This window comes from Cavia porcellus, unplaced genomic scaffold (genome assembly GCF_034190915.1).
Source record: "Cavia porcellus strain 051 isolate PalLab524CR breed Dunkin Hartley unplaced genomic scaffold, mCavPor4.1 scaffold_35, whole genome shotgun sequence".
In the NCBI taxonomy this organism is placed as follows: domain Eukaryota; kingdom Metazoa; phylum Chordata; class Mammalia; order Rodentia; family Caviidae; genus Cavia; species Cavia porcellus.
The window spans coordinates 3,271,050-3,343,138 of NW_026947518.1; the positions used below are offsets into that span (position 1 = coordinate 3,271,050).

Below are 72,089 nucleotides of genomic sequence, written 5' to 3' on the forward strand. Positions count from 1 at the left end.
TTTAGGGCATCTATTTACACAAATTAGTAAAGTCCATTACAGAGCATTTCCATATTTAAACAATGTATATGATCAACCAAGCTAATAAATCAGCTCTTAATTCAGAGATGACACCCATATTCCTTTCCATTTAGAAGGATATCACGTGTATATGTTCATGCAAACGACTACATTTAGGCATTTTTCAATGAGAATTTAATAGGCAGCCCTTTCTGGAATTTGTCCTTAGAAAGCACACTTTACCGTGCCCTTGGTGACATTTTATATCTGCTTCATTTTTCTCCAAATTCAAACCTCTACCTCTGTTCTCACAAACATAGTCTATGAGCACATGTGTCACATAAAGTATGTTCAGAAATTCTTTGGACTGTTATTTATCATACACAGTAGTTCACCAAGTGTTTGGAAAGCCTTCCCCACTGAAGCACATCACTACACATCTCTGAATTTTCATAATGTTTGCCAACACCTGTCATGGGGTTGGAAATGCGAGAACATAGCATAAATTTAGGCAGTCCCTATAAATACAAAAAAGTACAAGTTTAAGGAGTGCCATTGTGGATATGAGGCCCTGCATTGCATACATTTAGAAACTTTAGAAAATCAAGATTGCTGATCCCTGGAATGAGAGCAGAGACCAAGCTCAGTACTGCTGCTCCAGCTACAAAATGCATCAGAGTCAGGGGCTTCCCAAGCTCCTTCTTCTGCTCCCTATGGTGGAGGTGCCAGGGCAGTAGAAAATTTCAAAGATGATCCTCCAGTCTGGTGCTATCATAGTTAATTCAGGGTTCTGGGGACACAGAATCATCCTTGCTCCCAGCAGGAGAAAAAGGGAAAGTGGACGACCCAAGGCCAATGCTAGAAGACCTCAGGAGCTGAAGCTAACTAAATGCCTGAGTCTACAGACACCAGAACTTCTTCTAACCACTTGTAACTGGTTTCTTCCAATTCCACCCAATTTCTGGGCTCCCATCCAAAGCCTCACCATTCCGTGACTTAGAGGGTCTCACAGGTTCTTTGCTAATCAGGCCTCAGGACATTGAAACAAGTAAATGAGATCCAGCAAGCATTCTGCTCCCAGTTTTGTGTTCCAAACTGGTAAACAATGTCTACGCACTGGAAGAGACCCAAGAGACCTCCTGCCATGGCTCGCTTGATTGGACATTTCATACAGCCCGCCTCTTCATCACTGATTCACTGCTGCTCTACTGTCCTCCTTCTAAGTCAAAAATAAACAGGGAAAGGAACTCCTTCCTGCAAGAGAGGATCCCAAATTATAGACAGTAGTCAGAGACTTCTGTAGCTGGTTGTCTTCAACAGAGTTGATCTCAGCTACACAGAGTAATATGTGTACCAAAGTGCCGTACCTCAGGCTTTTCATTTCCAAATCCATTTCATTTCAAGGATAAAAAGAAAAAATAAACTAAAACTAAATTTCAAAATATGTGAATCAGGGGGCAACACTGGTCTATACATTGAACACTGTCACCCCCAGATCATTCACCCAGAGCACAAGACACCTGTATTCAATTTTCCTAAAATATTGTTATCAGGAGCTGTGTTAGATAATTATGATTAGCAGTGAGACAGGGCTAGGTCCTCCAAGGAGCCCATCCAGAAACCCAGATACAGTGCAACTATGGAGAAGATGGACAACTCCTGCTATGGGCTAAGCCTCAAGGCAGAAGATCAACTAATTCATCCATATCCTATGGACTGATATTCTAAATAGTTCCCTAGCACTCTGAGGAAGTCAGGAGTCACCATTCAAAGAAATGTATCTTTACCCTAAAGACTGACATTCTAAATAGTTCCTATCATCCTGATGAACTAAGGAGTCACCCTCCCATACCCCTAAGGGAAGATTCACTGCTGACTAATAATGCCTGCTTTCTACATGACTCCCTTCCCTCTTTGTTCCCAATTTAATCAACTTTACCTGAACTATTTATCTTATTGGCTACCACAGCTCTGTCCCATCTTATGCCCATCTGCATTGTGAGTTCCCAGTTTTCCCCACCTTCAACCCATCTCAACATAAGATTTTACTCTATAAAAGTCCTTGGAAAAAGACAGTCTTTGCCAATCCAGTTAGGACGCACTTGCTCTCTCTCACCAGCTTTCTTTCTCCAATAATTATATTATCTTGACTTCTGTTTTTTCTAAAATTCATTTTTTGACTTCAGAGAACACATACTCATACCAGACATAGTAGACTGGGAGTTTCATTCCCCTATGGCAATACCAGTATAAATTTTTCTCTTTCTTGAAGTCAGAGAAATCAGTAGATGATTGTATTCTTAAATGTTGATCTCACCTCTTAAGGGACATTTGCACTGAAGGGCTTTATTCCTGCCTTTTAGTTAGTGCTGCTTCTGTTTTCTGAAAGTGAACTGATCTGTAGTTTTGTTTATGCTACCCACAATGCATTAAGGAAATGACTGGAAATTTTCCCTGTGAATTGTTTACCACTAAACATGGAAGAAGACATGTAGCAAAAATATTTTATTTTCATTTCTTAAACTGCAGAATGTACTTTAAACCGTTTTGCCCTAGAATAAATTATAGGGCATCATGGTGGTAGTTCATCAGGGTGAAATGTCAAATTAGGGATGCTTACCCATATGGCTACTTCCTCTTTTTTCCCTGTATACAACTTCCTCATTCCTTTCCCAGGGGCCAAAAGAAAATTCCAATCAGCTCCCTACATGATATCAATGTCAGTACCACCACCACCAAATTTCCCATATACCCTATAATCCGATAATCCACCGGAAAAAAAAGGCAAACCCTTGGTGGCTGTAGGCTCCTCTCCACATTCTTTAAATAGAAAGGACACTGCTACTTTTTCTTGTATTCTGTGAAAGGTTTTGGCCCAGACAGGACTCTGTAGCCAGGAAAGCCTCAGCGGAAAGCAGGAAGCCCCTATCTCTCTCACCCCTAGGAATTTACCAGTGACACCATCTTCCCGCCAATGGAAATTTACCTATGGTGCCAAACCTAAGACCAATGGGCTACCTGTGCATCCCTAAAGTCCTCCTTAGGTTCCACCCCACATTGAGGCTACTTACATAACCCCACCCCACATGTCCACTAGAGAGATCACTGGACTCCCGCCGTGGGGGGGTGCCGGTCATCCCTCTCCATGTTCTCAGAATAAAGGCCTCTTTTTGTTTATATTTCTCTTCTTTTGGAAATATTTTTCATCTTTTGGAAATAATCCTATCATTCTGCTTCTCTATTGGGCCATAAAATCCTAACAGTACTGATTCTTGTCTATGTATGGAGCTAATTTACCTCCTCAGTAATTCACATGCTCTATGCTACGAGTATCCAATGGAAATTAATGCAGTGGGCTTTTGATTCACTCTATCAGTGTCAATGCAGTGTGAGTTTACTCCTAAGATAAAAATAAACCTTCATACAATTTTCAAAACAGAATTAAGCATCAAATTATAGCCAAGGTCCTAGAGGCCTACAGATCACTTTCAATAATATAATAAAAGCCTTCTAGAAACTGAAAAAAATACACATTTTATCTAATTAAAAATTGTTTAAGCAGCCAAACATGTAGAAATTTTTCTGAACAATTATAGGTGAACCTTCTCTTTTATAAGATATAACCTAGTGCCATGGCAAAGTCTAGGTCTTGCTAAATAATACAGTCAAAGCTATTATTTTACACTTATAATGACTGTTGTATACAATTTTAGATATTGCCAGGACTATAATCACTGTGAGTTGTATTAATCACTTGAAACTGCAGGAAAAGAAACAAATTTCAGACATTACAAAAGTATAGTCATGTTAATTTGGCTCATGATAATGGTATAGGGGAATGAAACTTCTTACCTACTATATATCCGGTGTGAGTTTGTGTTCTTTAAAATTAAAGAATGAATTTTAGGAATGATGGTGTTTAAGAATGGAATATATTTACTGGGAGAAGGAAATCTTTTGTCTGAGAGACAGGAAGGGTCTCAGTGGGTTGCCAAAGTCTTTGTCTTTTTGAGGCACTTGTATAGAGTGAAATCACGAGGTTAGATGGGTCCAGGGCAGGGGAAAAATGGGTATCTGAAAGTTAAGCATAAGGCGAAATGGAAATGTGGTCAACCAATAAGGTTAATTGCTCAAGTAAAATTGATTAAATTGGGAGCAAATGGGAGAGCAAGTCGTAGTAAGTGGGCATGTTTAAGAGCAGAGACTCTTCTTGTAGAGGGTTGGGATGGTGACTCTTGAGTTCCTCAGGGTGATCAGAGAACTGTTTGGACTGTTGGTCCTCAGCACTTCGTTGTATTTAATATACCTTTTGTTTTAAGATTTGGCCCACAGCAGGAAGTGATTGTCTCTTCCAATCCTGCAAGCAATGTGAACTTATTTTCTGGCTCCTTTGAGGGGCCAGCTCTGTTGTTATAGGCAGCTGAGTTAGTTAGAAATATATAGCCAGGGAGGCAGGATCAGGTCCTAGATGTAGCCAGCTCAGAAGCCCACATATCTTGCAGCTATGGGGGAGACAGATACCTCCTGTTATGGGACAGGCCTCAAGAGAAAATACCAAGCAAATGCGTCCATATCATAAGAATTGATTTTCTAAATAGTTCCCTGTCACCCTACTGAAGTCAGGAGTAACCCTCCCAGTCCCATAGAGGAGAGTTACTGCTCTGTAAAATGCCTGCTTTCTATGACCTCACTTCCCCATTTGTCTGCAGTGTAAATGATTTTACCAGAACTATTAATTATATTGGCTAAATATACCTCTGTCCAAAGTTTTGACCACCTGCCTTGTGAGTTGCCAATTTTCCCCACCTTAAACCCATCTCACCCCATGATTTTATTCTATAAAGTTCCTAGAAGATACAGACAACCCACTTATGACCCCTCCTGTTCTCTCAGACAGGAGCTTTCTGATAGTGTTTTCACTGTGGTAAAGGAGAGAATATAAATTAAAAATGGCCTTTATTCTAAGAAAGTGGAGAGTACAGCATGATCACTAGACATCTGCCTTTTTCTGCTGGATACATGGTGAGGGGGATTATATCTACTTTTTGACTTCGGTGGTGCATAAAGGTGGCATTGCTGATGTGCCAGTAGCTGATTGGGCCTCTTTTCATGCCACAGGTAAGTTGCCTAAGGGAGGGGTAAGTGACTTCAGGGTAAATGTCCCCTGGCCTGCTTCCCACTGCTGTAATATCCTATCTAGAGCAAAAATCTTTCAATTTTTTCTCTCAATAGTTTATTCTGCTCTTCACCTCCATTGTTCCTAAAATTCATTCTTCTATTTTATAGAACACAAACTCCTACCAGGCACAGAAGGTCAGGAGATTCATTCCATTATATCACTATCTGACTGCCTATATTTCTAAATAGCACAGATGCCTGTAACATTAAGAATTATTTATTTATTTCACTTAGCATAATTGTAGCAAATAAAATGTACTTAATTGATGTAGTGAAATATCCAATAAAATTGAAAAAAATATTATCACAGTTTCTCTATCTATCATCACCAATCATTTTCATCTTTCAACTATGTGGGGAAAAAATAAAAGCAGCTCTCAGCAAATAGCAATGGTATAGTGCCCAGTTTATTACTCATTGTAGTTACCATGTTATTTTAGGTACTTCATAGATGGCAACAGAAACATTGAGCTTTTTAATGAACAACTATCAATTTCAATAGTTGTACTTATAGCCCTACATGGTTGAAAACTGTAGATTTTTCTTTGGTACCAGGCATTGAACTCCTGACCTTGTGCTTGCCAGGCAGGTGCTTTGACCACTTAGCTCTATAACCAGCCCAACATCTTTAGATTCTAAATATGACTAATAACATTGTTTAATTTGCCATTGACATATTTAATTAAAAATCTTGTTAACCTACATCTTCACAAGTAAAATTATTTTCTTTCTTTGCAGTTTAAAACACTTTTTTTTAGGTACCAGGGGTGAAACACACAACCTAGCACTTCCAAGGCGGGCAATTCTGCCTGCTGAGCTAAATTCCAGGCTCCCATTAAATAATATTTTATTAAATATATAAATATTACTTTATCCATTCAAATAGTATTGTTATTTTACTAGAGGAGACCAAAGTAGAGAGGAATTGATATACAGTCAGAGAGGAAATGGAACCTCAAAGAAGTCAGTGTAAAAACTAAACACAATAATCCCTGCTAGAGGCAAAACTGAAGAAAGCCAGAAAGGGAAGATGTAGTGACCATGTCTACATGCCTCCTGAAGAGAAAAACAATAGCTTGAAATTTACTACAGTTACCACCACCTCCTCCAGGAAGTCCAGAGAGGCATCAATTACCATACTCAATGACCAGAACAGCTGGACTATTGTTCCCAGAAAATCCCTTGGCATTTTTAACATGCTTTTTCTGGGTGACTTCTTCCAAGTTTGAATAATATTAGTTAAGCCACTACAAGCTTATAGGTTGATTGTAGTTTGAGACCCACACTGTACCCAGATTGTGAGTTTCCTGTATAAATGACCCCTGACAATATGTCTGTGATTTAGACACTGAAGAACATTCCTGAAAATCCAGGACTATCCTCCTCTCTTTTTTCTGAGAAAACTTTTTGAACATCTTTTGTTTTGTGCCTTCAGTCCTCAGTGTTGTGAGCCAACCAACTTGGTGCATTTGACATCAAACAGGGCAGGATTATATTTGTCCTATTTCAATTTGAATATGAAATATCTGCTAAAGGCCATGTTCCAAAGTCTTTGTGTGAAGCTACTTGCTCACTCTGAGTTTAAGATTTCCATGAGCTTTTGGACCTCTTCATTCTAGCAAATTGCAGATTTGTTGGTCGAAGGTGGTCACTGTTGTGCTGTAGCACTATAGGCACCATTTCAAACTCTTTATTTTTCACTGCTGCCCAGATGCTACTACATGGCCAGCTTTCCAAAGTAACATCATTCCATAATTGCCAATTTATGTCAGCTTTCATTCAGCTCTATTGTTTTTGTTTTTATTTAATAGTCTCTCTCTCTCTCTTGGTTTTCTACATTTTTCATTATTATTTTTTGTTTTTAAAGACATAGTCTTACTTTGTAGTTCTGGCTGGCCTTTCACTCTCACTGTGTAGGTTAGATTGTCCTTGAATACATGGCCATTCTCCTGTTTCAGCCTCTTTAATGCTGTGGAAAAGAGGTGGGCATTATAACACATGGTGTTTCTCATTTTCTTCCCTCTTTTCACTATTATTCTTTCATTTCAGGGGCACTGACATTTAATCCAGATGCTTGCTTGTGTCAGTAAATCTTTCTGCATCTTGAGGTGAGTTTGTGAACAACAGTATAGGAACTCAATCATCCAAAGGATAAATTTGGGATTTAAGTAGCTGAGATCAGAACACACAACTTGTATACAGACCCCTTCCCCATTTCAGAATCAAAACAAGTGGCCCTGAACTGGATTGTTAAGCATTTTTAAAAGAGAGAATCACAAAAGACATCCTGCTTTGAAACAATTTAGCTAGAATCTTAAATGAATTTTTATTTGACACCTGTATCCTGCTTCTTTTTTTAGGAGGTTACTTTTTTTCTTTGGATACAGCTCCTTTTGTTTTTCTCATGGAACTTATACCCTGAGTGCTTTTTTAATTTTCCTGGGTCAAATACAGGGCACTAGATAAATGCAGGGTGCAGGACGGCATCTGTTATACCAAGCTACAATACAGCTGAGCTACAGTGCCAAGCCTTACTATTTTCTAGAGTAAAAAGCACATAATGTTTGAATATGTCATAACTTGTGATGTTAATCCTTATAATAAAATGTGATCTACAGTCAGGACAAGCTAATCTCACTTGGTCACTCATTGTTTTCCACTGGTCTTTTCCTCATCATCCCTAAATACAAGACTCTCTGAGTTCTTAATACTAATACTCACATTTGATTCATATTCCTACCTGTGACATCTCCTGTTTCTGCAGTAGTCTAGACTGGCATCACCAGCCCATAAGAGATAGAAACTTATCTTGTGATTCCCTATATTCCAATGAGGTTATGTGTTAAATTGGACATATTTCCTTTAAGAGAATGGCAGTTAATGAATACATGAGTATCTCATGACTGTTTCTTCATGTTTCAAATAACAGCATTAATTCTTTCAAGCGTTCGGTGCACACCTGTAATCCCAGGACTTAAGAGGCTGAAGTAGGACAATCTGTTTGAATTTACAGGACTAAGAAGTGAGTCCACAGTCATCCTGAACTGCATAGGGAAATCCTGTCTCAAACAAACAGACAAAAATATCATATTATTGTGGATATCCTTGGGAAGAAGAACTCAACAGTTTGAAACTCTTAGAATCATACCTGTTAGGTTTCATCTGGTGAGTATAAGAGACCAGTAAAACTACCTTCAAGGATATAGAGAAAACTCAAAAAATCTTACTTCAAACTGTCATATAGATGTAATGCATTGCCAAAAAAAAAATACCATTAAGATAGCTCACAAATGTAGAGAAAACATTTCTAAAATTCATTTGGAAACAGAAATGCTCTAGGTCACCAAAGACATTGCTGGGCAACAAAGGCAATTCAAGAAGCATCACAATTCCTGACTTGCTATAATACTAGAAAGTTACTATCAGAAAATCAGAATTGTTCTGGCAGAAAAACAGACCTGAGAATCATCCAAAAAGTCTAGAAAATGCAAATAGAACTACAAACACACTCTGCTACCTTGTCTTTGACAAAGGAGCCAAATATGTTCAGTGGAAGAGAGACAGCCTCCTCAATAAATGGTGCTGAAGAAAATGACTTTCCTCCTACTGAAGACTTAAACTGGAGAAATGTCTATCATTATGAAATAAATCTGTTAAACTAGATCAAAGATCTAAATATTAAAACAGAAACACTAATGAGGCTTCCTGAACAAAAAACACATTTTAAAGAATCAACTACGGTGACCCCATCTTATTAAAAATTATTTGTACATCAAAAGAAATCACTAACAGAATGAAAAGACAATGCTCAGAATGGGCAGGGGATATTTTTCTATTTTCTGATAATCTTCAATATCATTTCCAAAGTACTATAATTTTCAATATGTAAGTACTTTACTTTCTTTGTTAGGTTTTTTCCAAGTATTTCATTTACTTGGAGGATATTTTAAATGGTGTGGTTTCTGTAACTTCTCTCTTGGTGAGTTTGTTGATTGTGTACAGGAATCTATTGATTTTTGATTGTCAACTTTGTCTCCAGCTACATTTTTGAATTTGCTTATTAATTCTAGGACTGTTTTGGTGGAGTTTTCAGCATCTTCTATTTAGAATATCATATCATCTTTGAATAATGATAATTTAACTATTTTCTATTATATACTTATTCTTATTTCTCTCTTATGTCTAATTGTTTTGTCTAGTGTTTCCAGAGCTATATTGAATAGGAGTGGTCATAGTAGTCATCCATGTCCTTTTATAACTGTAGAATGAAAGTTTTCAGTTATTCTCCATTTAGTATGATGCGGGGTTTTCTTTGTCATTGTCTGAATTTTTTGTCATTTTCTTTTTTATTGGTACTGGTAATTGTACTCATGACCACACAATTGCAAGGCAGGTGCTTATGCCACTGAGCTAAATCCCCAGCCCCGTCATTATTTTATTTTATCAGCTTGAGGTAAAGGTCATCTGTTGTTATTTACTGTAGGGTTTTATCACAGTTCAGTGCTTGACTTTATCAAAAGCTTATTGTGCATTTATTGAGATGATCACCATGTGACTTTTGTTTTTGCCTGTGTTGATATGACATTTAAATTTGTTGATTTGCATGTACTGAAACATCCCTGCCTTCCTGGGATGAATCCAAGTTGGTCAGGTTTTAAAATCTTCTTTATTATTTGCTACATTCACTTTGCTAGTGTCTTGTTAAGGACTTTTGCTTCTATGTTCATTAGGAAAACTGTCCCATAGTTTTCTTCTTTTGGTTGGGTCTTCCTCTGGTGTTAGTATCGGGGTAATACTTGCCTCAAGGCATGAGTTAGGGAGAAGAGCTTCTCTTTCAATATCATTAAACAGCCGTGGCCTTAAATTTTTTTTCTACATTTATTGTAGAATCCAGCAGTAAATCCACCAGGACCTAGACTTTTTTTATGTTGATCATTTGCTTTTCTGTTGTCATTGTTTTTCTTATTTTTCAATGTGCTCATGAGACCAGCTCTCATTCAGTTCAAGTTGGCCTTGAGCTCACTTTGTAGCCTTGTTTAGTCTCAAACTCAAAACAATACTTGTACCTTAGCCTCCAAAGTTCTGTACCACCATGCCCAGCAGCTGATAAATTTTTATTAAATCTTCATTCTCATTAACTGATACTGTGTTTTTCAGAATTTTTATATCTTCTTGGAACAGAATTGGCATTTCATATTTATCTAGGTATCGGTGCATTTCTATATTTTCTAACCTATGAAAGTATACATTTTTCCAGTAGATTTTGATGATCTTCTGAATTTTCACAAGATCTGTAGTTATTTTATCCTTCTGATTCCTCAGTGCATGGTTTTTCAATCTTTATTTTTTTCTTTTTTGATATGATTGTCCAAGGGTTAATCAATTTTGTTTATTCTTCCAGTGAACCACCTGTTTGATTTGTTAATCCTTTGAATATTTTTCTTGTTCTGCATTGCATGACTTTCTTGTCTGGTCTTATAATTTCCTCCCTTGTATGGGATTTGTGTTTGTCTTGCCATTCTTCTTCTGGAAGATTGAGATGCAACACTTCATTATTTGTTTGTGTTCTTTCTATTTCCTGATGTGAGATTTGACTACTATAAATTTCCTTATTTGGACTGCTTTCATTGAATCCCATAAGGTACAGGATTTTGCATCTATATTCTTGTTAGGTTGTAGATATTTTTAAGTTTCTTCCTTTTTTCATCTGTTACCCATTGGGTGTTTAGGAGAGTGTTAAGTTTCATATACTTATGAAGTTGTTGCAACTTTTTTTTACCATTATTTCACAATTTAAATACATGCTTAAGAATACTATCCTTAGGCTGCAAAGTCAATCAAGTAATACAAGGATTAAGTTGTTTTTATACCTCCATTGCTATCAACTCAGCATGTCCTCTAAACCAGTCAGATGGTGGTGGGAGGAGGTGATTGTGGTGCTCCTCTCCCAGCCAATACAGTAGTTAGCTCACAGGAAGTGTAAGTTTCTTGCTTTTCTTCTGAGAAATGGAATAGCTTCCACAGAATCACAACATGGGCATGTTGGCTAGTTTTCCACCATTCCCCTTATGACTTCCACCAGCTCACAGGAAGGGAAAATTAGATTTCTGTTTCTCCTCTCTGGCCTGAGATGGCTCCAGAATGTTAATTTTCTCATCAGGATGACTGGGTGGAGACATATCATAAAACCTGCATATCTATGTGTGTGTCCTACAGAAAATAATTCAGATGTAGGTCATTGATTGGATTGGAAATGTCTTGAGGAAAGTTGTGTCATGTAAGAGGATTTGGCATTGGTGAACCAAAAAAAAATACAGTGCAAAAGAACAACTTCTATATACTTGAATTGTCTTAAACAGGTTTGATACTTGGTCCTGTCATCATCCAACAATACCAGATTTCAGTGCTGAGTCTTTAAAACAGATACATTTTATATTTCATGTTGGGGTCTTTTCTTAGGCACCAAGATGGCAATAAAGGGTCCCAAGAAGGCTCTAAGAAATGAGAAACACAACATGGTCTTCAGGGCTGCATGAGAAGAGTGATCCATGGCAGAGCTCATCACTCTGCTAGCCAGCTGGCCAACTCATGCTGGCAGGAGTTGAGTGGACAATGGAGGAAACCTGATAAGGATCTTGGTAGAGGTTCAAGACCCCTCAGAGAAACAGATGATGCCAACTGCAGAGAACTATCCCACAGAAAATATCTAGGTGGCCTCAGCTGTGGCCTGTCTTGTCCCAGGAGGCATCTCTTCATTCTCAGTTTAATCATGCCTGGGCCACATCACAGCCCTGCATGAGTATTCAGCTTCAATGGCTCTAACATATCCCTCCTTTTTGTTTGGTTAAACCTTAGCTGTTGGACATCTAGAAGAAAAGATTGATAACAATACAGTATATTAGAGGCAGTAAGCTTAACATTACTATTTTATCTAAACATGAAACACCTTAGAATGTTAAATGAAATGTATTTTCTACTATCCATGGATATTTTAACATTTGAATACCTACAGTGTTAACATTGATATATTTTACATAGGAAATCAGAAATCAGAACCATACATATTGTTGTATCATGACATCCTTGCAATAATCTGAATTTCTATTTTGACATAAAATATGTTTTAGTCAATCACCCTTATCTAATACCCAAGAAGTTTCTTATGTATTATTGACCAATTTATTGACCTTTAGTGGAATATGAATCTTACAAGTCTTTGTTATTAGCTGAAGTATAAACATGAATCAAAAGTCTGCTACCATAAGTAATCCCCATTTTACAATCTTAGAGGTCTATGCCTCCATAAACATAAATATATCTAATATATCATGAATTTGGTGACAATCAACTGTCATAACAATGTGAAAAGTTTACTCAGGCATCTTAAATCAAAAAATGCATTAATTCTTTTGATATTGACCAATGTGAACATTGAGGAGTACATTTCATGACTTTAGTTAAAGTGTCTCCTATAAGGCTATGGAGATCATTGAGGTCTCTGATGAATAAACAAGAACTGGTTAAAAACTTTACCAGGCAGCCACTTTCTGATTTATCAATTAGAGCCCTGTCCAGCAATCTCAGTCATAAGGGACTTTGTTTATTCATCCTAATAATATCAATTTTAAGTAATGAGACTATCAAGTCAATGGTAAATAACAACATATTTCATTCATATACCCAGTCTTTGTGACATTTGGAATAGCTGGCAACAAGGTACAAGCATATTTTATAAATCAGTAAAGAAACAAATCTTTGATTATGTGATCCAGATATGGAAAAAGAGAAAGATTACTGAGCTCCAAATGAAAGGAACAGTTGTTCACCGAGTGGACAAGTGGATAAACGTACACAGACAATCTGTGCTGATTCAAACAAACACAGAAATAAGCAAAGAGCTTGTGGAGGTTTTTGAGAACAACTTAAGTTCCTCAGAGGCCATTTGTGTACTTGTTCAATACTCCTTTGTTAAACTAGCTCATCTCTTATACCCAGTGCTCCCAGTGCTGGAACACCTGTACACCCCAAGCACTCGGGGTCCCTCCCAGAGGTTTTGGGCCACTTGATCACTCTTGTATGGGCATGTTTGCTTTCTGCTTTATAAGCTTGAACAATCATTAGCTCAGGGACTCCCAACAACAGCTTACAAACAGACTAAACAAATACACAACTGATACATGGACAGATGGACAAACATCTTATAAAATCAGAGTGTACTTGAGCATATCCTTAAGCCCAATAACAAAACCTTCCTACAAGGTTAGAGTCTACAACTATAAATCAACTAGTTCACCTTTTTATAGACCAACTAGCTGAGATCCTGTAAAAAGTATCCAAGGCTTGATTCAGGGAGAGGTGAAATGGTGGAACTATGTTGTGTAGCCTGTGGTGACAACTCATTCCATGCAGAGCAAACACAAAGAGCAGAATTCCATACAAGGCCTTGGCAATAACACAGAAATGTTCCCTCTTCCCCAGATCAGCAGGGGCACCAGCCCCTGCCCACTTGAGTCTGGAGATGTTCTGTATAATACAAAAGGCTTTGTCAGAGATATAGCCTGGTAAAAACATATTTGAATTAAGTAATAAGCCTTTTTGGAAAGAGAAGTGACTTACAGTAAATAGCACCATGGACAGAATAGTAAGAACCTGTGCAGGAAGTGCATTATTCTCCTTTAATTGTTTCAAGAAGAGATTTGAGGTTATAATGAGCTTGTTAAATGATTGCTTGGCCAGTGGCATTATAGGGGATAAAATTACATGAGAAATGTTCCATGAGGAACAAAAGGAAGCAAAAGCCTGTGAGGTATAGGCTGGACCATATTCAGGTTTAAGGAAGGAAGATACACCCATGACTGCAAATGTAGCCAGGAGATGTTGAATTACATGTTGGGCGGATTCACCATGCAGTGGTGAAGCACAAATAATACTAGAAAACGGGTCAACAGAAACATGAAGAAATGAAAAGGAAATCAAGAAACAGTGTGTGGCATGTTTACCAAGGTTCATTGCAGCAGAGGCCATGAGAGTTGACAGCATCACAGGGAAAAGGGTGAGGTATGGCAGCACAATGGAAACCAGTGGAAATAAAAGCTTTAGCTTCAGAAGGTACAATGTCAAACAATTTATGCAAGGAACAAGTGTATTGGTGAAAAACGACAAGGCTTTGTTTAGTGTTATCAAAAAGAGGATAGACTATAGAGTAAACCCAAGGCCAGACTGAACTGTATAGAGAGAACCTTCCTCAAAAAGGCCAAAGGAGTGGGGGGGGGGCTGTAGAGTATATGCAATCCTTGATCAGAAATCGCATTACCTTTTAAAAAGCCAGGTAGGGCTTAATGACCACATTTATGTAAAGGAAAAAGTGCAGCATTGTGAGGGCAAATAATTTGTACATGTAAAAAGAAGATACTAAGTGTGAGCCCATGGCCACAGGAGAGATAAAAACAAGATAAGTGAGATAAAAACAGAAGGAATAAAACAGAAGAAAACTAGCTCAATTCTTACACTCCACGCTCCCCGTGCTGGAACACCTGTTCACCTCCAGCACTCCATGCCCTCAGGACATTTCCCAGATGTTCTGTGCACCTTGAGCACTCCTGTATGGGCACTTTTGCTTTCTGCTTTACTGGTATGAACAATCAGAAGCTCAGAAACTTTCAGGACCTGCTTGCAAACCAACTGGACAAACACGCAACTGATATGTGGACAGACTGACAAACATAAAGTCAGAGCACGCTTGAGCATATCCTTAATCAAGCCAAATTATAATACTTTCTTAAAAATTTAGAATTTACAGCTACAAATCAACCAGTTGGATTTGTAATACACCAACTAGCAGAGATCTGGCATAAAAGGATCCAAGGCTTGATTCAGGGAGAGGTGAAATGGTGGAATTATGTTGTGTAGCCTGTGGTGACAACTCATTCCATGTAGGGCAAACACAATAAGCAGAAATCCACACAAGGCCTTGGCAATAACATAGAAGTATCCTATCTTACCCAGTTCAGCGGGGGCACCAGACCCTTGAGTCTGGAGGTGTTTTGTATGATACAAAAGGCTTTGTCAGAGATATAGCCTGGCAAAAACATATTTGAATTAGGGAAGAAGAAAACCTTGTTGGCAAAGAGAAGTCACTTACAGTAAATAGCACCATGGACAGAATAGTAAAAATTTGTGCAGGAAGTGCATTTTTCTCCTTTAATTATTTTAAGAGAAGAGATTTCAGTGAATAATGAGCTTCTTCAATGATAGTGTGGCCACTGGGATTATAGGGGATACAATTTACATAACAAATTTGCCATATGGAACAAAAGGAAGCAAAAGCCTGTGAGGTATAGGCTGGATCATTGTCAGTTTAAAAAAGGAAGATACACCCTTGACTGCTAATGCAGCCAGGAGATGTTGAATTACATGTTGGGCAGATTCACCATGCAGTTGTGAAGCACAAATAAAAACAGAAAATGTATCAAGAAAAACTTGAAGAAATGAAAAAGTTTTAAGGAGGAACACTGTGTAGCATGTTACCATAAGTCACTGGAGCAGAGGCCATTAGAGTTGACAGCATCACAGGGAAAAGGGGGAGGCATGGCAGCACAATGGAAACCAGTGGAAATAGAAGCTCTAGTTGCAGAAGATGGAATGTGAAACAATTTGTGGAAAGAACAAACTGATTGGTGAAAAAAGGTGGGGCTCTCTTTATTGTTATCAAATGAGGATAGACTACAAATTTATCTCAAGATCAGGCTGAAATGCTTATAAAGACACTGTTGAAAAGACCTTGCCCAAAAAAAGAGAGAATAGAATATTCAGTGCTTGATCAGTAATAGCATTATCATATCAAACAACAGGTAGGGCTTAATGACTACATATATGTAAAAAAAAAGAGTGGCATGTTAAAGGCAAAGAGGAGCCTGTGAGATGTAAAAAAGAGACAATAAGTGTGAGTCTATTGCTACAGGAGAGACAACAAGAGAAGAAGATAAGTGTGAGATAGTATTATGAGAGGCAGTAACTAAGTTAAGGACATGGGTTGAAAAAATTTGCAAAGGAAGGATAACACAGAGAGCTCACTGCATTGACAAGAGGTTTGTGGCAGTGAAAAAAGGTGTTTTCAATTATTACAAAAACATATGTTACAGCTTCATGATGGGGGGTTCCATCAGTGAAGACAGTGAGAGCACTATTTAAAGGGCTGCTAATGCAATAAGTTTGAAGAGAAAAGGGAAGTAGAGTAAATAGAGACAAACAATGATCCTGGGGCATATCAAAAGAAACGGAACCAACATAGACAGCAAAGCCACTTGCAGATTTTTTTTTTTTTGGTCCCAGGGATCAAACTCATGACTGTGCACTAGTAAGGCAGGCACTCATGCCACTGAGCTAAATTCCCAGACATGAGTCTTGCAGAGGGAACAGCAGAGGACAGCAAAAAGGAAAAGTTAGCCTTGGTAAGTGGTAAGACAGTATTGATTAAATCAATTCCAAGGACTATAGGTGTTCCAGTACATCCTCAAGTGATGAGAGGGAATAGCACTGACAATGGGAAATAAAGTATTGCCAGGTGAGTGGAGTAAAACAAAACCATCAGCTCCAGTGTGTAGCAATCCTGAAAAGAAAAGGTTGTCAATAGTTAAACACAGGCCTCAGCATTCATCTCCCAGGGGAATAGCAGTAGCCACCACAGTGGAGCCAAGTGCTTGATTTCCATGAGTAACATCATAAGTTTTAGAGAAGACAAGGCAAGACAATTAGCTGGGTTACAGATTCAAAAAAATTAGTTGAATGTGTAAGAGAGATCACAACTGAAGCAACAATATGCCCGTATAACCAGCATTACTGAGGCCAAGGATAACAAAATGCCTCTTTTTTGATGCAGGTGAATAGGAAAGAACTGGCCAGCTGTCCAGGAGGTAAAGGATCATGAAAAGTAGTAGGAACTTCTAAAGCATACCAGGGAATTCCAAGCTAGTGTCAAGTATCACAGAAACATCTTTTAAAGCATTTTTGTAGCCTTGATTTGCATTTTTGTATGTTAATTGCTTTAACAAGATAGAGGCTACTGCCTTGTTGTCCACCTGGCTTTCAATAGCTTTATTTAATCTTCATAAAGTCAAGGAAAGGTTCAGTGTCCTCCTGTTTAATAGTACTAAAGGAACCTTGTGTGTCCACTGCTTCAGGGAGTCTTTTTCAAGCTTTTAAAGCAATTGAGGATAATAGCCTGAGGGTGGCAATTAACTTGTTGGCATATATCTGAAAAATCTCTCTCGCCTCAAAACTCAGCAGCTCCTATATGAATATAGCAATCAAAATTATTCATAACTTGCATGTCCTCAGCACCAGTATGCTCTTAAGCCACACCTGATGTTTGGCTAGAGTGATAATAGTATGCACTGAGAGTTTCCAGTTCAAAGGGGTCATTTCACAACCATGAACGATATCCTCAATAATGCCAATTACAAAAGTACTTTTAAGTCCATATTCCTTGACAGCCATTTTAAACTCTTTATTTTTCTTGGTTTTTTTTTTTTTTTTTTTTTTTTTAGGAACATGGGATTGAACTCACAAACTTATGGGTGTCAGGCAGCCTCTTAGGCCACTAAAATTACCCCCTGTCCCTTTTAAGTCTTTAAATAGAATACTGCAATCTTTCAAAGTGGGGCTCTTTTCCTGTTGATACAAAACAGGTCAAGCAATTAATTTGCCATGTTTACCTTCTTGGGCCATCTTCTGCATGGGAGGTCGAACAGATGAAAATTTGCCTAGAGGTTTTACAGGGTTTGCATCTTGTGAAGGCAGCAGCAAGTGGAAGAGGCGAAGCAGCACAAGTGAGCCATCCAAGAAAACTGGGAAACCAGCCGTTCCTCCCTGCCAAATGTCACAGCATCCCAGCAAAAATACCAAGTGTGCAAGACAGAAATCAGAGCTCAAGGCTCCTCAGTGCAGCAGTTTGTGTATTTTTTCCCAATCTGTCACAGTAACCACACCAACCTCAGAACACCAAGGACAATGATCATGAATAGCCCACAAGATTTGCACCAAACATGGCCCACCTTCCTAAGGAAAAGCAGTTTTGCATTATGTTTCTGTTGCACTTCAGACACAGAAGTCCCCATGACTTAAATGGTGAAGGGATTTTTTTCAAAGAAAATAAAAGTAATTTCCAAACAAAATAAAATAGACATGCTTTTGGGTCCATTTTATGCCCCAGGAACACAGCAATGTGAAGTGACATTCCACAGCAGACATCCCCACTGTAGAGTCCCTGTTCAGGCAGTAATTGTTGGGGTCTGTGCCTAGACCCCCCACACCCCCAAACAGATGCATGGCCCAAAAGAGGGAAACAAGTGACACAATCTTTAGGGCTGCAGGAGGACTAAAATCCTTGTCAGACCTCAAAAATCTGTTAGGTGTATGGCTGACTGATGGCTGGGCAGGACCTATTTAATCAGAGCAAGCAAGGAGTTGAGTGGACAATTGAGTAAAGCTGAGCAGGATCTTGGGAGAGGCTCAAGGATCACTCAGAGCAACAAATGATGCTAATTTAGGAAAACTATCTAGCCTTATCTTGCTCCCTTAAATGTCTCCTCCTTCTCAATTCAATCATGCCCAGGCCATGCCACAGGCCTCCACAGGTATTCAGCTTCAATGGCCCCAACATTTTTACATAAATTTGCAGGATTCACAAGTGCATGTCATGCCAGTCTCATTCTAACACTGCCATTTTCTCTCACTCCCAGACATGGCCTTTCAATTGTACTGAATAGTGATAGACTTTGTCCTGTCTCATCACATTTATGCTTAGTCACCATGCTCAACAGAAGAGAATATATCATTCTGAGCCATGAGATGCTGAGGACAGAGTAACACTTTTCTTTTGGTCAACACTGTTTCTCAGCATGCATAATATTTTCATGATAAATGAGTAAGAAACTCATGGTGGTAATAATAAGGAACAATTAACAGTGCAAGATGCTGTAAGAAAATGAGAAAAGACTCATTAACTCAATTGAAGAGTAAAATTGCATTTTACCTAGAGTTGTTTGAATAACACAAATAGGTTAAACAGATAATGTTAAAATAGCATTGATGGCAGAAACAATAGTTTGATGCAAAGACATGAGGGCCTGCTGACCATAGAGACATGGCATTGTTACACACTGTCTAAATGTAACCAAAAAGGAGGAGGGAGGCTCTGAGAAACTTATCCCTCTTGTGCTTGTAGAAGTCTACTAAAATGTTGCTGAACCACTTAGGTTCAAAGCTAGTTCTAGATGGAATAAGGCTAGCCTACATTTGAAATTCCATGAGTTCAGATAGGTCTATAGAGCTGTGATAATTGATTATTGGGAAATCAAATTATGCATCCTACATTTTTCTTCACATCAGCAAAATCAGTAAAAGATCTGAGAGACTTGCAAATTAGTTTTTGCAGAATGAAAAATTTATGCAACATAGAATTTCACCACAAAACAACCCAATATATCAGTAGCTACCATAATTCTCTTTCCTTGAAAGGGTTGAATATACCTTCAGATACAATAGTAACAAACACGACAAAATAGTATAACACCATTAAAGAGAATGAAAGTATTACAGGGTATTCAACCAAATAATAGAAAATAAAAACTCATTACCATATTATCTCATTGGCCATAAAAGATTTGTTTATACTATCACACACAATAAAATCCAATAAAATACATGATGGAACCAATGGAAACAGAAGGACAAAAGAATGGTAGCACTTCAAAGCAAGATGATATTAAATTAGCAGTGCCTATTACAATATCTTGTTGTCTTCAAAATAGCTGTTCATGCCATCACAGATAATAAAATAAAACAACCCAGGATAAAACCATTCCAACTAAAGAATGGGAACATTATATGTCTCCAAAGCAATGTAATGGGGACTCATGATTACCTTAAACTCTTATGTACTTTTACCATTTTTTACAGTAGGGAGACTATACAGTATTTATACATGTGAGTTTGATTTATTTCAGGTATGAGTAAGGTCTCAAGTTGCATCCATTTATTTATGAATATCTCAATGTGATCATTCTTAATAGCTGAGTAGTACTCCATTGTGTAAAAATAGCATATCATTTTTATCCATTTCTCAGTTGATGGACACTTAGGTTGTTTCCAAGATCTGGCTATTACAAATTGTCCTGTCATAAAAATGGGTGCACATATACCACTGAGGTATGATGTTTTCAGTTCTTTTGGGAATGTGCCTAGAAGTGAAATAGCTGGATCAAGTGGGACTTCCAATTCCCCTTTCATGAATTCTCTCCCTACCCCTATGTCTTCAATATTTATATCCTATTTATCTTCCAACAGATTTACTGTTTCTGTTATAATGTTAATATATTTGATCCATTTACATTTTGGTTTAGTACATAGTGATAGGCATGGGTCTAGTTTTAGCTTTCAGCCTATGGAGAGCCAGTTTTTCAGGCATAATTTATTAAAGAGACTGTCGTTCTTCCAGTGAAAATGTTTGATTCCTGTATCAAAGATAAGATGGCTGAGTGTGTTTGTTGTTGTGTTTGTACCTTCTAATTTATTCCATTGATCTATAGTTGAGAGTTTATTCCAATACCATGTTGATTTTATTATAATTGCTTTGTAGTATAACCGACTCAGGGACTGTGATGCCTCCCACCTTTTCTTTACTGCTTAGAATTTTCTTTGCTATTCTAGGTCTCTTCTGGTTCCAGATTAATTTTAGGAGTGATTTCTCTAGATCTATGAGGTATGTTGATATTATGTTCATTGGGATTGCAGTAAATCTGTATTACAGTTTTGGAAGAAAGGCCATTTTCACAATATTTTGTTTTCCCATCCATGAACAAGGGATGTCATTCCATTTTCTGGGATCCTCTTTGATTTCTTTTTCAGGACATTATAATTTTCCTTATATAGATTTTTAAAATTCTTTCGTGAGATTAATTCCAAAGTATTTCATTTTTTTGGATGGCAGTGTGAAGGGTGTGGCTTTTCTTATTGCTCTGTCAATGAATTTGTTGTTAATGTGTAGGAATGCTATAGATTTTTGAGTATTGACTTTGTATCCAGCTACATAGCTGAATTTATTGATTATATCTAGGAGATTTCCAATGGAGTTTTGGGGGTCTTCTATGTAGAGTATCATGTCATAAGTTAACTTCCTCTTTTCCTATCTTTACTCCATTTATATCTGTCTCTTTTCTAGTTGCTCTGGCTAGTATTACCAGTACTATGTTGAATACAAATGGTGATGAGGGACATAATTGTCTTGTGCCTGATTTAAGGTAAAGGCCTTCAGTTTTTGGCCACTTAATATGATACTGGCTGTTGGTTTGTCATAGATGGCCTTTATCATATTGAGGTAAAGATCATCTATTCCAATTTTCTGTAAGGTTCTTATTGTGAATGGAAGTTGCACCTTAGGAAAAGCTTTTACTGCATCTATAGAATTGCTCATGTGATTCTTACTTTTGGTTTTGTTGATATGGTGGATTACATTGATTGATTTACATATGTTGAACCATCCCTGCTTGCCTGGAATGAATCACACTTGGTCGTGGTGTATAATCTTGATGACTTGCTGCATCCTGTTTGCCAATATTTTATTGAGCATTTTGCATCTGTGTTCATTAGGGAGATTGGCCTGGAGTTCTCTTTTTTACTTGGGTCTTTCTCAGGTTTTGGTACTAGAGTAATATTTACTTCCAGGAATGACTTAGGAAGAATTACTTCCATTGTGACTTCATTGAAGAATTTGAGGTGTGTCAGAATTAAGTCTTCTGGTATTTCTTGTAGAATTACACAGTGAATCAGTCTGGGCCTGGGCTCTTTCTATGCATAAGCAGAACTATTATATTTTCAATTTCATTAATAGAGATTGGATTATTCAGCATTTTTACATCTTCTTGATCCAACTTTGGTACTTCATATGTTTCTAGGAATGTGTCTATTTCTTCTGTGTTATTAAAACAATGAGAGTGGATGATTTTAATGTAGGTGTTGATGATGTTTTATATTCCCCAAGAGTCTGTAGTGATTTTGTCTTTTTCATTCCTTATTGCATGAACTTGAGCCTTTTCTTCCCTTTCTTAAATAAGGTAGGCAAGGTGCTTATCCATTTTATGTATTCTTTCACAGAACCAACTCTTTGTTTCACTGATTATTTGTATTGTGTTCTTAGTCTCTATTGCATTAATTTCTTTTCTGATTTTTATAATTTCCTCCTTTCTTTTGGCTTTGAACTCCATTTGCTTTGGACTTTCTAGATATTTGATGTGTAGCATCAGATTGTTTATTTGTATTCTTGTGGTTTCCTGATATGCGAAGTCAGTGTAATAAATTTTCCTCTGAGGACAGCTTTCATTGAGTCCCACACATTCCAGTAAGTTGTATGTGCATTTTTGTTTGCTTTTAGACATTGTTTAAATTGTTCTTTAGTTTCCCCTGTGACCCACTGATTGCTCAAGAGTATATTATTCAATTTCCATGTGTGTGTGTGTGATTTTTGCAGTTCCTAGTTTTATGGCACAATGATCTGATTACATGCATGGGATAATTTCAAGTCTTTTGCATTTATTTAAAAATATTCTGTGGGCTATTATATAGTCTGTTTTAGAGAATGTCCCATGTACTGCTGAGATGAATATATGTTCTGATGGTGTTGGCTGGTACACTCTGTATATGTCCATCAGGTCTGTTAGTTTACAGATGTGATTCTGTTGTGTTATTTGTTTGCTGAATTTTTGTCTGGCTCATCTGTCCCTTGGTGTCCAAGGTGTGTTAAAGTCTCCTGTTATAAATGTATTATTGCTTATTTGATTTTTCATTTCTGTAAATAGCTGCTTTTGCATAATTGTGTGTTCTAGAATTTGGTGCATATATATTTACAATAGTTATCTCTTTCTTTTGATGTTTTCCCCTAACTAGTATGTGGTGACCTTCTTCAAACCAGGAATGATTCTAAGACATAAAGAACCCATGTCAAGGACTGTCACAAGTTTACCTGGAGATCTAGAGTCACTGCCAATTTCTCGTGTATGTCTATATCAAGGTTGTGTACTAGGAAGGGTCAAAGCTCAGCGCTGGAAGCTACAAATTCTGTGTCCTTGGGTGCAAGATCTGTGCCATCAGGCTGAGTGATCAGTACTGGAGCCAAGATATAAAGCTCATGATAAGGGCCAGAGTTCTGTAAAAGAGAACAGTAGCTATGCAAAGTAAAATGGGGCCCTGACTCCTCTAATGATGATGATGGCTGAGTTCATATCTGGAGAATCACTGCTACCAGCTTCTCCATGAGAATGAACAGCCTAGCACCTTCCTTTCATTTCTCCTTTGATGCTGTTTGCAACAATTCTTCAATGCATGCTCTGTTCCCAAAACCATGATGACTCAGTTCACTGGCTGGTCCAAGTTGACCATTACTAAGTGACCAAACCACCACTTATTTAGATACTTGTCTTTTTCATTCCTTATTGCATGAACTTGAGCCTTTTCTTCCCTTTCTTAAATAAGGTAGGTAAGGTGCTTATCCATTTTATGTATTCTTTCACAGAACCAACTCTTTGTTTCACTGATTATTTGTATTGTGTTCTTAGTCTCTATTGCATTAATTTCTTTTCTGATTTTTATAATTTCCTCCCTTATTGCATGAACTTGAGCCTTTTCTTCCCTTTCTTAAATACTTATTTAGATACTTAAATTCTAAAACAGACTTTATGGGGGATGAGGACTTATCTCAGCGGCATGAGCATCTGCTTGGCAAGTGCAAGGTCATGAGTTTGATCCTCAGTACAAAAAGAAAAAGGACTTTGTACCACTTCATATCTTAAAGTATTCATCTGGTCCACCTCACATAAGCAACAGTGAGAACATGTGAAGTTCATTGAAATGAAATATTAAGGAACACAAACCTTCACAATGTATTCTTCACATGTGCCTTCACATACTCACACAGAAACTATTTGGTCCATGTCCCGTCTGCATTTGTTGTACTCTAATTAACTGCGGGAATTTGTGTGAAAATGTAGATAGGGTTATCAACTCTCTGATTATACAAGGAAATTTTAAAAATCTTATTTAAGACAAGTAGAAAAACAAACCAATATATACACGTGTACACGTATGTTTCACTGCAGGACACTGACAGCACTGAACGTAGGACAGAATGTCATGAGTCTGGTGTTATGCACATCACCACCTCAATAAGGTTACGGTGGCTACAGATAATGGGCCTAAATGTGCCAATATATTAACAAACAAAATAGTTGGAATGAAATGTACTGAATATGCATTGTATTTAATATACCAAATCTAAACTGGACCTGGTGGCTTGTGCGTGTAAGCCCAGTACTTGAGAGGCTGTGGCAAGAGAATTGTTTGAGGCCACTCTGGGTTATAAAATGATCTCAAAGCCAGCCTGAACAGCATAGCAGCATGCTGCCTCAAAAAGAAAAATATATCAAATCTAATGAGCACAGAGTAATTGTGATGGCCTTGTTACATTACATGCTTATACTGACCTGTAGTCTACTAGGAAAAAGCTAATTTAGGGCCCATTTCATAATAAAATATCATATCACTTACTGAATGGAGCACACTGATGAATATTTGTTATTTATCGTTGGTATTTGGTGGCTGACAGAGCAGTGCTTGCTGCTGCACTCCGCAGAAAAAAGTGACTATTGCTGCAGGAAACAAGACTGCATGAATCACTGCAATATGTCCTTAACTCTCTGGGAAAGAGACCCACTAAGGAAGCACTGCACTGAGCAGACTTACTACATTTGGTCTTTTGAATACTTTGAACACTAACTTCAGTAGTGGAAGATCAATTCACCTACCCTTCCACCAACAAAGTTAAATAGTTCCTTTTCTCCTGCAGTCACATGTACATTCTTTTGGTCTTGTGGTGATTTGTTCTCCCTGCAATGAGATGGTGATCCTATTTGCATTTCTCCTTTGTATAAAAATGCTCAATAGTTCTTCAGGTATTTCTTGGCAATTTGTGCCCATTATGAAAAGTGTGTATTCATTTTATGTTCCTATTGACTATATGCTAGCTGTCAAGGAGTAACATGCAAAACTTCTCCCATTCTTTAGATTATATTTTCATCCTTTTTTATTTGAATTCTGTTTTTGGCTTCTATTTTTGTGCAGGAGTATAAAATCTTACATAATCATTTTTGCTTGTTTTTGTCACCCTATCTTATTTTCTATACAAAACATCAGCAATAGCATTAAGTAAAAAACTTTTTTTTAATGCCTCTACATTCAGAGCATGGAATGCCTGGCTCATTCTTCTTTCACTATGTTTTACTCTAATAGAGGCACATTTGAGACTGCTGCACAAATTATCATAAAATGTACATTTCCTGAGTGAAAAAAAATCACGATTTACAGTAGTGATTCTTTGGGTGAGGAGAACAAATCCTTCACTTTCTTACATTTAATAAATATATTCTGCTCTTCACTTTTGTTGTTTCCAAAATTCATTCTTTGGTTTTGAAGAACGCAATCTCATAGCAGACATAGTCAGTGAGGAGTTTCATTCCCCTATATTACTGTCTGGTTGCCTATATTTCTAACTAACTCAGCTCCCTGTAACATTAAGAATTGTTTATCAATTTCACTTAGCATAATTTTAGCAAATAAAATATACTTAATGAAAATAGTGAAATATACGATTAAATTGAAAAAATGATTATCACAGTTTCTCCACTTAGCCAAACATTTTCACCTTTTAAGTCTTGCAGTACAAAAATGAGCCCATCCAAATGGTGTCCAAAAATGGGGCAAGACATGTTTTTCAAAAAAATGCAAGCTGAATTATTTTGCCTGGTACCAGGGACACAGTACAGCTGGAGTTTGCAAAGCTGTGTAACTCACTTAAAACTTTTTCAGGCTTATTGTAGAAAAAAGAATTACAAAGTGAATGGTTTATGGGTGTGGATGAAGGAATGAGAAATCCTTGATCCACTAAGGAATGTGGAAGAAATTTGTTTCACTTTGCAGAGGATAGAGAGGTCTCAAAACAATTTGCAATCCTTTGTCAACTAATTTTAGATAACATCTGTCCTTTGCAGAGGGTAACCATGTTTAACATATCTATTAGTTCACCCAGGAAGATGGCACACACAGAAAAGTATGATGGCACTACAAGTTGTAGAAAATAGTTGCGTTTGCAAAGGTAACCAACAGGCAATTTGGTCATACAACTTGGGTATTGGCAAACACAACACAAATATAACGAAGCTCTGTTTGTTCATGTATAACATCAAGCATGTGGTAAAACAAACAATAAAAACAACTTTAAGAAAATTGCTATAGTATAGGGGACAGTATATCATTCACTTTATTTACCATGTTATCTGTAGGTATTTCTTAACCACAAAAGAAACATTGAGCCTTTTAACTATCAATTTCAACAATTGTGCTCATAGCACTGCATGGTTGAAAGATGTAGATATTTTTTATGGTACCAGGGAATGAACTCAAGACCTTGAGCTTGCCAGGCAGGTGCTTGCAACTCTGAACTCAATATCCTGGCCCAATAGCCTTAGATACTAAATATGAATTTTAGCAAAATTTATTTGCCATTGACATATTTAACAAAAAATCTTGTTAATCTACATCTTCACATGTGAAATTATTTTATTCCTTGCATTTTAAGTTATATTTTGTTTTCTGAACTGGGTATCAAACTCACATGCTAGCACTTGCCAGGCATGTGCTTCTGCCTGCTGAGCTAAATAACTGGTAAATAATATTTTTTAAATGTATAAACATCACTTTATCCATTCAAATAGTATTGTGATTTTTTCAAAGGAGGTCAAGGTAGATAGAAATTGATATACAGTCAGAGAGGAATTGGGAACCTCTAAGGAGTCAATGTAACAACCTAAACACAAGTATCACTGCTAGAGGCACAGCTGAAGAAAGCCAGACCTGAATGAGAAGATGCAGTGACCATGTCTACATGCCTCCTGAAGAGAAAAATAATAGCTTGAAATGTACTACAGTTACCACGACTTCCTCCAGGATGTCCAGATAGGCATCAGTTACCTTACTCAATGACCAGAAACACTGGACTATTGTTCCCACAAAATGCTTATCTCTTTCTACATAGCTTTTCTGGATAACTTGTTTCCCTGCTGGATAATATTAGTTAAGCAGCTATAAGCTTATAGATTGATTGTAGTTTGAGACCCACATTGCACCACATTGTGACTTTGCTGTATAAATGAACCTTGACAATAGGTCTGTGGCCAAAACACAGAAGACCACTCCTGAAAATCCAGGGCTAATTTTTTTTCCAAGAAAACTTCTTGAACTTCTTTTGGTTTGTGACTTCATTTCTCAATGTTGTGAGAGAACCAACTTGGTGCATTTGACATCAAACAGGGTAGGATTATATTTCTTCTATTTCAATTTGAATGTGAGACATCTGCTAAATGCCATGTCCCAAAACCTTGGTTATAAGCTGCTTATTTGCTCTTAGTTTTGCATTCACATGAGCTTTTGGACCTCCTCAGTCTAGTAAATTGCATGTGTATTGGAGGAAGGAGGTCACTGTTGTGCTGTAGCACAATAGGTACCATTCCTAACTCTGTATTTGTTATTACTTCCTGGATGCCACCACATGACTAGCTTTCCTCTGCCACATCATTCCATAATTCCCATTTTAGATAAGTCAGTTTTCATTCAGCTCTGTTATTTTTGTTTTCTTTTAACAATCTTTCTCTCTCCCTTGTTTTTTTCAGGTTTTAGGTGCACACCTATACTACCAAAACTTGGGAGGCTGAGGAGGGCTAATTAGTGTGAATTTAGTTGACTAAGAATTGAGTCCACAGTCAGTCTGAATGGCATAAGGAAACCCTGTCTCAATCAAACAGAAAAATTGTCATATTAATATGGATATCTTTGAGAATGGGAACTCAATAGTTTGAAACTCTTAGGACCATATCTATTAGCATGCATCAGGCGAGTATAAGAATCCAGTAAAACTACCTTCAAGGATTTGGAGAAAATTCAAAAAAATCTTATTGCAAACTGTAATATAGATTTATTGAAATTCCCATCAAAATACTATTAGGAAAACTCACAAATTCAGAGAAAACATTTCATTTGACTTTTGTCTTTGCCTGTGTTGATATGATATTAAAATTTGTTGATTTGCATGCACTGCTGTTGTCACTGTTTTTCTTTTTTTACATGTTCGTGAGTCAAGGTCTCATTATGCAGTTGGTGACATTCTGCTCACTTTGTAGCCCTGGTTAGGTTGAAACTCACAACAATCCTTCTACCTCAGCCTCCCAAGTCTGGGATTATAGGCAAGCACCACCATGCCCAGCTGCTGATAAAATTTTAATTAGATTTTCAGTCTCATTAACTGAAACTGCATTAACAAGAATTTTTATTTCTTCTTTGGTCAGCTTTGGCAATTCATATATATCTAGGAATCGAACCATTTCTATAATATCCAACATAGGAAAACATAAGCTTTTTAAGGAGATACTGATGATCTTCTGAATTTTCACAGGATCTGTAGTTATTTTACTGTTTTCATTCCTCAATGCATGGTTTTCAGGTTTTCTTTTCTTTTTTGATAAGGTTGGCTAAGGGTTTATCATTTTTGTTTATTCTTTCAATGAACCAACCCTTTGATTCATTCATTCTTTTATTATTTTCTTGGTCTACATTGCATTAATTTCTTCTCTGATCTTTGTAGTTTCCTCCCTTGTGTGGGTTTTGGTTTTGTCTTGCCATTCTTTTTCTGGAAATGAGAAAACATCAGATTATTTTTTTGTGCTCTTTCTATTTCTTGATGTGTGATTTCACTACTATAAATTTCCCTGTCAGGACTGCTTTCATTGAATCCCATAAGATCCAGGACTTTGCATCTATATTCTTGTTGAGTTGTAGATATTTTTAAGTTTCTTCTTTTATTTCATCTGTGACCAATTGTTTTTTTAGGAGGGTGTTATTTAATTTCCATATATTTATGAAGTTTTTTCCAATTTCTTTTACCATTATTGCCCAATTTTCTTGCACTATGGTGAGGTAAAATGCATGGTGTAACTTCATTTCCTTCATATTTACTTCAACATGTTCTGTGGACTAGTATATATGGTCTGTTTTAGAGAACCTCCCATGCACAGCTGACAAGAAAGCTTTTTCTGATTATGTTGGGTCACATAGTTGGTAAACATCTATTCAGCTCATTTGTTCACAGATTTGGTTCAGCTTTCATATTTATTTGCTGGTTTTTTGACTAGTTCATCTATCTGTTTGTGATAGTAGGGTATTGAATCTTCCTGTATCAATTGTGTGAATTATTTGATTTTTCATGTCTTTTAATAATTGTCTTATGTAGTTAAGTGCTCCTGTATTAGATGCATACATATTTGTGAATGTTATCTTATCCTTTTCAAATTTTTCCCTTAACAAGTATGGAGTGAGGTTCTTTATCTTTTTGGTCATTCTTGGTTTGAAGTTCATATTGTCTCCAAAGAGAATAGCTACTCATGCTTTTTTCTGGGTCCTTGTTACATGAAAGATTGTTTTCCATCCTTTGACTTTGAATTTCTGAATTTCTTTTTGCCTTAAACAAGTCTTTTGCATACAGCATATTTTTGGATCTTGTTTCTTGATCCATTCTCCCCATTTACTTCTTTTGGTAGGTGAGTTGAGGCCATTTACAGTGATATGTATTGGTTTGTCTTTGTTTTAATGTTGTTCTGCTGTTGGTTTTCTGCTTTTCTCCTAGGTTTAATTACTTGTCCTGCCTGGTGGTTTTTGTGCTTTTCTTGGAATTGTGGCCATTTTTACCTCTCTATGTAACTTTCATTATTTTTTCTCAGTTCAATTTGGAAGTTGTTCTTTGTGATGGAAGTATCTTATGTTTCCACTAATTTTGAAAGTTTTCCAGTATACATCAAATGTAGATTGGAAGATTTTTCTTTCAAGACTTTTACTTCTGTCCAAACTCTTCTTCACTTGGATATTTGTGTTGAGAATACTGAGGTAGGTTCATGAATAAAAATATAGGATTCCGAGCAGCCCAACTGATATATTTGGAATTTAATTAACTGAACTCTGGACTAGTCATATACAGACCCTGCCCATTTCAGAGCCCAAACAATTGGCCCTGAACCGGAAACTTACAAACTTTTAAACAGGGAAAACCAACAATGTGACATCCTATTGGAAACTATTGAAGGAGAATCTTCCATTGATCTTTGGTTTACACCTGTATCCTGCTTCTTTTTTTTTGAGCAGGTTAATTGTTTCCTGTAGGTGCAGCTCATTCTGCTTTTCTCATAAGACATGTACACCAAGTAATTTTCCATCCTCCTGCATCAAATACAGTGCACTAGTGAAATGCAGAGCTCATGATGGTGTCAGTAATGCCAAGCTACAATGAAGACTACTGTGATTCTGATGGGCTTTCAATTATTAGTGATCTGTGATTTTTCCCTACCCACTTTTAATATTGTGTTCATGTGCTGAAATCTAGAATCTTGAATATATCTTGGTGTAGTTTCAGTTTGGTTACATCTATTTGGAGTTCTATACGCTTCATTTGAATGTGTCAAATTTTTTTCTTTCTTTCTTTCTTTTTTTTTTTTTTTTTTTTTTTGTGCTTGGCATTGAACTCACAACCTCTTCCAAGCAAGCACTTATGTCAGTGAGCTAAATCCCTTGCCCTATATGTCACATACTTTCTCCGTACTTGGGCTGTTTTCTGCCATTATTTTTCTGAAGTTGTTTATAGTATTTGTCCTGTGTCCAGCTTTCTCGTTGACCCCAATCAATCTCATATTATTCTTTTTTGCTTCATTTTGTACCTGTTGATTTCTCATAGTCTCTTCCTAGTTTTATGATAGCATTCTTTTCATGACCACTAGCAACAATTTTGTCTTCAAAATCTGAAATTCTAACACTCTCTTTTGTTCAGTCTTTTGCATATACTTTTAATCTCTTACAGGTTTATATATCACATACATTTTAATCTCTTGAATTTCTGATTGAATCTGTTTCATGGATTCAATTTTTTTTTGCTATGTATGGCAATTTTTGTTTTTCATCATTTTTCTAAGGTTACACATTCTTTTAGTTGTGTGTTCTCTAACAAATTTGACTTAAAGCATTATTTTTAATCTGATAGAATTTCTCTGTAAACTTTTTGGTATTTACAATTCTGTTGTTATCATGGCAGATAGCTCCAGCTTTTGACATGCAATTTTATCTATCTCATTGTGCTTTGGGCTAATAACAAGTGGGGTGAAAGACTAGGGTTCGATTTTGCTTCTGTATCTTGTCATTTTCTATTTTCTCTTTCATTTTCTTTTCTATGTGCTCCAATCTCATATGATATATTGCTTTATTACTAATATTGAGGCTTATTTCAAGGATATCCTTCATATATGGTTGCATTTTTATAGCTATCCCAAGAATGCATCATCCTAATGTATATAGGATGCAAAATTCACCTGAAGTTTAGCCCCTAATTTTTGTTGGTGGACTGTGAAGCTGATTATGACTCCCTGCAATCACAGTGTTATCCTACATGAGAGAACTGTTTATAATATATTACTAACTAGCTAAAATAGTACAGTTAATAATAGCACTTGTCTCAACTTCAGCTTAACTACTAACTATGGCAACCATACCTGGCTAACTCCACAGGATGAAACTCTGTGAATATTTAATGAAATCAAAAATACACCATGCACTTTTATGCTTTTGTTTTCACGTTAGTGTAGTTATTTTACCATTTTATAGGGGAATAGAGCATTTATGTGGATAGAGGTTGTCTAAAGTGATGAATGAGGTCATACACAGCACAGTCAAAGCTGGAGGTCAAGAATGATTACCTAAGTTTTGGGAAATTTAAGGAAACAAATGAAATAGAAAGTGAGAGAATAATCAGAAAAGACACAGTTATGGTTTGTGTTTGGATAGACCTCCTCAAGCGTCATGCAATCATGGAGGCAAATCTAGTATTTGTGATTGGTTCATTGTCCTAGTGCTGGGAATTTGGTGTGAGTGCTCCATCTGCCCAGGTGTGGGAAGTCTTTTCAGAACACAATGTAAGAGAAGGAAGGAGACATGTGTTTTCCTCTTTTGTCCTTTAGCTTTTGTCATTTTCAGCCAACATGAACAGCTGACCCCAACCATGCCACTCTGCCTTTAAAGCCAGCTAAGTGTGAATTGTTATCTCCAAAATTTGTAGTTAACTAAAATTTACTTAACTTTGAACATCAGGAATTTTGTCTCAACAATGAGAGAAAAGTAACCAAGAAAGGCAGGGACAATATAACTCACTTGAAAGTTTAAATTCAAGACTAATTGAGGAAAAAGAGAAAGAGAATCAATTGAAGAAAACAAAAAAGAAAGGAGAGAAGGGTTATAGCTGCAGTTCCATTGGGTTGATTTCCTTAAGGTAAACTTGCTCTTGCCTTTCTAGAGCAGGTGTAGACTTTCCAAGTCAGACATAAATAAGTCAGACATTGCTACAGTTCTCACCTGGAAATACATCAATAAGTGTGCTCAGATTTCTACACTGCTTCACCTGGGGACAGCAGAACTCAGAGAGGGAGGGCATTTTACAGTATGTATGGTCAATCCACTAGTAGAGCATAATGTATGTGATATCATCATTGAGCAGTATGGAATGGGGCAGATAGATTCATTGTTAAAATTTTCTCAGAATTTTTAGCCAACTAGGCCATTTTACTTTTTACAGGTTAGAGTTCATATCAGAGCACATATACACATCTCCAGCTGTGGGGGATGAGGTGTCACTTTGAAGGCCCCAACCCCCTCAAACCTGCAGTAAACAATAGCCCCCAGTATGCGAGACAGAGGTAGGACAGGAATGCCTGTTCTCAGTGAGATCTCTCACCCTCTGGAAACCATACTGTGTGTGCTGGCTTTGCTTTGCAGAAGTCTTGAGGAAGTGGCTGGCCACCCTTTGTGACACTAGCAGCAAACAAAATTAACATCATTCTTGGGCTAATGAATTTCCTTCTGGGCTAGAGGAGTTAGGAGAACTGGTTGTGGTTGTTTACTTCACTTAGATAGTTTAGAATAAACATTGTAGTCTGTCACATTGTAGCTTGTCACAAAGAATGCCTTTTCACTACTTAATTGTCTGGGCTCTGTGAACTGATCCGGTTTACTATATAGGAATCTTAAAATAAAGATTGTGTGTGCAGTGCAGTGCAACACGGTGCAGGCAGTAAAAGTGCCGTGTCTCTTCTGTTTTCCTTTCCGAGCGCTGCACCCCCCATGTCCCGGTCAGGCATGTTTGCGTGTTTGCCTTTCCCGGAGTCCAGAGTACACTAGATCCTCACGATATCCAACCATATTTTCTTGAGAAATGTTTCAGTATGTTGCTATTGCCCAGCAATGCTGCAAACTTGTAAATGTGCAACTCCTTTGTGTAAGCTCCCCTGAATGCTAAAATTACAGGAGTGCACCACCACATCTCTCTATGGCACATTTAACTAAAAAACTAGGAAAACATAAAAGCAAGATACTAATTATTAACATATCTATTACATTCCTTGAGCACCAGTGTTCTACACAAGAATCAAAAGTGAGAAGAAAGCCACCTGCTGCACCAATGATCAAAGGACACATTCACATTCACACAGGTAAATAACTTTTCCATATAGAGGATGATATTGACTGCTGAAATGGTGTGCCACAGTGAATCCTGGTGACCATGCAAGAAGTAGTAAAATTTCAAATCTGGGATCTGACCATGGCCAGCTGCTCTCTTTTCCCACTGGCAAAATGTAACATCTTATACACTAATATTTACTAGAAGAAGACCCTTACCTGAAGTCTCTTTAAGGTTCTCACTAAACTGCAAAATTCATCACACCTTTCTCCAGAATCTACAAGAAAGAATCTAATTCTGAGCCTGACAACAAATATTTCATGTATACAAATTAGAGATTTACACCCATATGTCTATGCATGTCAAAAACAAAAATGGAGAAAGCCCAAGGAAATTAGGTTCACAACCTCAATGGCTGTGGCTTCTGCCTTCTTCATGACTTTTATGTATGAGTCTAACATTCCAACAGTCTGAAGCATTTCATTCTTTGCATTTTTTAGTGTTCTGTTGTTGTTATCTCCAGCTGGAGGCCACCTACCTGGAATATGACTGTCCAGTCTGCACCAAGGGACATTCATTGCTTCTTCTCTGTCAGCTCCACTATAACCTCATGTTGAAGATGTAATCAATGCATATCACATCAATATTTACAGATTAAGGCAAGCATGTTGAACTCAAATCTTTGAATATCACTCTGTGTCCATCCATGATTCATGTTTTGTTACCTAATAAATTAGAAATAAAATACTGATACTATACATGGGCTTTAAAAGGACAAGTAGATACAGTTTTGAGACTATGAAGAGATCCACAAAAAGTGATATGTCATCAAACCGGTTTGGAGTACAATATCTCAAACATAAACTCATCTGCTTCCTTATCAGTAGTTTTCTAAAGGTTCAGGTGATGCTTGTGTAGTAGTGCTCTCTGTCTGGTGATACTTCTGTTGTCTTTGCCATTAGACGCTGTTTTTCTGCCTCATAACCATTACCATAAACCCACATATTCTTTTCCAGAGCATATACTGAACATCTTAAAAAGGCATTTTCCTTTCAAAAATGTATCCTTCTTCCAGGTTTATTCCTTCTCAGGTTCAATCATATCCCATATGAAACCAATGTAGTGATCTGAGAGTAAGTTAAAAACATTTTAAGAAAACATGTGATATAGACTTTCGAATGGAAGAGTAGATATTCTTGGACAGTGTACATGCATTTTGTCATTTGACAAAGTGTTCTGTCATGTGACTTCTCCAGACTATTTCTGACTTTTCGTCTGTTGTTACAAGCCTGTAATGTAGGAGCAATGTGCCTTTCTATTAAACTAAAAGTGTAATGTCCCTTATTTGATGAACATGATTCCATGTGCCTAATGTATGCTTCCAACAGTAGATAGTAATGAAACACACACACAGCATATTATATACATACATACCTATCGAAGTTTAAATGATAAGTTATGCAAGGAATTTTACTTGATGCTGTAATGGTAATTTGAATTATAGTGTAACTGGTGCCCAGTGAATGTGCTGTCTTTCTATGAATGTTGCTCTTGCTACTGTATTCATGTTTCTTTTCATGATGTGACATCACACAGTAGCTATGAGATAAATTGAGACTAACAATGGATCATAGGGGCATGAAATTTAGTGGTACTGTCAATGGCACAAGATTTTAACCTTGTAATACTTGGTTTGGAATTTTTAATATTAGCTCCTGCTGCACTGACAGAATTAACATGTGCATAAATAGCGAGTATGATTACCTTGGCTGCTTCCATATCACTCAACAGACCTACTGAATATGCCAGAGCAAATCTGAAACCTCAAAATACAGGCACCCCTTAGTCAAATTTTTTGGTAGATGAACCTGATACATTTTTTTTCAGGCATTGACTCATATGCTTGTGATCAACACATGTTTGCCCAGTGCACTTGTGGCTTTCCATTTTCACAGTTACAATGTAACTTCACAACCATAATTTGGGATTCTGTTTATTGGAATCAAAATCTGTGAGTTTAGTAGAAACACAGGAAGGATGATGAAATCTATATGTACTTGTATATTCAGGAAGCTGCTATATATAGTTGACTGACTTTACCTACACAAATACTGTGTATAATTTTACATTTATTAACAAAAACAAAAGATCAGTAATTGGAAAATGAGAGATATTTGACAAGTGGAAACAGGATAAGCAAATGATGGAAGGGGAAAAGGGAGATCAGGAAGTGAAATAAAAAGTTCAGATAGGCTGAATGCATGTACAATATTCTGATAACCAATGTAAAGATACAGTACAACTATGTATTAATATAAATTTTACTCAGATTTTCTTGCATTTGGATTATTAATCTTTTTTATTTCAAAGAAAATAAAACCAAATAACCCAGTAAAAAGTCAAAGAAAGCAAAACACTGATAGTGATACAGGATTTCAAAACAGGATAATATGAAATCAACAATGGTTCACAATGGCTCTTGTTATCTTCAAAATTGCTGCCCATAGGTGCTGGGGATTAGCACAGGGTTTAAATGCCACTGGCAAGTGTGAGGCCATGAGTTCAATCCCTAGTACCAAAAAAGAAACTACTGCCCTTAGCATCATAAGATCAAACAATATGAGAGAATAAAACCAATCAAAATAAGATATTAAATAAAATAAGACAGAGAGGCCTGGTGTCCTGGGGTAAGTGCCCCTTGCACTTTCCCCCCAGCCCAGCTTGTTTGGTACCCTCGCATCTTCTGGGTGCACTGGAACTGCTAGGCAGGTCTGGGGTACCTGCATCTGCCTCCCCATGTGCTTGGAGGACTGTGGAGTTCTAAGCAACCAGGCAATGTCACCAGTTCCAGAGGCCCAGTGTCCTGGGTAAGTGCCCTGCACACTTTCCCCTGATCCCAGCTTGATAGGGACCCTTGAGCCTTCCAGGTGCACTGGAACTGCTAGGCAGCTCTGGGGTGGCTGCAATAGCCTCCCCGTTTTGGCTGTGCTTGGAGAACTGTGGAGTTCTAAGCAAGCAGATGAGCACCACCAGTTCCAGAGGCCCAGTAGCCTGGGGGAATGTGGTGCCCGAGTCCCAGGAGCTGAGGGCATAGAAGTGGATTTCCAACAGACCCTGAGGAAGCTTTCAAATAATACTTGAAACACAGAAATATGGGAAAGTGACAAAACAAAAGACCAAATTACTATCTCAAACCTCCAGGCTATCTCAAGAAACTTTAGGAGTGATGTATACAGAAGAAAATATATGCCACACACCTCAAATATTAGACATAATAGAAACTGAAATAAACAAGAAGCTCTGGGAAGCTTTAAAGGAATTCAAACAAGAAATAATCTCCCAAGTAAAACAAGAAGTGACAAAAGAAATGAAAGAGATGTTGAATATATCTAAAGAAAACACAGTTTAAAAATTGGAGGAACTAAACAAAAAGATAGAATTCCAAGATGAGCAATATAAGAAACAAACAGAGTACACAAATCAGATGCACAGAGATATACAGCAAATCAAAAACTCCACTGAAAGCTGTAAAAGCTGCCTCAAAGAAAGTAAAGATAGAATTTCAGACCCCGATGACAAGATTGTAGCTAATGAACAGGAAAGGAAAGATCTTTTAAAAACAACAAAGAATCAGGAAATAACAATTCAACAACTGCAAGACAGCACAATGAAAAACAAAATAAGATTGATAGGGATTAATGAAAAAGAAGGGGATGACACAAAGCATGCCAAGAGGATATTTAGAGAAGTAATAGCTGAAAATTTCCCAAGCATGAGATCAGAAACTGACATCAGGTTCAGTGAAGCATAAAGAATTCCAAATAGTCATAACCAAAGTAAAACTACAGCCAGACATATAATAATCACCATCCCAGAAATCCAACACAAGAATAGATTATTAAAAGCTGTCAGAGAGAAAAGACAGATCACTTATAAAGGAAAATCTATCAGAATTAAAACAGACTTCTCAACACAAACAATAAAGTCAAGAAGAGCAAGGAGTGAAGTAGTCCAGATCCTAAAGGAAAATGATTTCCAACCTAGATGGATGTACCCTGAAAAATTATCCTTCAAAATCGATGGTGGAATAAGATACTTCCATGACAAAGAATAGCTGAAGAACTTAATGATCACCAAGCCAACCCTGCAAAAAATATTGAAAGACAGTTTAGATACACTTAGGAAAATCCACTAAGCAAAGCAGATAATTAAAACAGAATAGAAAGATAAAGATGCAACAGCAGAAGATAACATGTCAACAATAAACCAACATATAACAGTAATAACCATTAATGTAAATGGTCTCAATGCACCAATTAAAAGAAACAGACGGGGAGAATGGATCAAGAAACAAAATCCAACCATATGCTGTCTACAAGAAACCCATCTAACACAGAAGGATATTCTCAGACTGAAAGTCAAAGGATGGAAAACAATACTTCATGCAACAAGAAACCAAGAAAGAGCAGGAATAGCCATTCTGTTTGAAGACACAGTGAACTTTAAACCAATAATGATCAAAAAGGACAAAGAAGGTCACTACATACTCGTTAGGGGAAAACTTCAAGAGGAAGAGATAACTATCTTAGATATGTATGCACAAAATTCCAAAGCACCCAGTTTTATAAAACAAGTATTAACAGAAATGAAAAATCAAATTATCAGTAACACAAATGTAATAGGAGGCCTTAACACACCATTGACACCAAAGGACAGATCAACCAGACAGAAAATCAGCAAAGAAATAACAGAACTGAATCACACATGTGAACAAATGGACTTGATAGAAATGTACAGTGTTCCATCCAACAACATCAGAATACACATTCTTCTCAGCAGTACATGGGTCATTCTCTAAAATAGACCATATATTAACTCACAGAACACATTTAAATAAATGCAAACAGCTGAAATTATACCTTGCATGTTATCGGATCATACCGCTTTGAAATTAGAAATTAATGATAAAAGATAATGCAAAAATCCCACAAATATATGGAAACTGAATAACACACTCTTGAATAATCAGTGGGTCACAGGAGAAACTAAAGAAGAAATTAAAAAATATCTACAAGAAAATGAAAATACAAATACAACATACTGGAATCTGTGGGATGCCATGAAAGCCATTCTCAGAGGAAAATTTATTGCACTCAGTTCCCACATCAGGAAAACAGAATGAATACAAATTAATAACCTGATACTACACCTCAAACAGCTAGAAAAAGAAGAGCAAATCAAGCCCAAAGCCAAAAGAAGAGAGGAATTTATAAAAATCAGAGCAGAAATCAATGCAATAAAGACTAAAAAAAAAAAATCCAAAGAATGAATTAATCAAAGAGTTGGTTCTTTGAAAGAATAAATAAAATTGATAAGCCCCTCGACAACCTTATTTTAAAAAGGGAAAAAAACCTCAATTTAATGCAATAAGAAATGAAAAAGGTGAAATCCCTACAGACTCTATAAAAATACAGAAGATTATCAACACCAATTTGGAAAACCTGTTCTCTCAAAGGTTTGATAAAACACAAAAAGTAGACAGAGTCCTAGCAACATATGAAGTACAAAAGCTAAGTCAAGAGGATGTAAAACTGCTGAAAACCCAATGTCTATTAATGAAATTGAAAATGTAATTAAGTCCCTACCTACAAAGAGGAGCCCAGGCCCAGATGGATTCACTGCAGAATGTTACAAGAAATACAAAGAAGACCTAAAGCCAACACTCCGCAAACTCTTCAATGAAATTGAAGGAGAAGCAATCCTTCCTAAGTCATTCCTGGAAGCAAATATTACTCTAGTACCAAAACCTGAGAAAGACCCAGCTAAAAAAGAGAACTATAGACCAATCTCCATAATGAACACACATGCAAAAATCCTCAATAAAATATAGGCAAATAGGATGCAGCAAATCATCAAGAAGATTATATATCATCACCAAGTGGGATTCATCCCAGGCATGCTGGGATGGTTCAACATACATAAATCAAAAACTGTGATGCACCATATCAACAAAGCCAAAAGTAAGAATCACATGATCATTTCTATAGATGCAGAAAAAGCTTTCGATAAGGTCCAACATTCATTTACAATAAGAATCTTCCAGAAAATTGGATTAGATGGTCTTGACCTCAATATAATAAATGCGATCTATGACAAACCAACAGCCAGTATCATATTAAATGGCCAAAAATTGAAGGCCATTAGTTTAAAATCAGGCACAAGACAAGGATGTCCTTTATCACCAGTCCTATTTAACATAGTACTGGAAATACAAGGCAGAACAATTAGACAAGAGAGAGAAATAAAAGGGGTAAAGATAGGGAAAGAGGAAGTTAAATTATCATTGTTTGTAGATGACATGATACTCTACATAGAAGACCCCCTAAACTCCATTGAAAGACTCTTAAATATAATAAATAAATTAAGTAATGTAGCTGGATACAAATCAATTCTGAAAAATCAATAGCATTTCTATACACCAACAACAAATTCACTGACAGAGTAATAAGAGAAGCCACATCCTTCACACTAACAACCAAAAAATGAAATATTTAGGAATTAATCTTACAAAAGAAGTGAAAGAACTATACAGGGAAAATTATAATACACTGAAAAAAGAAACTGAAAATGTTCTCAGAAAATGGAAATACATCCCTTGTTCATGGATAAGAAAAATAAATATTGTGAAAATGAACATTCTCCCAAAACTCTAATTCAGATTCAATACAACCTCAATAAAAATACCATCAACCTACCTCATAGATCTAGAGAAATCACTCCTAAAATTCATCTGGAGTGAGAAGAGACCTAGAATAGCAAAGAAAGTTCTCAGCAACAAAGACAAGTCAGGAGGCATCACAATCCCTGACTTGAAGTTATACTACAAAGCAACCATAGTAAAATCAATGCTATGGATTGAGAACTGGTGGTCAACTTAATGCCAGCTGGATTATATCAGCATGGCACTGAATGAAGTTGCTCCACCTGAGGAAAGTTTTCAGGATAAATAGGTGTAGAAGAAGGGAGATGAGGGTTGAGGTGTTAGGGAGCCATTGTGGGTTCTCCTACGATTTGCTGTCTGAGCTGTTGGTTCCCTTGGAGAGGTTTGGTCCAATCGAGCATTGCTTCCTGGCTTTGGAGGGGGAGACATATGCTGCTTGGCCTCCAGGATGAATTTGTCATGCTGCTTCCTGGCACATACCTGACAGTGCTTGTCGTCGGAGGAGCCCAGGGCCTCCGTGTCACTGAGGACACCTGTGGTGCCTTTCAGGATAGCCCTGGTCTTTGTTGTGAGTGTGACTTATGAGTATGGTCTCAAGTTGCGTCCATTTATTTATAAATATCTCAATGTGATCATTCTTTATAGCCCAGGAGTACTCCATTGCATAAAAAATACCACAACCTTTTTTATCCATTCTTCAGTTAATGGACAATTAGGTTGTTTCCAGATCTGGTTATTACAAATTGTGCTGCTATCAACATGGGTACACATATATCACTGTTGTATGATATTTTCAGTTCCTCTGGGAATATGCCTAGAAGTGGAATAGCTGGGTCGAATGGGAATTCTAATTCCAGATTCTTGAAGAATCTCCAGACTGATCTCCATAATGATTGCACCAGTCTAAACCAGTTCCTTTTCCCCCACAGTCACTCCAGCATTTGTTGTTGGTAGTTTTCTTGATCCTGGCCATTCTTTCTGGAATGAGATGGAATGTCAGTGTGGTTTTAATTGGCATTTCTCTAATGATCAATGATGATGAACATTTTTTCATGTATTTATTTGCCATTTGTATTTCTTCATCTGAGAACTGAGTATTCATCTCAGATGCCATTTTTGGATTGGGTCTTTGAATTTTTGGAGTCTGATTTTTTTTTAAAATTTCTTAACATGTTTTAGAGAGAAATCCTTTATCTGAGGGACAGTTCACTAAGATTTTTTTCCCAGTTTGTGGGTTTTCTTTTCACTCTGCTGAATATTTCTTTTAATATGCAGAAACATGTTAATAATATGTGATCCCAGTTATTGATTCTGCGAAGTATTTCCCATGCACTTTGATTCCTGTTCTTGAATTTTCTATCTACCCCAATGTCGTCAAGATTTTTACCTAATTTGTCTTCCAACAGATTTAGTGTTTCTGTCAGATCTTTGATCTATTTAGAATTTAGTTTAGTACATGGTGATAGCCATGGGAATAGTTTTAGTTTTCAGCATATGGAAAGCCAGTTTTTCCAGCACCATTTATTAAAAAGACTATTGATCTTCCAGTGAACATGTTAGGCCACTTTATTAAAGATAAAGTAGTTGAGTGTGTCGGTAGTTGTGATTGTATAATCTAATCTATTCTATTGATCGTCAGATCTGTTTTTATTCCAAAACCATGTTGAGTTTATTACAGTAGTTTTGTCATATAACTTCAAGTTAGGGATTGTGATGCCTCCTGCCTTGCCTTTGTTGCTTAGAACTGCTTTTGCCATTCCAGTTCTCTTCTGGTTCAAGATAAATTTTAGGAGTGATTTTTCTAGATCTATGTGGTTTGTTGATGGTATTTTTATTGGGATTGCACTGAATCTTTATAACAGTTTTGGGAGAATGGCCATTTTCACTATATTTATTCTTCCTATCCTTGAGCAAGGGTTGTCTTTCCATTTTCTGAGACCAACTTTGATTTCTTTTTCAGGGTATTATAATTTACCCTATATAGGTATTTTACTTCATTTCTGAGATTAATTCCTAAGAATTTCTCTCTTTTTTTTTTTTGGATGCTAGTGTGAATGGTGTGGCTTCTCATTTTTCTCTCAATGATTTATTTGTTTGTGTATAGGAATGCTATTGATTTTTGGTACAGACTTTGTATCCAGCTACATTGCTGAATTTATTATATCTAGGAGACTTTCAATGGAGTTTTGGGGGTCTTCTATGTAGAATATCATGTTATCTGCAAATAATGATTATTTAACTTCCTCTTTCCCTATCTTTACCCAATTTATTTCTCTCTTTTCTAATTGCTATGCCTAGTATTTCCAGTACTATGTTGAATAGAAGCAGTGATAAGGGACATCCTTGTCTTGTGCCTTATTTTAAGGTAAAGGCATTCAATTTTTGGCCATTTAATATGATACTGGCTGTTGGTTTCTCATCGATGGCCTTTATCATATTGAGGTAAAGACCATCTTTTCCAGTTTTCTGTAAGGTTCTTATCATGAATGAATTTTACAAAAGCTTTTTTCTCCATCTATAGAAATGATCAGGTGACTCTTATGTTTGGCTTGATTGGTATGGTAGATTACATTTATTAATTTATACATGTTGAACCAACCCTGCATTCCTGTGATGAATCCCTTGTAGTCATGATGTATAATCTTCATGATGATTTGCTGCATCCTGTTTGCCAATATTTTATTAAGGATTTTGGCATCTTTGCTCATTAGGGAAGTTGGGTTTTCATTCTCTTTCTTAGCTTGGCCTTTCTCAGGTTTTGGTCCTAGAGTAATATTTGCTTCCAGGAATGACTTAGGAAGAATTGCTTCCCTTTCAATTTCATTGAAGATTTTGAGAAGTGTCAGCATTCAGTCTTCTTTGTATTTCTTGTAGAATTCTGCAGTGAATCCGACTGGACTTGGGCTCTTCTTTGTAGATAAGAACTTAATATACATTTTCAATTTCATAAATAGAAATTGGGTTATTCAGAAGTTTTACATCTTCACCCAGCTTGGGTAATTCATATGTTCTAAGACATCTGTCCATTTCTTCTTTGTTGATGAACCTATGAGAGTCGAGGTTTTGAAATAGGTGTTGATGATCTTCTGTATTTCCACAGAGTCTGTGGTGATTTCACCTTTCTCATTCCTTAGTGCCTGAGTTTGAGCTTTTCCTTTCATTTTTATTATAAGTTTGGGTATGATCTTACCAATTTTATTTGTTGTTTCAAAGAACCACCTCTGTGATTCATTGATTTTTGGATTGTTTTCTTAGTCTAAATGACATTAATTTCTGCTCTAATTTTTAAAATTTCCTCCCTTCTTTTGGCTTTGGGCTCCACTTGCTCTTGTCTTTCTAGATGTTTGAGGTGTAGCATCAGGTTGTTTATTTATATTCCTTGTTTTCCTGATGTGGGAACTCAGTGCAATAAATATTCCTCTGAGGACAGCCTTCATTGCATCTCCCAGATTCTGGTAAGCTGTACTGTGTTTTTTATATAATTATAATTGTTTTTATATAATTTAACTATGTGTTTATCTTGGGTGTGAAAATGCATAAAGGCTTTCCCACATTGGTGACATACATAGGGTTTCTCTCCAGTGTGAATACTTTCATGTTGCTTACAACGTCCACATTGGGTAAAAAGTTTCCCACGCTGCTTACATATATATGGTTTTTCTCCAGTGTGAATTCTTTCATGTTCCTTACATTGCCCACTTGTGGTAAAACCTTTCCCACATTGCTCACATACAGAGTGTTTCTTTCCAGTGTGAATTCTTTCATGGTTCTTACACTGTCCACATGTGGTAAAACCTTTCCCACATTGCTGACATAAAAGAAATTTTTCTCCAGTGTGAATTCTTTCATGTTTCTTACTATTTTCATGTTGGGTAAAAGCTTTCCCACATTACTTACATACATAGGGTTTTTCTTCACTGTGAATTCTTTCATGTTTCTTACACTGTCCATGTGCGGTAAAAGCTTTCCCACATTGCTTACATACAAAGGTTTCTCTCCAGTGTGAATTTTTTTCATGATTCTTACAATCTCCACCTGTATAAAAAGTTTTCCCACATAAATTACATACATATGGTTTCTCTCCAGTGTGAATTCTTTTATGTTTCTTATAATCTCCACATGTTGCAAAAGTTTCCCACATTGCTCACATACATATGTTTCCCTCTATTTTGATATTTTTCATGGATCTGAATATCATAGTTTGTGTCTGTTTCTTTCACAGCCATATTTTCTGGAATACAAAGGAATACTTCTTTATACTGATTGCAAGATGTAAGTCCATAGTATTTTCCTACCTTGTCATTTCTGTAAAGAAATAAATTACATATAGGACTGATAACTATATTACTAAGTTTTTGTTGGGTATTTAAATAGAACTCTTTGCAGTCTAGCTGTTTGAGACCCCACTTTATATGCTTCAATTTTGTGTCTTAAGCAACTACTTACAAGTGGATATCATGTAATCATCAACATGTTACTTCTTATTTATTTTTTTTCTTTGAGAGTAGTATAATTTCTACCCATTTTCTGTATTTAGTCTTTCTTTAAATAAAATTTAAAATAGGAAAAAATCACACTGAAATGGGTCTCTGTACTAATGACTGCCTTAATGACAAGTTCAGTTTTGATGCCTGCTAAGAAATTCTGACAATGAAGTAACTGAATGCCTTGCAAGATATTTGGAAAACAACCATTTCCAAAAGAGTGGTATACATTTGGGAATCTTAAAAGTTTGTATATTTTGAAATGCAAAACATTTAGCTTCACTTTGGGCATGGGTCTATATGTGTATCACATATTGATCATTCTGATTTTTCCCCAATAGCCATCTCCTTTCTGTCCTTAGCCTGTAGTTCCCTTATCCAAATGATCAGGCTTACCTTTCTGTATCAACTCTCTTTCATTTCACCCCACAATTTATATTTTGGTGTGTCATCTAACAGAAACACTGTGACCTTTTACATTTTGTAGCTGAGCTATTTCACTGAACTTGATGGGAGGAGCAACCAATTATTTTTATGGCAAATGACATTACATTATTTATTTTTCACTGATTACATAGCACATATTTTATTGTTTTCCATACTCAAAATCAGCCACAGGTGTCAGCACTAAATGTCTAGCTTCTTTATTTTAAGAGATTTTCACTGATGATTAAGCTTTTAAGTTTGAACTTGAATTTGCCATTCTGCAAAATCTTATTCCCAGGGTGCTGGGTTTACAAGAATGCACACTCACACAGAAACTATTAATATTTTCCTTCTCCACAAATCCAGTGATAGCTAAGCTGCTTCAAGGCCTCATCTGTTATAACTTGATCTGCTTTGCATATGAATAAGCATGTATCTGTATTTTATGTTTGTTTTGACTCTTTTGAAAATACAATTCAGGAGAAGTATGATGGGATCAACTTCTAGAGACTACTGCATAATGATTTTCAGTGTAACTTCACTTAACATAACACCAGTCTACTAAGAATTTTAATTAGAAGGGACTGATTCTCTTGAGAATGGCTTTGAAACATGAGCATTCATTTATATTTCAAATTGTGCTGCAGTTTTAGCAATTTTTTGATAATGATTGTTTTGTACTCAAATGTATACATGGGTAGGTAAACTGAAGGTCGGATCCTATCAAAACTCAAAGTGTATGTTTTTTATACTCATTTATATGCAATTTTATACATTTTCAAAGGTTTCCTCCATCACATCTCTGTAGACTTTCTTTTGGGATGGACTCAGCAAAGTCCACTCCTCACTGCTGAAGTTCACAGCCACATGAGAAATACACATGTATTTCTCAAAAGAAGTTTGAGACTCAAGCCTGGGACATCTTAAATTCTCTCATAAAAATGTGAATCAAAAACTAAGTATGGTCATGCATATCTTTAATCCCAGCAATAAATAGGCTGAAACAGGAAGGCTGCTGTGAGTTCAAGGCAATTCTAGCCTACATAGGGGGTCCAAATACAGCTGATATACATAGTGAAAGCCTGTCTCAATAAAACTAAACTTAACAAATCTTAATTCCATGTCTCTGTCATTAATTTTGTGCATATACACATTGTTTGAGACAGTAATTTTGATGCTAGATTGCAACTCATTTTTAATGTAACAGTTAAAAAGGAGCATTGATTTTGGGCTGAGTCACTGCAAGAGTCCCTGTGCACTGTCTCTAAAGCAGAGCTCACAGTGGGAGGCTGCAGGACCAGCATTCACAAAGCACAAAGGCAGACAAATATCTCATCAATAACTTTGATAGATTACAGATGATATCTCTTCAAATCTTATTTAGGCCACTGAGTTATTTGTTCTTAATATACTTAAGAAGCATTTTGAAATTTGAAATACATTTCATAGAACAAAACATAAATAAAATGAAATGTGGTACCTAAATTATAACTCAAATGTTAATGGAAAATTGTTTATGTAAACAATGTATAAACAATGGAACCAGGCACAAGTTGTAAATTATAGCTTAGTGTCACCAAGTGATTACCTTTCACTCAGATATAAGAAATATATCTGGGGAGGATGATTCAGGAGTAATGCCTTGAGATTGAGGCCAACCTCAGTTACAGAACTGTATGAAATAGAGAGGTCCTGACTGTAAAATCCCACAAAGTGAAACTTGAAAACTGACTGCATAAGACACTTTTGGTTTGATTTCAAAAACTATAGCTGTACATTATAGTAAAATTCCAACAACATTCAACACTTTCTGAGGAATAATTTTGACATGTTCCATAGTATACAGAAAACATATTCATTGCTGGCTATTTAGCTTAGTAACATGAAATCCTGCCTGGCAAGTATGAGGTCATGAGTTCAATCTGTGTTTCAAAAAAAAAAATCAAATTTCACCTTCATGACACTGAGGCATAAGTAGAGATAATCAAAATTACATCTCAAGTATGGAACACAGAATTCATGGGTTTCAAGGATGTAGAATACTGATTGTTGCCAGAGCTGGTGTTATTCACCTCAAGGAAGCAATCAGAACCCAACTTCAACTTCATGCTTATCCTAAGAACTACCTGATTTTCAGTGAAGACCCTCCCTGTTGTATGTCCTGCTATTGGCACCCTGCATCATACCAATCACTTCCACATCCTTTCGATGCTCCTCTGATCCACCCTAAGCAGAAAACGCTTCATGCCTAACTATTGATATCCCTGCAAAATTTCAATTTAGAGCATCTCCTTTATGTCACTTAGTAAAGTCCATTGCAGAGCATTTCCATATTTAAACAATGTCTATGATCAACCAAGCTATTAAATCAGCTGTTAATTCAGAGATGACACCCATATTCCTTTCCATTCAGAAGGATATCACATCCATGCAAATGTCTTAAACTTAGGCATTTTCAATAAGGATTTAACAGGCATCCCATTTTGGAATTTGTCCTTAGCAAGAACATTTTACCCTGCCCTTGATAACACTTTCATATCTACATCATTTTTCACAGAATTCAAAACTGTATGGCTGTTCTCACAAACCTTGTCTTTGAGCAGGGGTGTCACCTAAATATTTAACTATGTTCAGAAATTCTTTGCATTGTTCTGTATAATACACAGGAGTTCACCAGGTGCTTGGGAAGCCTTCCTCCACTGAGGCACACCACTACAAATCTCTGAATTCTCAGGACCCTTTCCAAAACCTGTCATAAGAATGGAAATATGAGAACATACTATAAATTTACGTGATCACTATAGATACAAAAAAGCACAAGTTTAAGGAATGCTTTTGTGGCTATGAGGCCCTGCATTACAGACATTTATAAACTTCAGACAATTAAGATTTGCTGCTACCTAAAATGAGAACAGAGACCAAGTTCAGTACCATTACACCAATTACAAAACGCATCAGAGTCAGTGTCTCTCTAATATCCTTACCCTGTCCACTATCGTGGAGGTGCCAGGGCAGTAGAGAATTTCAAAGATGATACTAGAGTCTGTTGCTGTCATAGTGAGGTCAGGGTTCTGGGGATGCAGAATCACCCTTACCCCCAGTAAGAGTCAAAAGGGACAGTGGATGACCCATGGCCAATGCTGGAGGACCTCAGGAGGTGAAGTTAACTAAATATCTGAGGCTCCAGACACCAGAACTGCTTCTAACCCCTTGTAACTGATTTTGCCCAATTCCACCCTATTTCTGTGTTCCCATCCACAACCTCTGCATCCTGTGGCTAGAGGGTCTCCAAGGTTCTTTGCTAATCAGGCCACAGGATATTGAAAGCACTAAATGAGATCCAGCAAGCATTCTGCTCCCAGTTTTGTGCTCAGAACAAGTAGATAATGCCTAGACACTGGAAGAAACCTAAGAGACCACCTACCATGTCCTGCCTGGTTGGACTTTTCATATAGCCCGCCTCTTCATCACTGATTGACTCCTGATCTACTGCCCTCCTTCTGAGTCAAAATAAACAGTGAAAGGAGCCCCTCCTTGCAAGAGAGGACCTCAAATGATAGACTGTAGTGCAGAGATTTCTGGAGTTGGCTGTCTACTACGGTGTTGATCGCAGCTCGATAGTGCAATATTTCTGTCAAAGAGCTTTACCTCAGGCTTTTTATTTCCAAACCCATTTGGTTTCAAGGATAAAAAGAAAACATAAACTAAAACGAATTTCAAAACATGTCAAACAGGGGAAAACAATGGTATATACATTGTACACTGTCATCCCCAAATCGTTCACCCAGAGCACAAGACATCTGTATTCAATTTTCTGAACAATAGTGTTATGGGAAACTGCGTTAGTCAAATACCACTGGCAGTGAGACAGGGTTAGGTCCTCCAATGAGCCCATGCAGAAGCACAGACAACTTGCAACTATGGAGAAGATGGACACCTCCTGCTATGGGCCAAGCCTCAAGACAGAAAATCACGCAAATTCATCCATACCCTAAGGACTGATATTCTAAATAGTTCCCTATGACTCTGAGGGAGTGAGGAGTCACCATTCAAATAAATGTATCTCTATCTCAAAGACTGATATTCTAAATAGTTCCTATGATCCTGGGGATGTTGGGAGTCACCATCCCAACCTCCTAAGGGAAGAGTCACTGCTGTCTAAGAATGCCTGCTTTCTATGTGACTCCTTTCCCCATTTGTTCCCATTTAATCAGCTTTATCAGAACTATTAATCTTATTGGCTGCCATAGATCTGTCCCATCTTATGTCCATCTGCATTGTGAGTTCCCAGTTTTCCACACCTTCAACCCATCTCACCACATGAATTTACTCTATAAAAGTTCCTACAAAGACAGTTTTTACCAAACCACTCAGAAACACTTGTCTTTCTCAGACAGCTTTCTTTCTCCCAATAAGTATATTCTACTCTTAACATCTGTTGTTCCTAAAATTCAGTTATTGATTTCAAAGAATACAAACTCATACCAGACATAGTAGCTCAGATGTCTCATTCTCCTATAGTAACACCGTATAAATTTTTCTCTTTCTTGAAGTCAGAGAAACAGTAATAGTTGTCTTCTTAAATGTTCATCTGACCTTTTAAGGGACACTTGCATTGAAGGAGTTTATACCTTCCTTTCCGTGCTTCTTCTGTTTTCTGAAAGAGAACTAATCTGTAGTTTTGTTTATGGTATATACAATGCATTAAGGAAAAGACTAAAAACTTTCCTTGTGTGTTGTTTACCAACATCCATGGAAGAAGACACATAGCCAAAATACTTTATTTTCATTTCTTCAAAGTGAAGGATGTACTCGAAAGTGTTTTGCCCTAGAATAAATCACAGGACATCATGGTGGTAGGTCATCAGGGTGAATGGCCAAATCAGGGATGCTTACCCATATGGCTACTTCCACTTTTTCCCTAATTACAGCTTCCTCATTCCTTTCCCAGGTGCCCCAAAAAATTCATTTGGAGTGATCTTCTCAAGTGCATGCTGACCACAGTTAGAAAATCCGAGAATCTACTAACAGTGTTAATGGGATTTTGAGTCCTACTTACTGTGAAAGAAACTGCAGGCTAGGAAGGTGGCAGGCAGCTTAACTAGAGTGACTCTTTCTATGAAGTGTCTGAAGACCAAAGCCGAACATTTTATTCCATGAATACACAACATTGCTACCAATTGCCAACTCAGGATAATATACACCTGTAATCCCAGCACTCTGGGAGGGGGAGGAAAGATGAGGAAAGTTTTAAGCCTAGCCTGGGACACTTAGAAAATTAGTGAGACCATGTCTTAAAATTTGTACAAAACAAAAGCTTTTACAAATGTAGGAAAATATTGATCATTAAGAAATCTCAGAAGTCACTGAACAAAGTACATTAACCACTATTAATCTATACTTATTTTATCTTTTATAGACTTAAAAAGTGTATCTTTATATGATTCTTATTATTATTTCAAAATAAAAATAGTAATCACTTGCTCAAATTCTGGTTCTAAATATAAATTTAGGACAGAAAAAAAAACCAGAATGATCAAAATCTCTTCATACTGAACTACCCAAATCTTAAGAGGATATATTCAGCAGCATATCTGCAGTCATCTAAGTAAAAAGCATTAAAAAATTGAAAGAGTATAAACAGCAGGAAGCACATCAATGTATCCATGATGGTAAACCTTATGCTAGGTGTGCTGACCAAAGTACACGTGCAAAAGAACCTCACAAAGATTTGATTTCTCACTAGAAAGGCGATTTTTGACTTTTCATTTTTATATTTTTTTCACTCTTTCTTCTTTCCTTTTTTCTTCAGACAGGGTTTTGCTATGCAGTTCAGTCTGGCTTTGATCTTCCCTTGTAGTCCTGGATGATCTCAAACTCACAATCTTCCTGCCTCAGCCTTTGGAGTCCTGGAATGACAGGTGTGCACCAACACCTCTGATTGTGCTTTCCTTTTTAAATTTTCTCCAAAACAAAATTGCTCAGACTTATGTGATATTCTCAAAGTTCATCAGGTTGGTTACACAAAATCAAATCAGAAAGCACTGAAAACACTGAGGGAGTTTTGAAATCCTTACCAACATCTAACATAACACAACAGAGCATAGCATAGTACAGCATAATAACACAAAATAAAATAATAAAAGGAAGCACATAACTCTACTTTAAACATCTGCTTCCAAAGATACAGTAAGAATTTCTAAGTTATCCATACACCAGCAATATGTTGCATTTTCTTTGAAATAAATGTTGGTATCCACTCAAATACTTGTGTAAGAATGGGTGTGGCAGCTTGCTTTCTTTGTCCAACCCGGAAACATAACAAATGGCCATCACAGGATGGGTGACAGGTACATGAAAAGTCAAATTTGCTTGGTTCAGCCCCATAATAGTGGGAGGTGGCAGCACAGGGTGGCAGCATGGATACACTGCTTCAAGGAGATCAACCAAAGAGTATTGCAACTGAAAAGGCTCAGTGCCATCACCTCTAGGAAAGGCAAACTACCCATCAGCGACACAAAGCCTATGGTCTGATTGGGATGGGAGGAAAGGAAGTGATAGCAGCAGCTATGAGACAAGTTCCCCAGGAGCTATGCACATGTGTCCTTCATCAGTACGGGATGATGATGTCACCTCCTCTTGTATGCACCACCTGCTGCCCCCCCCTCACAGGAGGTCAGAGTGTGGAGTACTACAGTGTATGGCTGAGTTAAACATCTAAGGATGGATAAATAATCATTCATAAGCATGTGAGAGTAGAACTGGCTATGAATCCTCCTCCCCTGGACACATGGGGGTTATGAGATCTTCACATTCTTTGGTAAAATTATTATGGGTTTTCTGCTCCCTAATGGAACTGAAAGGAAACTAACACAAGCCCAGGAAAGGAAGTCATCCTAACATTTGACAAATCTTTAACAGAAGACAATGAGTCCTTCATCCTCTGAGACAATGGACCCTTTGGATGGAAATTTGTGTTTGGCACCCAGCCTGACACATCTGAAGCATCTACATGTTTGCTGCATTAAAATCTTCAAAGTGTAATAAAGTCTAAAAGTATACACAGTTTTTCTAGCATTTTAACTTCTTGTTTCTAAGGAGGACATAGATTTGTTCCACAACAAAAAGAAAGGTGATATCACAGAGGAAGGCCAAACTCTGGACCCCAGTGCATGACCTTACTTCCTTGGAGACAGGTCCAAACAGAACTCTGAAGGCTCAGGCCAGCAAGCACGTTGGTCTGGTTAATTTGTCTTCACAGACAGTTGGCTCTAGAGAGTGAACAGGGAGCATGTTATGCTGCTTTCCCAGGACACAAGACCCCAGCCTTAGGATCTCGCATAGGTAGAACATGTGGGAATGACTGAAAAAGTGGTTCACTCATTCCACAGCCTTCAGGATGATTGCTGGCAAATGCCAAATGACAAGGGCATTAAACAACTGGGCTCACTGTCCCCAGCCTTCAGGGCCCAGAGGCAGGAGGGAGCCCAGGAGAGGTGTCACTAGACTCAGCCACCAGCCACTCAGACACACGGAGTCCAGCAGAGGTACATTAAAGCCTGGCCACCACTATGAGTCTCCCTACACAATTCCTGCCCTAAGTCAACATTGTGACTGGGTCTGATGACACGCCTTGAGGGCAGATCCTCCTGGGCAGGTGCAGGTCCTTGGAAGCTGAACCCAGCAGAGAATGTCAGGAGGCTGGTGGTATGCACATCACCATCTCAATAAGGCCGATGTTTATTCAGACACTGGAGGTAAAATATGGAAATGCTTTAATAACAAAAAGAGTTGAAATAAAATATCCTGAATATGCACTTAATATACCAATTCTAAACTAGGCTTGGTGGCTCTTGTGTGGAGCCCAGTACTTGAGACACTGAGAAAGGAGAATTGTTTGAGACCACTCTGGGTTATAATGTGACCTCAAAGCCAGTCTGAACTTCATAGCAACATGCTTCCTCAAAAAGATAAATACATCAAATCTAATGAATGTAATAGTGTCCTAGTGATGGCCTTGTGACATTAGCATGACTATCATATTTATGATGACCTGTAGTCTACTAGGAAAACCTAAGTTACAGCACAATTCACAATAAAATATCACATCACTTATCAAACGGAGTACACTGGTGAGTATTTGTTGTTCATCATTGGTATTTGGTGGTGATGGAGCAGTGATTGCTGCTGCTCTTCACAGGAAAATGACTATTGCTGCAGTAACAGGAATCTGCATGCATCACTGCAATATGTCCTTAACTCTTTGAGGAAGAGACCCACTAAAGGAAGCACTGCACTAATGAGAATTACTAATTTTAGTCTTTTGAATACTTTAAAAACTGACTTCAGTAGTAGTTGAACTACTTACCTACATTTCCACCAACAAGGTTAAACAGTTCCTTTTCTCCTTTAGTCTCATGAATGTTCTTTAGATCTTGTGGTGATTAGTTCTCTTTGCAATGAGATGATGTCCCTATTTGCATTTCTCTATTGTGCAAAAGTGCTCAATAGTTCTTCAGGTATTTCTTGGCAATTTGTACATATTCTGAAAAATGTGTGTTCCTTTTATGTTCCTATTGGTATTACATGTTAGCTGTCAGGGAGTAACAGGCAAAATTTCTCTCATTCTTTAGTTTACTTCTTCATCCTTTTGGTTTCACTTTTTTTGTGATTTCTATGTTCATGCAGGAGGATTAAAATCTTATAAAGTCCTTTTTGCTTGTTTTGTCACCCTACCTTATTTTCTACACAAAATAGCAGCAATAGTATTAATAAAAATGTTTTTTAATACTTCTACATTCAGAACATGGAATGTCTGGTCCTTTCTTGTTTCACTATGTTTTACTCTAATAGAGGCATATTTGAGACTGCTGCACATATTACCAAAAAAAGTACATTTCCTGAGTGAAAGAAAAATCACAATTTGCAGTAGTGATTCTTTTATCCTATTGTACATTTATATTCTTGACCTTGACTTACTTGTTTCCTTAAACTTCAAATGCAGGGATAAAAACAATTTGCTTCACATTCTGCTAAATCATCTAGCAGTTGCCTCCCAAAGTCAGCTTCAAAGCCAAGATCATCCCACCTCATTCTCTCCTGATGCTGGGACTAAAGAAATCACCTTTAGCCTAATCTTTATAGGTAACTCCTTACCAATGCAATTATTTAAATACAAAATGATCAAAAATTGCATACTTTTTGTTAGTTTTTATAAAATAACAAGGAATATAAAAGTGACAATTCTACTGTATTCAATAGAATGCATGTATTCATACTGTACACAGGCCAATAGAATGAATGTATTCATACTGTATTCAAGAATGAATGGGTTACATTGACAACTGACCCCAATGATGCTCAGGATAAACTGCATAAACAAATGTGCTTCCCAAGTGATTCTCAGGGATAACTGCTAGGTGGCCAAGTGATAAAAGGACAACTAATGATGTGTAATTGTGAGTATTAAAAAATACTCACAGAAAGAGAGGAGATCTAAAGCATTAAGCTACATCTGCAGAACTTGAAGATATATGTTGAGATAAGTTCACACTAATTTGTACGTTGGACTCAACTTCCTCTTCCACTAATTTAAGCCAACTGCAGTGCTAGGATTACAAGCATGCATCAACAGGACCAGTAAGACTTACTTTCATGATAAAATGAGAAAGTGCATGTACTCAGGATATATGTCTTATAGATTCAGTATACTATTATTAGCTGTAATACAAACTCCAAATTTTCCCATTGATGGTAAGCAGAAATGTGCTGCAGGGAATCCAGCCACATGCTATAGCGCATAGAGGCTGACAATGTACTTCACAGTATCTTTTACTTTGTGAAGTACATCAGGTTCTTCAGGTACAAAATAGATATAATTTTAGTGGTGATTGCACAACAGGCAATTTATTTTCTCAATGATAACTGAGACTTGGGCAAGCCATCTTCACTGGATTAGGGGTATTTAATGCAATGTTCACTTGTGTTTGCATGAAACCTCAGTTTTTAACAACAGAATTCTATTGGAACCTAAGCAGATTTTTTATTCAACAACACTGCAGTATCACTTTACAAATTACATGAATGTTAAAACGGAAGTGAAAACCACAGGCCACAGGAAACCAACTGGGTCTTATGGCCCAGTGTTTAAAGATATGTGTTTAAAGATAATCGGCACACACCACAAACATCGGGCACTAGTCCTTATAAATAAAAAAATATGCCATTGTATAAATTCACAATTTAGTAAAACAGAACACAATCTGAATCTTAATTTGCAAATATACTTTTTACTGTGTTGACAGCTCAAAATTTAGGTTTCCCTTTATGCCATTACTTCAGTGTTTTAGTAAAAAGCAGTAATAATGACAAAATGTATAATGCATTCACAGCATCAAGGAATAAAATAAAGGCATTTTCATGATATATCCAATAACAACCTTTTCCCCCAAAACAACTCCACATGTAAGAAAAAATGATTTCAAAGTATGGTTACTCATAAATCAGCCAAATTTTATAAATTCTGGAGACATTAATACATTTTGTGATATGTTATTGGAGACAAGTTATGGTTCTATCAGTATGTGGCAATCAGAAATTCACAGTAGTATGGTTCACTTTTGGTACATGTGGGGAAACATTACTAGCAAAGAAAAGATGTAATATAAACATAACAGGTAAAATTCTGATGGTTAGAAAAACAAAGGTTTACTTAAATGACAAATATTGGCTCCACTGAGAAAGAAAATCAGGCAACATAATGTGCATGGTATGATATCCAGTGATGTTAGGAAATCAGCAGGTATCTTGTCTCATCACAACATGGAAAACATAACATACATTAATGTACAACTTATGTGAAAAGAACACAACTTTGTCAAAAACATATGCTCCAAGCCTCTATAAATGTATATCTTAATGCCAAAGATTGCATCAACTTCAGAAACATCATTTATGAAAGAGAAAATGAAGCATGTGCATCAAAAGATTAAAGCAAAATCTGTGCTAAAATTATAATTCACCAAAAAATAGGAGATTAGACTAATATCACTCTGAACAGTGAATAATAGTATTACACGATTTTATATCATAATGCTACAGAATTAGCATTGGGTTTCTTAGTGTCTCTTCTTCTTCAGAGTATCTGTTCATTACATTGTGTATTATATTATTTGTTCCCATAAATAGGTTAGAAATTACTCCCATGTGTGAATCTCTATGTGTATATCTATCTTTTCTGTATTATGGGGAAAAACAGATCAAAACAAGACAACAAAACCAATTCCTAGAAAATCATGATATGTAAAAGATATATAAGACCACAATATGAGGTGATATACAGTATTACTATGCTTTCTCTTATTCTTTTCAATAGAATTGTCCACATCATCAGGCACTATATAGTTCAGCAAAACATTACATAGCTATTTGTATAAAAATACAACTTTGAAGACATTGTAGGACGTGAAAACAGTTAATAATCAAACCTGGAATGGATATCTTTTATTTATTTTTTTGGTACTGGGGATCAAACTCACGACCTCACACTTGCCAGGTAGGTGCTTAAACCACTGAGCTAAATCCCCAGCCCCCCAATAGATATCTTTTACATCTTGTCATCTTCACAGTAGTTGCCTCTACTCTTGGACTTGATACCAGCAAGCATACCAAATGTGAATAAAAACAGTCAAGGCCAAATAGCATTCAAACAAACCAGTTTCAAATAAGATCAGTCATAGAAGATAATGTAAGTAATACAGGCTTTCAGTTTAAGTTAATTGGAAATTAAGGATAGTTACCATGGTATAACCTGCTATTTTTGGGTTATCTCTCTGTGCCCTCAAATCTAATATGAGTAACAGACCAGAACAAAATATAATCAAACTAAACAGAGCAATAAGACTACTGTAGCTTTTAAATCCTGATACACTTTTAACAGTGTCCTCTGCCTTTTCTTTTAGGCAATTCCTCATGCTTCTCCTTCTCTGAATACTACTATGCACTGTTCAGAGTGACATTAGTCTAGTCTCTTATGTTCAGTTTCAGCATACATAAAGATAAAGACATCTACTACAAAGAGAATGACAGACATTATGGTAGTCATTATTGACGTCCCCAAAATCAGTCTTAAAGACCGAAAAAATCTTGCATCATCCTGTAATTATTTGATTAGTTCTATAATGTTCAGTATATATTCAATGTGTGTGAAAATGGGAACAACTATTTGGAAGAAAACTAGACAGTAAGATAGACAGTGAACATCTCCAGTGGACTTGTTTTGAAATCTGTTTCCTTACCTTGTTTCTTTATGAACTGTTGTCTTCTGTTTCGTCATGTTTAATCTTACCCTCTTTAAGAAAAAAACAAGTGTGTAGGACAGATAAGCATATTAATAAGTTTTTGTTGGATCATTGAGGTGAACTGTTCGCAGTGTCATTATTTGAATATAACTTTGTAGGCTTTAATTCTGTAACTTGAACAACTACTTCTAAGATGACAATATGTAACTAATCAACTAGTGATTTCTTATTGTTTATTTTTCTGAAACTCTGTATTATTTCTACACTTTTTGTTTTTTCTTTAAATAAACATCATAATTCACCAAAATATAAAAATTAAGATTTAAAGACAAAATATTAAGTACATAGACACTATACATACTTGAAAGTGAAAAGCTCGTTTCAGTTTATCATGTTTAATTACAAGATGCCATGTTGAAGCACAAAGACACTTTAAAAAATCTAGAGAGGTACAAGTGATTGAGTAGAGCTCCACCTCAGATTTGTTGTTTCTGGAAAATTTATGAACAAATATTGACATCAAACTTCTGTATTGATTATTTCTTCAGGTCTCCTCGGGATTTTTAAAATAAACTTAGATCTAAACTGTCTGAATAGTGACACTTTTTCTATGTATTTAACAACAAACTTGCATTGCTGTATTTCTCACATTGATAATCCACACAGGATCCTTGCCCAGTGAGCTCTTTCAGATATGTAACAATGATCATGTGTGCTGAGAGTATTCCCATAACACATATGATTTATCTCTTGTGTAAGTTTCTTCACGTATTTCACTTAAAATCTGGCTGCTGAAGTGTCTCCATTTGCTTACATAGCTAGTGCTTCTCCCCAGTGTGAATTCCTTCATGTGTTTTGCAATGACTGTATGCGGTAAAAGCTTTGCCACATTGTTATATAAACAGGGTTTCTCACCAGTGTGAAGTCATTGATGTATTTTACAGTATCCATGTGTGGTGAAAGCTTTCCCACATTCTTCACATACACAGGGTTTCTCAAGAGTGTAAATTGTATAATGTATTGGACAATGAGCATTTCTGCTGAAACCTTTCCCACATTCCTTACATATATAAGTTTTCTGCCCAGTGTGAAGTTTTTCATGCATTATGCAATATGTATGTGTGCTCAAACCATTCTCATGATGCATATATATACTGGTTTTATCTTGAGTGTGAACTTTCATGTTGCTTACAATGTCCATGTAGGGTAAATCTTTCCCACATTAATTATACAGATGGTTTCTCTCCAGTGTGAATTTGTTCATGTTGCTTACAATTTCCAGAATTGGTAAAACCTTTTCCACATTGCTTATATACATAGGGTTTCTCTCCAGTGTGAATTCTTTCATGAACCTTACAATGTGCACGTGTGTTAAAAGCTTTCCCACATTGCTTACATACATATGGTCTCTCTCCAGTGTGAATTCTTTCATGAAACTTACAATATGCACGTGTTTTAAAAGCTTTCCCACATTGCTGACATACATAAGGTTTCTCTCCAGTGTGAATCCTTTCATGAACCTTACAATATGCATGTTTGTAAAAAGCTTTCCCACATTGTTACATAAATAGGGTTTCTCTCCAGTGTGAACATTTCCATATATTTGACAATGAATGTTACTGCTAAAATCTTTCCCACATTTCTTACATATATACAGTTTCTACCCAGTGCGAAGTTTTTCATGTATTGCACAATAAGCACGTGTGCTGAAAGCTTTCACACAGTGCTTACATTTATAACATTTTTCTCCGGAGTGAAGACTTTTATGTACTTGACAATATGTATGTGTTGTACAAGCTTTCCCACACTCCTTACATATGTAGGGTCTTTCTCCTCTGTGAATTCTTTCATGTTTCTTACAAATTCCATCTGTGGTAAAACCTTTCCCGCATTGCTCGCATACATAGGGCTTCCCTCCACTGCAATATTTTTCATGGATCTGAACATTGTGGTGTGTTTCTGTTTCTTTCACATTCACATTACCTCCTTCAGTACAAAGGAATACTTCTTTACATTGATTCCAAGATGTATGTCCATAGGATTTCCTTAGCTTGACATTTCTGTAAAGAAAAAAAATCACATATGGGATTGATAACCATATTACTAAGCTTTTGTTGGAGAATTGAACAAAACTGTTTGCAGTCTTGTTGTTTGAATCCCTATTTCATATGTTTCACTTTTGTATTTGATTAACTATTTCTATGAACAGCATATGTAATCATCTTCTTGCGATTTCTTACTGTTCATTTTCACTTTGAAAGTAGTACTATTTCTACTTACTTTGTTTTGTTTAATCTTTCCTTACATTAAATTTAAAAAAAAGAAAAATTCACAGTGAAATGTGTCTCTGTTTAATGACTGCATTAATGCCAAGTTCTGTTTTTAATGCCTGCTAAGAAATTCCGACCTTGAAGCAACAGAATGGCCTTGTAAGATATGTTGAAAACAACCATCCCCAAAAGACCGGTACACATTTGTAAATCTCAAAAGGTGGTACATTTTGAAATGCAGAATATTTACCTTCTCTTCTGTCATGGGTACTTATGTGTATCACAGACAGATCATTCTGATATGTTTCCCCATCACAATCACCCTTCTGTCCTTAACCTGTAGTTCAGTCTTACTTTTCTCTATTAACTCTCTTTCACTTCATTCCACAATTTTTATTTTGGTTACTTATCTAAAAGAAACCCTGTGAACTTTTAGGTTTTATAGCTGAGTTATTTCAGTCCATTGATGGGTGAAAGGCCCACCTCTTTCTTATGGCAAATGACATTATATTATTTATTTTTTGACATTATATAACACATTTTTTCTTTTCCAGGCTGGAAATGGACAACAGGTATTAGCATAAAATCTATAGATTTTTAAAATCTGTTTTAAGAGATTTTCACTGATTATTAAGCTGTGAAGTTTGAACTTGAATTTGCCATTCTGCAAAATCTTATTCATAGTGTGCTGGGTTTACAAGAATGCACAATCACAGAGAGTCTATTAATATTTTCCTTCTTCACAAATCCAGTGATAGATAGCTAAGCTTCTTCAAGGCCTGATCTATTATAACTTGATCTGCTTTGTATATGAGTAAGCCTGTATCAGTATTTTATGCGGATTTTGAGATTTTAAAACTATATCCAGGAAAAGTATGAGGGGATCAATTTCCAGAGACAACTGCATACTGATATTCAAAATGAGTGCGCTAATATTCCACCAGCCTACAAAGAATTTTAATTAGAATGGCTGATTCTCTAGAACATGGCTTGGAAACACAAGCACTCAGTTTTATTTCAAATTCTATTGCAATCTCAGCAATTTTTAGATAATGAATATGTTGCATTCACATTATACATCAGTAGAAAAACTGAAGGCAGAATATCATAACTCAAAGTGTATGCCTTTCGTATACATCTACATGCAATGTCATACATTTCTATGATTTAATTCACTCATTATACATACCTAGTTTATACATCTTCGGAGAATATTACTGACATTTAATTGAATAGTGGTCATTTTTCTGCTGACTCACTAATTACTCAGGAACATTCCTTCTCCTTGTGAGTGTGGATTACCTTAAGTATCTACAGTAAATTTTGCATTCTTTTTCAGCTTCCTGGATATCCCCAAGTCCTCCTGAATTGTAGACATAGAAATACCAGGACTCAGTTGAGTAATACATACAAATTAATAGGTTTTGTTTAAATATATGATATAACATGTCCAAATCTGAGATAGTTTTTAAAATATTTTCACATTCTTTTTAATGAAACAGCACTGATGAGCAACAAACAATATTTGGACAGCATGACTGACAAAAAGATTTCATCCTTACCTATCGCAATCATGTTCCTAAAAGTTTCACCCATCACATCTTTGTAGAGGTTCTTTTGCAATGGAATCAGCAAACTCCAATTCTCATTGCTGAAATTCACGACCACATCCTCAAAGTTCACCCCCGCTGAAGGATCATTCATATATTCCTCAAAGGAAGATTGAGACCCCAGATTTGGTATATCTTAAACTCTCTCCTACAAATCTGATTCAAAAGCAAAGTGTGGTGGTCCATATCTACAATCCCAGCACTCAAAAGACTGAGACAGGACGGCTTTGGTGAGGTCAGGGCAATTCTAAGCTCCATAGGGTGTTCAAATCCAGCTGATATACATACAGAAAGCTTCTCTCTATAAAACAAAACTAAACTAAACTAAACTAATAAAACCAAAAATACAGCTGAATGAAGACTGATTTCTTCAAATTTAAATCCATGTGTTTGTCATTAATTTTGTGTATATACACATTTTTGAAGACAGCAAATTTGATGCTAGATTTCAACTCACTGCTAATATAACAGGCAAATAGGAGCACTGATTCTTGTGCAGAGTCACTGCAAGATTCCCTGTGCACTGTCTCTAAAGTAGACCTCACAGTGAGAAGCCTGTAGGACCAGCAACCACAAAGCACATAGGCAGATAAATATCTCATCAATCGACTTGGAAGCTAAGCAAGCAATTCCTCTCCCTGGTCAGCGGTGGTGGTTTGGCAGACTGCAGCCCTCCAGGGGAGAACAAGCAGCAGCTCCTGAGATCCATGCCATGTTGGAACTTAGGACACTGGGAAGCCAAGCAAGCACCACCACTCCCTGGTGAGTGGTGGCAGTCTGGCAAACTGCAGCCCTTCCAGGGGATAACCAGCATTAGCTCCTGAGATCCATGCATTATTGGAACTTAGGACGCTGTGAAACCAAGCACCAGCCTGTCTCCCTACTAAGCAATAGTGAACCTACTGATGCACCACCTAGAGTCAAATATCCCATTTCCCCAACTCCTCTATCCTGTCATAACCCCACCCCCCTACCCCCATTAGCAAATGAACCAGAAATCTGAGCATCTCCTTGGAAGTTGACCAAATAAGGGGGACTTCCTTCTACTATCTCTTTGAAGGCAAATATTTTTATTACTGTTTGGCTCTATTCTGATTAATGGTAGTGCTCTATTCCATATTCTGTTTTGATAAGTTCTATGTTCTGTATTTCATCTCATTTTGATATACGTGTTTAAAAGAAAAACTATTATAAAGATAACGAAATATACTGTGATACCTATTTCTGTTACCCCAGTAACCTGTAGTGAAGTTGTATACCAATTTCACTGTATGATCTTAGTTGGTCTTATTCTGCCTTGTTCTGTTGTATTTTACCTATTTCAAAATTTAAAAAAAGAAAAAAAGTCTCATCAGTCACTTTGATAGACTGCAGATGATGTATCTTCAAATCTCATTTAGGCCAGTGAGTACTTTGTTCTTAATATAGTTAAGCAGCATTTTGAAATATGAATTTGGATTCATAGAACAAAACATAAATAACACCAAATATGGTACATAAATAATAACTGAAATGTTAGTGGAAAACAGCTATATTTTCAAAATATGTATAAAAAATGAAACCAGGCCCAAGCTGTAAATTATAGCTCACTGTCACCAAGTGATCACTTTCAATTCAGATATAAGAAATATATCTTGGGAGGCTGGTGACAGAGGACCCCAAATGATAGACTGTAGTGCAGAGACTTCTGGAGCTGCCATTCTTCTACAGTGGTGAACTCAGCTCAACAGAGGAGTGTTTGTACTAAAGAGCTTTACCTCAGGCTTTTAATTTTCAAATCCATTTTTTTTCAAGGAAAAAAGAACACATCAATTAAAATTAAATTTTAAAACATGTTAATCAGGGGGCAACACTGGTATATATATTGCACATTGTCATCACCAGATCATTCACCCAGACCACCAGACATCTGTAATCAAGTTTCCAAACAGTACTGTTATAGGTACCTGAGTTATATAAATACTATTGGCATGAGACAGGGTTAGGTCCCCAAAGGAGCTCATGCAGGAACCAGATACCTTCCAACTATGGGGAAGACTGACACCTCATGCTATGGGCCAAGGCTCAAGACAAATGATAAGCTAATTCATCCATATCCTAAGGATTGATATTCTAAATAGTTTTCTAGCACTCTGAGGAAGTCAGGAGTCACCATTCAAAGAAATGAATCCTTATCCTAAAGAATGATATTCTAAATAGTTTTTATCATGAAGTCAGGAGTCACCCTCGCAAACCCCTAAGGGAAGTCACAGCTGCCTAATAATGCCTGCTTCTGTGTGACTCCATTCCCCCTTTGTTCCCAATTAAATCAACTTTACCTGAATTTATAATCTTATTAGCTACCATAGCTCTGTCCCATCTTATGCCCATCAGCATTGTGAGTTCCTAGTTTTCCCCACCTAAAACTTATTTCATCACATGATTTTACTCTATAAAGGTCCCTAGAATGGACAGTGTTTGGCAACCTGCTCAGGACACCTTCTCTCTCTCAGGCAGCTTTCTTTCTCTCAATAAGTATATTCTTCTCTTAATCTCTGTTGTTCCTAAAATTCATTCTTTGACTTTACAGAACAAAAACCTCATATAAGACATAGTAGACCGGGAGATTCATTCTGCTATAGCAATATCAGTACAAACTTTTCTCTTTTGTGAAGTCAGAGAAATCAGTAGTTGTTTGTATCACACCATGTTGATCTCACCTTGCCAGGGATACTTGCATTGAAGGGTTTATCCCTGCCTTTAAATACTGCTTCTTTTTCTGAAAGTGAACTGATCTGTAATTTTGGCAGGGATGCTTACTCATATGGCCACTTCCTCTTTTCTCCTTGATTACCACTTCCTCTTTCTTTCCCAGAGGCCTAGAGAAAACTCCCATCAGCTCTTGGCATGACATCAATGTCCCCTCCAAGCACAACATCCATTCAAAAGTCACATATACCCCATATCCCAATAGTCAGTCGGGGGGGGGGGGAAACAGCCACACCCTTGGTGGCTGTGGGCTCCTCACCACATTATTTAAATAAAAGGCCACTTTAACATTTCTTATATTCTGCTTCTCTATTGTGCTAATTTACCTCCTCAGTTACCTCAGTAATCTAACCCACTTTAAACCTATCTCACAACATGATTTTATTCTATAAAGTCCCTAGAAAAGCCAGAGTCCTTTGCTACGGGCTCAGAATCCTTCCTGTTTCTCTCAGACAGAAGCTTTCTGATAGGATTTTTGGTGTAGTAAAGAAGACAATATAAAATCAAAATGGCCTTTATTCTAAGAATATGGGGAGAATCCCATGACCACTGGGGGTCTGGCTTTTTCGTCTGGAAATGTGTGGGTGGCATACATATAGTGATTGACTTGGATGGTGCTTAAATGTGGCATTGCTGATATGCAAGTAGCTGATTGAGATTCTTTTCTGGCCACAGGTAGGTTGAATAGTGGAGAAGAAAGTAACTTCAAGGTAAAAGTGCCCTGCTTCCTCCTCCCACTTCCAAAATATCTTATTTAGAGCCCAAAACTTTCACTTTCTTTCTTGTCGATGTCCGCTCCCGGCCGGCAGGAAGGACACACGACACAGTCTGGTAGTGGACAACCTTTTTTTTTTATTTTCCTTCTCCGTACAGCCTGCCCTGGGTTCTCCCAGCTGAAGCCTCCTTTGGTCCGCTCCCCGCGGCTCCTTTTGTGCTTCAGCCTGCCCCAAAGCCTCTACCGGTCCGCTCTCCGCGGCTCCTTTTGGGCTTCTACTTCCGGGCTTTTATCTGGCTTCTTCTTCCGCCCAGGGGTGGCACCGGTATATATACGGGTACAGTGTCCAATCATGTTAAAGTAAGCAAGGCAAGCTGATTGGCTAACATCATCAGTTGCCAGGCAGACTATATTGTTGAGCGGGTTGTTTACGCGGTAAGCAGGAAACTAACATATTCGATGGGAGGGGTAATCTACCTCAGGCCTCACTCTTTACTACAGGCCTCACGTCCGCCAAGTGAGGCGACCGGGCTCGGGGCTGCGGCTCCCAACACTTTCTCTCAATAAATATATTCTGCTCTTCAAATCTGTTGTTCCTAAAATTCATTCTTGCATTTTAGAGAACACAAACTCATACCAGATATAGAAGGTCAGGAATTTCATCCCACTATATCACAATATGACTGCCTGTATTTCTAACTAACTCAGCTGACTGTAACTTTAAGAATTGTTTATCAATTTGACTTGGAGTAATTGTAGCAAATAAAATATTCTTAATGGATATAAGAAAATATATCATTAAATTGAAAAAAATGATTATCACAGTTTTTCTAGCTAGCATCAGCCAACATTTTCAATTTTCAAGTATGTGGGAAAACAAAAAATAAAAACAACTCAGAATATAGCAACCTATAGGGGACAGTACATCATTCACTGTAATTGCCATGTTATCTGCAAGTATGTCATAGACCACAAAAGAAACATTGAGCCTATTAGTTAAAAAGTATCAGTTTCAAAAAATGTACTCATAGCACTGCATCATTGACAACTGTGAATTATTTTTGTATGAGGGATTGAACTCATGACCTTGTGCTCTCCAGGCAGCTCCTTATATCATTGTGCTCAATCACCAGCCCCAACAAATTTAGATACTAAATATGACTATAAACAATGTTTAATTTGCCATTGACATACTTAGTTATAAATTTTGTAAATTTACATTTTCACAAATGAAATTATTTTCCTTCCTTGCAGTTCAAATTACTTTTGTTTATAGGTACCAGGGATCAAAGTTACAACCTAGCAGTTTCCAGGCAGGGGTTTCTGCCTGCTGAGCTAAATCCCTGGCCTGTATTAATGAATATTTTTAAATGTATAAACATCACTTTATTCATTCAAATAGTATTGTGATTTTAGCAAAGGATGTCAATGTAGACAGAAATTGATATACAATCAGAGAGAAACTGGAACCTCAAAGAGTCAATGTAAAAAACTAACTCCCACAATCACTGCTACAGGCACAGCTGAAGAAAACCAGAACTGAAGGTGAAGATGCAGTGACCAGGTCTACATGCTGCTGAAGAGAAAAACAGCACCTTTGAAATGTACTACAGTTACCACCACCTCCTCCAGGAAGTCCTGATAGGCATCAATTACCATACTCAATGACCAGAACAACTGGACTATTGTTCGACAAAATGCCTTGGCTCTTTCCACATACCTTTTCTGACTGACTTGTTCCCCTGATGAATAATATTGGTAAGCAGCTATAAGCTTATAGGTTGATTGTAGTCTGAGACACACACTGTACTCACATTGTGACTTTCCTGTATAAATGACCCCTGACAATAGGTCTGTGGCCAAAACACTGAAGACCACTCTTGAAAATTCAGGGCTATTCTTCTCTCTTTATTTCTAAGAAAATTTTTTAACTTCTTTTGGTTTGTGACTTCCTTTCTCAATGTTGTGAGCAATTAAACTTGGTGCATTTGACATAAAACAGGGCAGGATTATATTTCTCTTATTTCAATTTAAATATGAAATGTCTGCTAAAGGCCATATTCTAAAGCCTGGATTTCAAGCTGCTTGTTTGCCATGAGCTTAACATTTCCATGAACTTTGAGAAGTCCTCAGTCTAGTGAACTGCAAATGTATTGGAGGAAGGAGGTCACTGTTGTGCTGTAGCACAATAGGTGCCATTCCTAAGTCTGTGTTTGTCACTGCCTCCTGGATGTCACTCCATGGCCTTCCTTCCTCTGCATCATCATTCAATAATTCCCATTTTGCATAAGTCAACTTTCACTCAGCCCTATTATTGTTTTTTTTTTTTTTAAATAGTCCTTCCGTCTCCTTGGTTGTTTATTTTTTTCACTTTAGTTTTTTGATTTAAAGACATAATCTCACTTTGGAGTTCCGCCCCGCCTTGCACTCACTATGTAGGTTAGCCTGTCTTTGAATACATGGCCATTCACCTGTTTCAGCCTATTCATTGCTGGGGAAAATTGGTGGGCATTATAACACATGGCATTTGTCCATTTTCTCCTCTCCTTTTCTCTTTTATTCTTTCATTTCAGTGGCACTGTCATTTAACCCTGGTGTTTGCTTGTGTCAGTAACGGTTTTGGCAGCTTGAGTTGAGTATGTGAACAACAATATAGGAAGCCAAGCAACCCAATTGATAAATGTGGAACTTTATTAGCTGGTCTCAGGACTGCTTGTATACAGAGCCCCCACCTCCATTTCAAGATCTAAACATGAGGCTTTGAACTGGAAAGTTAGAGATGTTTTAAAAGATAGAATCACAAAAAAGATCCTGTTGGAAATCGTTTAGCTAGAATCTTATAATAAGTTTTGGATGACAACTGTATTCTGCTTCTTTTGTTGAGCAGGTTAATTTTTTTCTTTGGGTACAGCTCATGTTGCTTTTCTCCTGGGACTTCTACCCTGAGTGATTTTCCATTTTTCTGGGTGAAATACAGGGCACTAGTTAAATGCAAAGCTCAAGATGACATCTACTATGCCAAGCTACAACACAGCTAAGTTACAAGCCTCAATATTTTCTAGGGTAAAAACACACATATCTATAATCCCAGCACTCAAGAGGCTGACACAGAAGTGCTGCTTTGAGGTTAGGGCAATTCTGCACTCCATAAGGGGTTCAAATCTAGCTGATATATGTAGAGAAAACAAAACTAAATTAAACAAATAAACCAAATGAAACAGCTGAATGGAGACTGATTTCTTCAAATCTGAATTCCGTATTTTGGGGATTAATTTTTTTATATACACATTTTTGAGACAGTAAATTTCATGCTATATTGCAATGCACAACTAATGTAATAGCCAAATAGGAGCACTGATGCTTATGCACTTATTCTTATGACTGCAAGAGTCGCTGTGCACTGTCTTTAATGCAGAGCTCATAGTGAGAGCCTGCAAGACCAGCATCCATAAAGCACAGAGGCAGACAAATATCTCATCAATCACTTTGATGTACTACAAATGGTATCTCTTCTAATCAGTTAGGCCACAGAGTCCTTTGTTCTTAATATACTTAAGCTGCATTTTGATATTTGAATTTGGTTTCACAGAACAAAACATAAATAACATCAAATATGGTACATAAATAATAACTCAAATGTTCATGGAAAACTGCTGTATGTAAACAATGTATAAACAATGAAACCAGGTACAAGTTTCAAATTATAACTCAGTGTCAACAAGTGATCACTTTCCATTCAGATATAAGAAATATATCTCGGGAGGCTGATGCAGGAGAACTGCTTGAGTTTGGGGCTGGCCTAAGTTACAGAGCTGTCTGAAACAGAGAAACCCTGACTGAGACACCCCACAGACAATGTAAAACTTGAAAAGTGACTGCATAAGACACCTTTGGTTTGCTTCAAAAAATTATAGCCATACATTATAGAAAAATTCCACAATATTCAACATTTTCTGAGGAACAAGCTTGATATCATCCATAATATACAGAAAACACTTTCAGAGCTGGTTATTTAGCTCAGCAGCATGAAACCTAACTGGAAAGCTTGAGATCATGAGTTCGATCCTTGGTACAAAAAAAAATTCAAATTTTACCTTCATGATACTGGGTCATAATTTGAGACAATCAAAACTAGATCTCAAGTGAATAACAGAGAACTCATGGGTTGACAGGGATGTGGAATACTGATTGTTACCAGAGCTGTTGTTATTCACCTCAAGGAAGATATCATAAGCCAACTTTAACTTCATGCTTACCCTAAGAAATACCTGACTTTTAGTGAAGACCCCCTCTGTTGTATGTCCTGCTATTTGCACACTGTGTCCTGCTGGTCACTTCCACATACTTTCCATAATCGTCTGATCCACCCTAAGTAGAAAACCCTTCATGCCTAGACTATTGATATTCCTACACAATTTCAATTTAAGGCATCTCCTTTACACGAATTAGTAAAGTCCATTACAGAGCATTTCCATATTTAAACAATGTATATGATCAACAAAGCTATTAAATCAGCTCTTAATTCAGAGATGACACCCATATTCCTTTCCATTCAGAAGGATATCACATGTATATATGTTCATGCAAATGACTACATTTAGGCATTTCTCAGTGAGAATTTAACAGGCAGCTCTTTCTGGAATCTGTCCTTAGCAGGCACACTTTACCGTGCCCTTGATGACACTTTTATATCTGCTTCATTTTTCTCAAAATTCAAACCTCTATGGCTGTTCTCACAAGCATAGTCTATGATCACATGTGTCACATAAAGTATGTTCAGAAATTCTTTGCACTGTTATTTATAGTACACAGGAGTTCACCAGGTGTTTGGAAAGCCTTCCTCCACTGAGACACATCACTACACATCTCTGAATTCTCGTGGTCTTGCCAACACCTATCATTAAGTTGGAAATGTGAGAACATACCATAAATTTAGGCAATCCTTACAAATACAAAAAAGTACAAGTTTAAGAAGTTCCGTTGTGAGGCCCTGCATTACATACATTTATAAACTTTAGAACATCAATATTGCTGATCTCTGGAATGAGAGCAGAGACCAAGCTCACCTGCTGCTCCAGCTACAAAATGCATCAGAGTCAGGGGCTTCCCAAGCTCCTTCCTCTGCTCCCTATGGTGGAGGTGCCAGGGCAGTAGAAAATTTCAAAGATGATCCTCCAGTCTGTTGCTATCATAGTTAATTCAGAGTTCTGGGGACACAGAATCATCCTTGCTCCCAGCAGGAGAAAAAAGGGAAAGTGGATGACCCAAGGCCAATGCTAGAAGACCTCAGGAGCTGAAGCTAACTAAATACCTGAGTCTACAGACACCAGAACTGCTTCTAACCACTTGTAACTGGCTTCTCCCAATTCCACCCTATTTCTGGGCTGCCATCCAAAGCCTCACCATTCTGTGGCTACAGGTTCTCCCATGTTCTTTGCCAAACAGGCCACAGGACATCGAAACCAGTAAATGAGATCCAGCAAGCATTCTGCTCCAAGTTTTGTGCTTCAAACAGGTAAATAATTCCTAAACAAGGGAAGAGACCCAAGAGACTTCCTGCCATGTCTCGCCTGATTGGACATTTCATATAGCCCACCTCTTCATCACTGATTGACTGCTGCTCTACTGCCCTCCTTCTGAGTCAAAAATAAAAAGGGAAAGGAACTCTTTCCTGCAAGAGAGGATCCCAAATGATAGACAGTAGTCAGAGACTTCTGTAGCTTGTTGTCTTCAACAGTATTGATCTCAGCTACACAGAGGAATATGTGTACCAAATTACCTTACCTCACAATTTTCATTTCCAAATCCATTTCATTTCAAGGATAAAAAGAAAAAATAAACTAAAACTAAATTTCAAAACATGTGAATCAGGGAGCAACACTGGTATATACATTGCACACTGTCATCCCCAGAGCACAATACATCTGTATTCAATTTTCCTAAAAGTACTGTTATGTGGAGCTGAGTTAGTTAATTATGATTAGCAATGAGACAGGGCTAGGTCCTCTGAGGAGCCCATCCAGAAACCCAGATACATTGCAACTATGGAAAAGATGGACAACTCCTGCTATGGGTAAGCCTCAAGACAGAAGATCAACTAATTCATCCATATCCTATGGACTGATACTCTAAATAGTTCCCTAGCACTCTGAAGAAGTCAGGAGTCACCATTCAAGGAAATGTATCCTTATCCTAAAGACTGACATTCTAAATAGTTCCTATCATCCTGATGAATAAGGAGTAACCCTCCCAAACCCCTAAGGGAATATTTACTGCTCCTAGGAATGCCTGCTTTCTATGTGACTCCCTTCCCCCCTTGTTCCCAATTTAATCAACATTACCTGAACTATTAATCTTATTGGCTACCATAGCTCTGTCCCATCTTATGCCCATCTGCATTGTGAGTTCCCAGTTTTCCCAACCTTCCACCCACCTCACCACATGATTTGATTTTACTCTATAAAAGTCCTTGGAAAAGACAGTCTTTGCCAACCCAGTCAGGATGCATTTGCTCTCTCTCACACAGCTTTCTTTCTCCCAATAATTATATTATCTTGACATCTGTTTTTTCTAAAATTCATTTTTTGACTTCAGAAAACACAAACTCAAACCAGACATAGTAGACCTGGAGTTTCATTACCCTATAGCAATAACAGTGTAAATTTTTCTTTCTTGAAGTCAGAGATATCAGTAGATGATTGTAACTCTAAATGTTGATTTCACCTCTTAAGGGACATTTGCATTGAAAGGCTTTATCCCTGCCTTTTAGTGCTGCTTCTGTTTTCTGAAAGTGAACTGATCTGTAGTTTTGTTTATGCTATCTACAATGCAGTAAGGAAATGACTGGAAACTTTCCTTTTGAATTGTTTACCACTAACCATGGAAGAAGACATGTAGCAAAAATACTTTATTTTCATTTCTTCAAAGTGAAGGATGTACTCGAAAGTGTTTTGCCCTAGAATAAGTCACAGGACATCATGGTGGTAGTTCATCAGT

General features: G+C 37.0%; 1 long non-coding RNA gene across 1 annotated transcript; it reads right to left on the reverse strand.

Annotated features, from left to right (window-relative positions):
• Positions 1-8,994: 8,994 nt before the first annotated feature.
• On the reverse strand, positions 8,995-42,562 carry LOC134474696 (uncharacterized). Its single transcript, XR_010045571.1, has 3 exons — positions 40,576-42,562; positions 34,359-34,545; positions 8,995-12,044 (listed from the first exon to the last, which is right to left on the reverse strand). It is a non-coding gene; the product is annotated as an uncharacterized LOC134474696 (long non-coding RNA).
• Positions 42,563-72,089: the final 29,527 nt, after the last annotated feature.